This window comes from Pinus tabuliformis, chromosome 8, assembly GCF_031772625.1.
Source record: "Pinus tabuliformis cultivar Carrire ecotype Pingquan chromosome 8, CPIR1, whole genome shotgun sequence".
NCBI classification, from domain to species: Eukaryota; Viridiplantae; Streptophyta; class Pinopsida; order Pinales; family Pinaceae; genus Pinus; species Pinus tabuliformis.
The window spans coordinates 1,986,427,198-1,986,499,286 of NC_142294.1; positions in this window are offsets into that span (position 1 = coordinate 1,986,427,198).

Sequence of the window (72,089 nt, forward strand, 5' to 3'; positions counted from 1 at the left end):
AGTCTGGTCATTCAAGGTCCCATTAGGTCACTAGGTTTCATTTTCCAAGGTTCAATAATACTCCATTTCATCTCATAAGGTCAGCAAAAGTGTGAGAGTGATTGAAATAATATTTCTTTATCATCTGAAGAATATTTTTTAGTATGTAAAAATGGTTTTCGAAAGTTGTAATTTTGGTTTCAAAGTATGATTTTCATACCAAAGTGTAATTTCATTCAAAAAAGAGATGTAATTTTTTTTTATGTAATTTTATGTTCACTATATGTAATAAGTATTGTTCCTAAGCTTCCAACTCAAACTCTATATGCCAACTTCATCAAAGCAAAGTCAAATTTAAAGAGTGCCAAACTCCAGCATCATCAAACTGCAAAGAAGAAATCAAAGTGTTTTGGGCTTCCTTTCGTTTCTTTCATTCAAATACCTGAAACAAACATGTAAGAAACAACAACAAACATGATAGCATAAAATTGAATTAAATGTACTTAAAAGGTCAAGGAGTTTTAATCTATCAAATGTAATATTATATGCGACATAGGAAATAAACCATTAGTTGTATTAATAAAACATCAAAGAGAAATACAACCGGAGCCTTGACATTGCAGGTTCCCTTTGGCATGTTTGAGTTCCAGCACCACTATAAGCATCTCATTATTCACCCTCAAAAGAATGGAAGTTCAAGGCCTCTTTCCTTTTGCTCCAAACCAAACACTACAAGCTTATTCTCCCTTCACACACAAACTAGAAGGCTAAGGTTCTCAATATGGCTCTCAAGATTTGCATATTATTTTAGCCCTTTCATTAGCTAGCTGAGGGTGTTAAATGGGGAGTTTATATAGCTTTTATGGAGGGGAAATGGATCCTCTTATGGTGGGAGAGGCCTTATCCCTTTTGATTTGTTCCATTTTAATAGGGGAAAGGAGCCCAAATAGTCTCTCTCGTCTCTATCTTGGTCAACCATTTACCAGACTTCCGTTCACGAAGCTTCTAGACTTGGAATCTTCGAATCCATTTTTAAAAAATTGCTAAAAGAGGGTCAGCGCGGGGGATGAATGGCTCACTTGCACCGTTCATCACTAGTCCTAGTTTTAAACTCTGCAAATCGGCACAAGGAAGGAACTGAGCACTAGCGCCAGTCTTGAAAACTGAGCTTAAAGGAAGATCCTTGGGAAATGATGTAAGAGGGAAATGTTTTGCATATGAAGAGGGATGTAGGGACATGTTTTTCATGGCAGGGAAACATATGAGGGTCACTATAGAGGTCCTCTAGGATCAAGGAACGAGGAGTACAGGGATAGTGACAAAATGATGTGTAACAGATTCCCCCTAAAGCATGAAGGTTGAACAAGAGTGAGGGGTGAAATGCTTTATGAGTAGATGCATGGAACCGAAGGCCACCACCAGAAAACTTGCAAGCAAGCATAGGTACATATGCATCACTGAAATCTCTGATACATGAATTGTGGTATGGACGTAGCCATCTAGAAGAAGATGATGTAAATGGATCCATGGTATGGGCACAACCATCCAATAAGAAGGATCATATCAAACCTAAGGTATGGTCGCAACCATCCATCTGAAAGAGACATGTATGTAAGGATTATCATGTCACATCACCTTGCAACCTAGACTTGCATAATCTAAGACCAGGGTCTTGCACTCCAACACGACCTAATGAAAGTACAAATTCTAGCATGTGAATAGATGTGTTGATGTCCAACATGCTAGAAAATTTCTTGATTATCAGTCAATGATGTGAATTGTTAACAAGTGTGAGAGAAACCACCAATAATCACAATGGCTCTCAATGTATCAGCAGCACAATTCATGGAGTGTGAATAAGGAACTGAAGTTGAACACCCATGAAGTCACCCGATCGAAGGCCAATGATCTGAACCTATCATCGAGTGTGAAGAACTTGACATTAGGGCATGCAAGCTCTGAGGTACTGGAAGGGAGTCTCTCAGCCAACTTCCCAAATAATGAGCTGAAGTCGACAGGAAGAAACTGTGTTGAAGGAGGGCCATGATGTATCCCACATCATCGACATGAGACAAGGGATGCAATGATTATGAATGATACAGAGAATCAAGAATGAGTGTAAACTGCAGAAGGATTAACTCTTGAACATATCGATGACACGACTCCGGAGTTTGGCAACTTTGGGATCCATAGGATCGGAGGTCATGATGACATGGTAGAGATCAAATGGAAAGGAAAAAATGGTGACCCAAACCCAAGAAGGTCAATGATGAAGTGGGGATATCCCAACCCGACACAAAGTAGAAGAGTGTCATGTTCAAGAGTGACTAGCTGCCGACACAACTGGTAAAAATTTCCCATTTTCCCCCACCATTTTTGGTAGGTACCCCAATTATTTTTATTGCAATCTTGAAGGGGATAGTATATGCTTACATTATAAGTCCATCCTTTAGATGAATACAACCTAGTAATATTAATGAGCCCTAGGAAGGAGAAGCTCATGTCCGTCATGGTGACGAATCCGATGTCGTTTGATATTTTAATGATTCATACAAGGGTGAAAATTGGTATCTTTTTCATGTTTAGAGAGTTTGAAAAAGACACAAAAAAGAAAACTCCAAAAGGCCCCTTTTCGTAGATTTATCTCTCGAGCCCGAAAAGGTAGAAAACAATGCTTGAGAGAACCTATTAACCATATCATCCAAGGAGTACTTTTTTCGTAAATAGTTTATCCCAGCCCGAAAATGGGGTAAACATATACCAGGTAAATGATGTTTCACAACCTTTAACGAGTTCAAAATGACAAGAGCTTAGCAATCTTTTCGTGTTTTAAGAGTTGGAAAATAGCTTAAAGCAGACCCTCTGTTTTTATTCTCTTTAACGAGTCAAAAAGGGAAAAACACTCTGTGATCTTTTCATTTGAGTTTTTACGAGTCAAGAAAAGAGCTTAAACATGACTCTAGTTCAGCATCATTAGCAAACAATCACCTATCGCTGCACAAGAAACAAACACATTATCTGTTTCTAAGGTAAAAATAGGCGAAAAAGGCTTTTAAAACCCTAAAACATCATGAAAGCTTTATAAAAGGGAAAAAGTAAAACATTTTTTACCATTTACCTCTTTTACCTCATTTGGAGCAATTTTTACCCACTTGTGCCCTAAATATTCAGGAGCAGATTGCAGCAGATCCAGGAGGCCGATCAACGTGCTGTCTGTTGTAGGTAAGATTTGAGGCCCTACGCTTTGTTTTTCTTACCTATTTTGCTTTATTTTAACCATTTTTATAAATTTTTGAGGGGATTTTTAGCCAAAAAAATCGCCCTCGGTCGGCACGAGATCTAGGCATGATATTTCACCAATCGAGGGTTAATATCATGGGCACTTGCACTGTCGGCGCTACTGTTTTTAAAACAATCACGCCGATGCAGAGGATTGAAAATTTCTGATTTTCACCCAATTTATTTGCTTTAAATCTACAATTCCTCTGTCAAGGACTAATGTTAACTTGAATGCATGGTGTTTGCAGGAAAATTACAGCAAGAAACATGGTGATTGGGTGGAAAGAACGTGACCAAAAAGGAGTTGATGCATTGGAATTGGAAGATCAAAATTGTCTAGATGCTTTGAGGAACTGTGGGCTCCTCAAGTTCTTTCTTACACCGGGCCTTCGAGCTCAACCCGAGCTGCTACAATACTTGATCAGTCTGTGGGATGTTGGATAGGGAGTCTTCGTGATCCAGGACCAAGAGCTAGAGCTAGAGACTTTAGGCATCTACTTCATAACTAGACTACTCCGTAGAGGGGAACCAGTCCAATTGTATGGAGCCAGGCCCATTGGGGCGAGTGTGAATGCACTCCTTGCAGAACATTGTCCAGAAGCCCTGAAGTCTAAAAGTAGCAAGGTTGACATCATGACCATAAACGACCTTTTACTGAAGGTGCTACTCTTGACCATTAACAGGGTAGTTGGGGCTTAGGAATTGCATGAGTCTAACAAGTCTAAGTTCTAGTATGCCATAGACTACACGATGCCCACTATGTTCAACTGGGCGGAAGCCATGAAAGTGAATATGAAATGCCAATTATCCAAATGCAAGGTAGGAAACCTGAGGCAATTTGGATATGGTTCCATTCTAGTGACTTTCTTCTTGGAACGGATCCCATTGTTCCACTATCAGCTGGCAGAGGTAAATCCCCCAATTCCACGAGATCCACGGATGGTCCGATGGAGTGAACTGATGCCCAGAACTGGAGGGGGCCAACACATGTCATACAAGCTCACTTTCTTTGCGTGGTTGAGGTGTTAGTTGATTGTGGTAGAGGATTGGCCATATAGCAGGATTGATTTCCATGGTGATCCTGACATGCCTCTCCTAGAAGGGGAGGATTTTGATGATGGAGGTGAGAAAAACATATTTTTTTGTTTTTGACTTTTTTGATTGTTTTTGAAACATATGCATTCATGACACATTGATTTTGTAATTGCAAATGTTGGACTAGAGCGACCAGCTGGGATGTTCACGATCACTAGACGCATTGGTCGACAGTTTGAGATCGTTCCTTATCAAGAAGGAGTCAACAACGAGGAGGAGATTGCACGGAATCTCAATAACCTGACCAGAGGCATCCCAGAGTATGCCCGGATGGAGGACATTCCACGCTGTTATCAGTAGCACACAGTGGGAGTGTGAGATCAAATTCGACGATTACTCGATTACTAACTCGTGTAGTATGAGCAGTAACGTGCTATCATGAGCACAATGTTGAGTAGTCCATAGTTTTAGCATTTACAGTTTTTAGGCCTGCGAGCCATGGATGTACTTGGAACACATATATTATTTTTGGGTTTTGATTTATGACACTCAAACATTATCGACATATATATATATATATATATATATATATATATATATATATATATATATAATAATATATTTATATATATAATATATATATATATATATATATATATATATATAAATATATATATATATATATATAATATATATATATATATATATATATATATATATATATATATATATATATAGATATAGATATAGATATATGCTACATTCCTGTTTACTATGATACATTGTTTTTTTTTTTCACATATTGCATAAATGTCTCTCTACCACATAATTAGCTAATGCATCTGTTAATGTATTCATATGTTTAGGAATCTGATGATATGTGATATAATCAAAATTTATTTCCAATAGATGAATACACAAATACATTCTCAATATGTGAGGGTCTCAGACGGAATATTTCCCATTGAGCTTAATAACAACAAGTTGTGAATCAAGGTTAACAAACATTTCCCGAATGTCAAGAGAAATGGATTCTGACAATAATTCGATAAATGCACTATATTCAGTAATGTTATTAGTTGTTTAACCCAAAAAAATCCCTTCAAGATAAATCAACTCACCATTAGGCGTGTAAATATCCCATGCTGCGAAGGATAGATTCCGGGTACTATGGCAAGCACCATTAGCAAAACCGACGTAAGGAATCACAGACATCTAGAAAGTAGGCGAAGACATAATAAACAGGAAAGCTGCTTGAAAAAACACACCAAACCAAACTGCATAAAAATGAATAACACACTTATGTACAAAAGTAACCATGCGAGATGACTCAAGCATAGTACTTTTTGAGATACAGCCCATTGTGGAGCTTGTCCAAGGTGTTTCCCTCATAATCAATTAGCTCATAGGCCCTTTTTGTAACACATGCTTGACAATATAGGGCCCATGCCACATGGGTTTGAATTTACCTTCCCAATCTTATCATTAGCTAGGTCATATAGTAGGACCAGATCACCCTCAGAAAAAGCACGAGGAGAGACTGACTGATCAAAATGGGACTTGACCTACTTTTTCTGTGCTTCAATGACTAAAGTAGCGAGATGGCAGGTTTCATCCAGTCGTTCTAAATACAGGAGACACTCTTCTTGAGGTGAGGTTTTAGGGAGTAGTTTGATAACCAATTTGAGTGAGGGAATTTCGCACTCAATCAATAAGGTTGCTTCCAGACCGTAGACAAGCTAGAAAGGTGTGAATCTAGTTGCATCTTTAGTCGAGGTTTGGTAGGCCCACAGAGCTGAAAAAAGCATGAGATGCCAATTGGATTTGTGCATCCCAATGGTGCGCTGAAGCATAGTGACTAACACTTTGTTTACAGCTTCAACTTGGTCATTGGCCTGAGGGTAATATGGAGTTGAGCCGTCGTGATGCAAGGCCAACATAGAAGTCAGCTCAGCCATCATGTAATTGTGAAAATGGGAGCCATGGTCAGTGACAATGGCTTCAAGAACTCCAAACCTGGAAATAACATGTTTGAATGTAAATTGCACCACTGTTTTACTGTTAACTGAATATGTAGGCATCGCTTCAGCCCATTTGGTGAATTAATCCATGGAAATGATAATATAACCACGCCCCCTAGCTAAACGAGGGTTACAGATCATAAAATCAATGCCCCATTTGGCAAAGGGACCAACAATAATAATAGCTGAAGGAGAGCAGGTGGGGCACGCATTTTTCGTTGATAAATCTGGCACTCGTGGCATTTGCAAACAACAAGGATGTAATCCTTAAAGATGGAGGGCCAAAAGTAACCAACACAAAGGATCTTCTAAGCAGTGGCATAGCTAGACAGATGACCACCACATACACTAGAATGGAAGTCATTCAAGACTCTTTTAGCGTCATCGAGAGTTACACATCGATGAAGAATTGAATCAATACTAACACGATACAAAGTATCCCCAATGATGCAGTAAGGTTGGGATTGATGCCAAATGCGTCAGTGATCATCCTTGGACAACGCAGACTGGAAAGTAGAAGTTTGGAGATACACGATGATATCACCCTACCAAGGGTTTAGAGTGCTAATTAGAAAGAGAGTCTCATCGAGGATTTTCTCATCAGCACCAGTAGGAAGAGAAGCAAAGGGAAGAGAGAAAATCAAATTAGCAAAATACAAGTGATTTTTTAGATTTGGCAGTAGTGAACACCAAATCAAATTCCTGGAGGATGACAATCCACTTGGAATATTTTCCCCCAAGCAATTGACGAGTCATAATGTAAGTCATGGGGTTACAATCGGAAATCACAGTCGTAGTGCAGAGGAGAATATAATGCCAAAAATGTTGAACATCCTGAACAACAACCAAAGCCAACTTCCCGACATGAGCATAACAGGTCTCAGTATCAAGGAGATTGCAACTGAGGTAATAAATTACATGTTCATGACCTTCGTCATCATCTTGCACTAGCACCATGGCGATAGTGCTAGAAGCTATAGCTAGATAGAGGAAATAATCACGATGATAGTTCAAAGGATGCAACAAAGGAGCATTAATGAGGACAACCTTCAAGTCATCAAAGGACTTTTGGGTAGCCTCATCCCAAATGAATGGAGTTCCTTGCTTAAGCAATCGGGTGAACCCTAAAGCTAGATCAACATAGTTAGGCACAAAGCAATGAAGGAAATCCGCTTTCCATTGTAGACTCTTTAATTGATGCAACGAAGAGGGAGGGGGTAGATTAACAATAGCCTTGACTTTGAGAGGATCAAGACGAATCCCATCTTTCGAAACAATAAAACTGAGTCATATGGATTCGATGCAAAAGACACACTTGTGCAAATTCAGTTGAATGTTATAGTGTCTAGAACGAAGAAAGATTTGTCGAAGATGATGAGGATGGTCATGGCGCTTATGTGAATGAGTAGGAAGATCATCTAAATAAGGTTGAATGATTTTTTTAATGTCATGGAAATCATAATACATTTCTCTTTGATATGTAGCCCCAGCATTCTTAAGGCTAAAACGGAGCTTTTTATATACAAAGTCCCCCATAGAAAGATAAAGGCGGTCTTATCTTGAGCGGTCGATGCAATTTTATCTAGTTATAACACAAAAAACCATCCATAAAGGAGAAAATATCACTCCCAACACATTCATCGATGATCTGGTCTATAAAAGGAGTGGGATAATTATCCTTTGGACAGGCACGATTAAGGTCACGGTAATCAACACAGACCTAAATGGTGCCCTGCTTCTTAGTTACCGGTACGATATTAAACACCCAATCTGTTAGAGGGATAGGATAAATAAATCCATATTTAAGAAGTTTTCCAACTTCCCCTTTAATGGTAGACTCTTTTCTAGGGTGCACTGGATGAAGTTGTTGATGAACAGGCTTCACGTTAGGATAAGTCAAACTTTCGTGCACGACTTGTGGTGCAGGTAAATTCTCAGTGTTGACACAAATAATTCCTCTAGCCCGAGAGAGTGGGTCTAGCCACAAACAAACAATCTATGGAAAATCTCCTTAAGCTAGAATCAAATAAGAGGGCCTACCTCTTAGAATGCTATTCCACTTGGTGATGATCCTGCTTCCTTACTCCAACTATCTTTCGTTTCCTTCCTTCGAATACCTGAAACAAGCAAACAAACAACAACAACAAATGTGACAGCATACAATATTGTATTCAGCCTACTTAATAGGTCAAGGAACATTAAGCCATAAAGATGTGAGATAAAATTTCATGTAGGAAATCAATCAATAGTTTTATTCATATAAATAAGAAAGAGATTACAACCAATGCCTTGACGTTGCTAGTCTCCTCTGACGTATCCAGGTTCCCACACTTCTCTAGCATCTCATGGATAACCCCAACAATGGAAGTTTTAAGGCCTCTTCCCTTTAGTCTCAAACCAACCCAAACACACTATTCTCCCTCAAACATACACTATAAAGCTACAAGCTATAGATGTCTTCCTGATCATTCAAACTCACTCAGGTTTAGCTTGGGAAAAGAGAGGTTTATATAGCTTGAATGGATGGGAGATGGTTCCTCTCATCATGGAGAAGGTCTTATCTCTTGAGTTTGTTCCATCCTAATAGGGGAAAGGAGCCCAAACTGACTTCCTCAGCTCCATCTAGCCCAACCATCTACCAGACTTCCGTTATGAAGCTTCTAGAGCTAGAAGCTTCGACACCATATTTAAAAAACTTTCCAAAAGAGGATCGACATGACTGGAAAATGGCTCAGTCACTCCGTACAATGCTAGGTCTAGTTTTAATATTTGCAAATCGATGCAAGGGGAAACGGGTCAGTAGCGTTGGTCTTGTAAACTGGGATAAAAGGAGGATTCTTGGAAAATGATGTAAAGGAGAATTATTCTGCTCATGAAGAGGGACACACTTGGAGTTTCTTCATGATGGGAAAGCATGTTGAGTTCACTGAATAGGTCCTCCGGGATCATGGACGTGGAGTACAGGGACAATGACAAAATGTTGTGTAACAAATGCCCCCTAAAGCGTGAAGGCCAAACTAGAGTGGGGTGAAATGCTTTACAAGTGGATGCGGGGAACTAGAGTCCGTCGTTGGAAAACCTGCAAGCAAGCATAGATACATATACATCAATGAAAACTCTGAGAAATGATACATGAATCATGGTATGGATGTAGCCATCCAGAGAAAGATCATGTAAATGGATCCAAGGAATGGGCGTAACCATCCAATAGAGAGGATCATAATGAAACCAAGGTATGGTTGCAGCCATCCGATAATGAGAAGGATCACATATAACAATTCATGGTATGGTCGTAGCCATCCATCTGAAAGAGACATGTATATCAACATGATCATGTCACATTGCCTCGAAACCTAGACTGGTGTAATCTGAGCCCAGGGTCTTACGCTTCAAATGACCTGATCAAAGTACAAATCCTAGCATGTGAATGAATGTGCTGAAGTCAAACATGCTAAAAAGTCACTTGACTACCGGTTAATGATGTGAACCATTAACAAGTGTGAGAGAAACCACTAGTAATGAAAATGGCTCTCAAGGTACTAGCAGCAAAGTTCACAGAATGTGAATAAAGGAACTGAAGTTAAACACTTGTGAAACCACCCGATTGAAAGACAATGATGTGAGCTTGTCATCGAGTGCGAAGAACTTGCCATTAGGGCATGCAAGCTCTAAGGTACTAGGAGGGAGTCTCTTGGCCAACTTCCTCAATAATGAGTTGAAGTCGACAGGAAGCGGCCATGTCGAAGGAGGGCCATGATGTATCCCACATCATCAACACAAGACAAAGGGATGAAAATGATTTAGATGATACAGGAATCAGGAGTAAGTGTAATTGCAGAAGGACTAACTCTTGAACATGTCGATGACACAACTCTGGAGTTTGGCAGCTTTTGGATCCATAGGATCGGTGGTCATGATGACATGGCAGAGATCAAATGGAAGGAAAAAATGAACAGCTCGACCTAGGAAGGCCAATGATGAAAAGGAGGATATCCCAACTTGACACGAAGCATAAAGTGTCATGTTCAAGAGTGAGCTGCCGACACGACTGATATGATTTCCAATTTTCCCCCAACATTTCTGGAAGTTAAACCAATTATTTTTTATCGCAAGCTTGAAGGGGATAGCATGTGCTTGCACTGTAAGTTCATCCTTCAGATGAATCCGACTTAGTAAGTTTAATGAGACCTAGGAAGGAGAAGCTCACATTCGTCACAGCGACGAATCCAATGTCGTTTAATGTTTTAACAAGTCCGACAAAGGTGTAACTCAGTGTCTTTTCATGTTTAGAGAGTTTGAAAAAGACATGGAAAAGAAAAACTCCACATGGTCCCTTTTCATACATTTGTGTCTCTCGATCCTAAAAAGGTAGAAAATGATACTTGAGATAACCGCTTGACCATTTAAATCATGGAGTACCTTTTTCATAAATATTTCATCCTATCCTGAAAAAGGGTTAAACGTATACTAGGCCAATGATGTTTCGTAGCCTTTAACGAGTTCAAAACGACAAGAGCTCGAAAATTGTTTAGTGTTTAAAGAGTCGGAAAAGAGCTTGAAAGCAGACCCCCCATTTTTATTCTCTTTTATGAGTCAAAAAGGGAAAAATACTCGACGATATTTTCATTCAAGTTTTACGAGTCGAGAAAAGAGTTGAAACATGACTCCAGTACCATCGTCGATAATTTTTCACCTGTCGCTGCACAAAAGATAAATGCATTATCCCGTTTTTGAGGAAAAATAGGCCAAAAATACTTTAAAAACACTAATATTTCATGAGAAAATGAATAAAAGGAGGAAAAAGTAATTATTTTTTACCATTTACCATTTTACCTTTGTGTGAAGAGCTTTTTACCCACTTGTGCCCTTGTTTTCCTAGAGCATATTGCGAGAGATCTAGGAGGCCATTCACCAAGCCGTCAGTTGCAAGTAAGAGCCAAGACCTTAAGCTCCATTTTCATACTTGTTTCACCTATTTTTAACCACCTTTGATTTCATGAGGAAGTTTTGTCAAAAAAAATTGCCCTCGGTCAACGCGATTTCCAGGCATGGAATCGCGCCGATCGGGGCTATGAACACTGTGAAGCGCGCCGTCAGCGCTACTGTTTTTAAAACAGTTGCATTGGCACAGTGAACAATTTGTTTTCATATTTTTTCCCAATTCATATGTTTGAATCCAAATTTCTCTGGCCAAAGGTGTTTATTGACTTGATTATATGGTTTTTACAAGGAAAAAATTTGTGAAAAATGGTGGATTGGAAGGAATGCGAGCATGACGATATTAACACTCAAGCAATGGTTGACCCAAATTGCTTGGATGCTTTGAGGAACTATGGGCTCCTCAAATTATTACTTACAGTAGGTCTACGGGCTCAACCCGAATTGCTATAGTATTTGATTAGTTTCTGGGATGTGAATCGGGAAGTTTTCATGATCCGTGACCAAGAGTTGGAGCTGGAAAATTCAGTCATTTATTTCATCATAGGATTGTCCTGAGAGGGGAGCCATTCAATATATATGGTTCAAGGCTGATCGGGGTGAGTGTGACCATGCTACTTGCAGAACATTGCCAGAAGCACTCAAATAAAAACGTGGCAAGATAAAGATTATGATTGTTCGAGATGTATGCTAAGAGTGTTACTATTGACCATCAATAAAGTGGTTGGGGCCCAAGCACAGCTTGAGAAAAACACGTCGAAGTTTTAGTATGATATCGACTATATGGCACCCACTATCTTCAACTCGGCGGAAGCTATGAAGGTCAACATGAAGTGCCGGCTATCAAAAGCTAAGGTGGGAAACCTGAAGCAATTTTGCTATGGGTCTGTACTAGTGACCTTCTTCCTAGAGTGGGTTCCGCTGTTCCACTACCAACTGGCTGAGATGGAACCGCCATTTCCATGAGACCCACGGATGGTCCGTTGGAGTGCGTTGATGCCCAGGATTACCGGGGGCCAAGAGATGTCCTATAAGCCAGCCTTTTTCTCATGATTACGATAGTTGATCGTAGTGAAGGATTGGCCTTAAAATGGTATTGACTTCCACAGTGATCTAGATATGCCACTCCTAGAGGGGGAGGATTATGATGATGGAGGTAAAAACAAATTTTTTTAATTTATGATGTTTTTTTATTGTTTTTGAGATATATGTGTTCATGACATTTTGATTTTAGGAATGCATATGTTGGACCAGAATGCCCTTATGGGATGTCCCCGATTGCTAGGCGTGTTGCTCAGTAGTTCGAAGTCGCTCCTTATTAGGGGGTAGCGATAATGAAGAGGAGATCGCGTGGAACCTTGAGGGATTCACCCATGGGATTCCAGAGTATGCCCAGATGGGTGATGTCCCACACCAGTATCAAAGGCATATAATGGGAGTATCAGATCGGATCTACCAACTTCTAACTTATGTAGTCTGAGCACTTACATGCTACCATGAGCATCATGTTGTTTAGTGCATAGGTCTATCATTCCACATTTTTTAGGCCTGTGAGCCACAGATGTATAAGGCCTGCGGGCCATTGATGTATTTGAACACACATATTACTTTTGGGGTTTCGATGTATGACAAACATTTTCGACATATATGTGTGTGTGTGTGTGTGTGTGTGTGTATGTATATATGTTGATGATGATGATGATGATAATAGTGGTTACCATCCACTGAGACCAAATTAGTCTATCAGACCTATAATTTTCTTAGTTTTTAATTGTTTGGCTCCTCATCTTTCTTAGCGAGATTGGTGTTGTAGCTTTCTTTTCTTTTCTCTACGGTCTTCCAACTTCCTTTATCCTGCATCTCCTTCATATCTTCTGGTTCTTGGGACATTTGTGTCTTAACTTCGCGATATATTGTGTTCGTCCTTTTGAAGATAGTCGGAGAAGAAGTTTGGTCTAGGAGATCTGCTTTGCTGTTAAATGAAGATTTATTTTGTGCGGTATTCGAATCCTCATAACTATTGATGCTTGAGAGGTTATCAAGTTCACTTTTTTGTTGTTGGGAGGGGCTATACTTCCTTGCTTACTATGGCACAAATTTTTTGTATTTTGAGTTTTTACATCTTTTGCAAATGTCCATCCAACACATAATTAGCTAATGCACCTGTTGATGTATTCATCTATCTAGGAATATGATGATATGTAATGTAATCAAAATTTCTCTCCTATAGATGAATACGTAGATACATTCTCAATATCTGAGGGTTTCTAGCAGAATATTGCCCATTGAGTTAAAGGACAACAAGCTGTGAATCAAGGTTGAAAACCAATTCTCGAATGCCAAGAGCGATATCTTCTGAAAACAATTCAATAACTGCGCTATACTCAGTGATGTTATTAGTTGTTCGACCTAGAAAAATATCTTGAAGATCAATCAACTCACCATGGGGGTCATAAATGGCCCATGTTGCGGATGACATATTTCGGGTACAACGGCAAGCACCATTAGCGAAACCGATGTGAGGAGACACCGACATCTCCAAAGCAAGCAGAAACATAATAAGCAGGAAAGCTGCTTGCAAAAAAACACACCAAACCACATTGTACAAAAATGAATAACACACTATTGTATAAAAGTAACCATGCAAGATGGCCTAAGCATAGTACTTTTTGAGATAAAGCCCATTCTGGGGCTTGTCTAAGGGATTTCCCTCCTAGTCAGTAAGCTCATATGCCCATTTCTGTAACACACGTTTAACAATGTAGGGACCATGCCACATGGGTTTGAACTTGCCTACCGCCATCTTATCATTAGCCTAATCATACAAAAGAACCACATCTCCCTCATAAAAAGCCCGAGGAGAGACAGACAAATCAAAATGGGACTTGACCCGCTTTTTCTGTGCTTCAATGACCAAAGAAGCAAAACGGTGAGTCTCATCCAATCATTATAGGTAAAAGAGACGATCTTCCTAAGGTTAGGTCTCGGGGAAAAGTTTGACATCCATCTTGAGGGATGGAATTTCGCACTCAATGGTAAATTTGCTTCGAGACCATAGACTAGCTGGAGTGGTGTGAATCCAGTTGTGTCGTTGGTCAAGTTTTGGTAAGCCCACTAAGCTGAAAAGAGCATGAGATGCCAATTCGACTTGTGCATCCCAATGGTGCACTAAAGCATCGTAACCAAGACTTTGTTCACAGCTTCAACTTGGCCATTGGCCTAAGAGTAGTACGGGGTTGAGCCATCATGGCACAAACCCAATGTAGAAGTTAGCTCAGCCATCATGTAATCTTGAAAATGGGAGCCATGGTTGGTGAAAATGACTTGAGGCACTCAAAACCTAGAAGTAATGTGATTGAATAGAAATTGAGCCACCGTTTTACCATCCACAGAGTATGTAAGCATCGCTTTGGCCCATTTGGTGAAATATTCCATAGCAATGATAATATACCCATGCCCCTAGGCTGAACGAGGGTTACAGGTCATATAGTCAACGCTATATTTGGAAAAAGGACCAATGGTAATAGCGGGGTGTAGGTGAGCGGGTGGGGCGTACATCTTGCGCTGATAAATTTGGCACTCATGACACTTGCGAATAGCAAGGATACAATCCTTGAAGATAGAGAGCTAGAAATAACCAGCACAAAGGATTTTTTGAGTAGTAGCATATGCAAATAGGTGACTGCCACATGTTCTAGAATGGAAATCATTGAAGACTCTCTCAACCTCCTCAAGAGTGAGACAGTGACGAAGAATTGAATCGACACCAATTCGGTATAAAGTATCTCCAATGATATGGTAAGGTTGAGATTGATTCTGAATGCGTCGGCGATCATCCTCGGTCAACACAGACCAGAAAGGGGATGTCTAGAGATATACAATGATATCACCATACCAAGGGTCGAGAGTGCTAATTAAGAAAAGGGTCTTCTCTAGGAGCTGCTCGTCGACACCAACAAGAAGAGAAGCAGGGGAAGGGAGCAAATCAACTCAGCAAAGACCATTGATTTCTTAGATTTGGTAGTAGTGAACACCAAATCGAATAATTTTAGGATGACAATCCACTTTTAATACTTATCCCCCAGCAATTGACGAGTCAAGATGTAGGTCATGGGGTTGCATTCTAAAATCACAGTGGTAGTGCGGAGTTGAATGTAATGTTGAAAGTGCTGAACAGCCTATACGGTATCAAAATCCAACTTCTAGACATGAGAATAACATGTTTCGGTTTCGAGGAAGGTGCGACTAAGGTAATAAATAACATATTCATTGCCTTCATCATCATCCTAAACTGACACCATAGCGATGGTACTAGAGGTTGCAATTAGATAGAGGAAGTAATCGCGATGATAGTTCGGGGGATGCAGCAAAGGAGCATTGATGAGGACAACCTTTAGGTCATCGAAAGGTTTTTGGGTAGTCTCATCCCAAACAAATGGGGTTCCTTGCTTGAGCAACTGGGTGAACCTTGAAGCTAGCTCAGCATAGTTCAGTATGAAACATAGAGGAAATTTTATTTTCCCTGTAGACTCTGCAGTTGATGCAATGAAGATGGAGGGGGTAAATTAACTATGGCCTCGACTTTAAGAGGATCAAGGTGAATTCCTTCTTTTGAAATGATAAAGCCAAGGAGTTGTTTAGATTTGATGTAGAAGACATATTTATACGAATTCAGCTGAATGTTGTAGTGTCAACAACGAAATTTGTTTTGTCAAAGATGATCAGGGTGATCATGGAATTTACGAGAATTGTTAGAAAATTATATATTACAGAGCAATGGAACACATAAAATATTGTAGAAATATAAACACAGAAAATGAATAAAACAAGAGAGACACAGATATACGTGGTTCACCCAGTTTGGGCTACGTCCACGGAGAAACAACCAGTCCTTCTTTTTATATTATCGAGCAAACTGAATAGATACAACCTACAACAGATCCACTATAACTCCCTCTTTGCTCTCAATCTCCTCTCTCTTCCTCACTCAGAATACAGATATACATAGACGCAATCCAATTCCCTCATATATAGCGAGGGGTTGCCTTCTAGGGCAAAAAACCCTAAATTAAACATAACTTCTACTGTCAAATCTCCGCCTAATGAATGACCTAGATTGACTATGAAATTACAACATTTTACAAGGCACTTTTACATCTATTCTTAGCTTCAGGGGCACTGCCCCTGATCCCCCCTAGACCGCCCCTGCAATGAATATTTTACAGGTGGTGTTGCCGCCCCATTTTGAACTGGGGTCTAATGCAGTGATACCTTTGAATACAGAAAATAACCAGGCTCCACACCCAACAATCTCCCACTTGGAGACTGATTATAGCAACTCCACCGCTACTTCATTTACTGGACAATGACTCCACTTTGGACCTGGCTATTTCTCATCTTCTTCATCATACTTGAAGACCAATTGAAACTGAGTAGATTCTCAGTTTCTCCCTGGTTACAACTTTTGTTAACATATCTACAGGATTCTGGCTAGTGTGTATCTTTTCCAGCTTCAACTCTCCATCTTCCAACGCTGACCGTATGAAATGGTACTTGTGCTGTATATGCTTAGTCTTGGAATGAAATGCAGATTACTTTGCAAGATGTATGGCACTCTGGCTGTCACTGTATAATCTTCCCAACTCCTTCTTCTTACCCAATTCATCCAGAAACCTTTGTAACCAAATCATTTCTTTACTAGCCTCTGTAGCAGCAACATAATCTGCTTCTGTTGTTGAGAGTGCAACAACACTCTGCAGTTTTGAGACCCAACTAACAGTTGTTCCACCTACAGTAAACACATACCATGTTGTGCTCCTCCTGTTATCTCTATCACCTGCCATATCTGCATCAACATATCCCTGTAGACCAATTTTTTAACCACCAAAGCATAATGCTTGATTTGTGGTACCTCTCAAATACCTAAGGATCCACTTCACTGTCACAAATCCCACTGCATGTGCAATATCAGGCCTTGTGCATACCATTGCATACATTAAGCTTCCATCTGTTGATGCATATGGAATTTTAGACATATCAGCCATTTCTTCCTGAGTCTTGGGGCACTCCTCCTTACTTAATTTGAAATGGCTAGCCAAAGGTATACTAACTGGTTTTGCATTCTGCATATTATACCTTTTCAACACCTTTTCTATGTACTCACTTTGAGACAATGTTAATTTGTGATTCTTCCTGTCTCTAGTTATTCTCATACCAAGGATTTTTTTTGTAGCTCCCAAATCCTTCATTGCAAATGAATTTGCCAATTTTCTTTTGAGCACATTTATTTCCTGCATGTTACACCCTACAACAAGCATGTCATCTACATACAATAACAATATAATATAGTTGCCATCATTTTTCTTTTTCAGATAAATACAATGATCAAAGTGACATTTAGTATAACCTTGTTCAGACATAAACTTCTCAAATTTTAGATACCACTACCTTGGAGCCTCTTTTAAGCCATACAAGCTCCTCTTCAACCTGCACACTAGTTTCTCCTTCTCTTTTACCTCATATCCTTGTGGTTGCTACATATATATCTCTTCCTCCAAATCCCCATGGAGAAAGGTTGTCTTTACATCTAACTGCTCAAGATGCAAATCTTCAACTGCTACTAGACTTAAAATAGTTCTGATTGAAGTTATTTTAACAACAGGAGAAAATATTTCATCAAAATCAATACCTTTCTTCTGTGCAAACCCCTTAACCACAAGTTTAGCTTTGTACCTTTTTCTTCCTTCAACTTGTAAACCCATTTATTTTGTAATGTTGTTTTACCTGCAGGCAACCTGACTAAGTCCCAAGTCTGGTTATGTGCCAAGGAGTCCATCTCTTCTTTCATGGCTTGCTCCCACTTCTTCCTAGTTTCTACCTACACTGCTTCTTCATAACATTCTAGTTCACCAGAATCAGTCAACAATACATAATATAATGAAGGAGAGTATTGTTCAGGGGGTCTACTTATCCTAGTAGATCTTCTAACACCACTTTCAGGTGTTTGAAGTGCTTGTTGTTGTTGTGGTTATTGTTCTGGCTGTTGATCATTATGATTTTCAGGTGCCATCACTTTTCCTGTGATATCGTCAAGCACTGTGTATTCTCTTTTTTCTTTTTCCTGTTTCTTTTCCTGTAGCTGATCCTTATACAAAACCTTTTCATTGAATATTAAATCTCTGCTCCTAATGATTTTTTGTTTTTCACAATCATAAAAGCAATAACCAAAATCATTAACACCATATCCAATAAAGGTACATGTCTTTGATTTTGCCTCAAGCTTTGTTCCATTTTCCTCATTAATGTGGACAAAGGCTTCACAACCAAAAGTCTTTAAAAAAGAGTAGTTTACCTTTTTACCTGTCCATGCCTCCTCTGGAATACCACCATCCAAGGAACTTGAAGGCCCTCTATTTATTAGATAAATAGCAGTATCTACAACATCTTCCCAAAACTGTAAAGGCAATCCTGCATGCAATCTCATGCACCTTGCACGCTCCATGATTGTTCTATTCATCCTTTCTAACACACCATTTTCTTATGGTGTTCTTGGAACTGTCTTCTCTCTGCGAATTCCATGCTCTGAACAGTACCTATCAAACTCTTTGCTGCAATATTCACCTCCATTGTCTGATTTGAGACACTTCAACCTTTTTCCTGTCTAATTTTCAACCAAAGCTTTCCATTTCTTGAAAGTATCAAATGCATCAAATTTATTTCGAATACAATAAATCCAGGTTTTTCTGGTTGCATCATCAATAAAAGTAACATAATAACGAGAACCACAAAGAGATGATACCTGAGCAGGTCCCCATACATCTGTATGCACAAGCTCTAATTTTTCGCTCTTTTTTCTTTCCCAACTCTAAGGAATCTGACTCTCCTCTGTTTTCCATAAACACAATTCTCACAGAATTTTAAATCAACATGCTTCAGACCTGGCAACAAATTTCTTGAGTGAAGAATCAGCATTGCCTTCTCACTCATGTGCCTGATCCTATGATGCCACAATGCCATATCTTCTCCTGTAGAGGTTAAATCATTAACAAAATTAGAAATACCATTGCATAAATACAATGTACCAACCTTTCCTCCTTTCACTATTACCAGGGATCCTTTAGCGACCTTCCAGGTTTTATCTATGAAAGTAGTTACGCAACCTTCACCTCCTAACTTCCATGTTGAAAATCAGATTTTTCTTCAGATCTGGAACATGCCTTACCTCCTTCAATAGCCACTGATTTCCATTTTGTTGTTTTATGAAAACTGTACCCATTCCAATGATTTTACAGGGTTTATCATCACCCAATCGAACCTATCCAAAATCTCCTTGAACATAATCATAAAAATGTTTCCTATCAGGTGTGGCATGGAATGAGACCCCTGAATCTACCACCCAGGCATCAATAATATTTTCTAATGAAAGAATCAAAGCATCTTGCAACACATCACCTGTTACATTTGCTTCATGATTAGTTTCTTGTTGCGCGTCTCCTTCTTTTTCCTTCCGAGACTTGCAGTATTTCTTCAAGTGTCCTTTCTTCCTACATTTCTAGCACACTATCCCCGATCTGGACTTGGATCTGCCTTTTCTTGACTTACTACAGTATCCAAGGCTATTTCCGCTTTCCATTTTTCTTCCCCTAGTCTCTGCAATCAAAGCATTATCTGATGTCTCACCGAAGCTTTTCTGTCGCATTTCCTCGCTAAGGATTGCACCGACAACATCATCAAACTTTAAAGTACTAGATCTAGAGACAGAGTTACTAATGGCCATAACTAAACCATTCCAACTTTCTGGCAATGAGCACAGAAATAATAGAGCCCTAACTTCATCATCAAAAGTTACCCTGACAGAACTTAACTGACTTGTAACTGTATTAAAATCATTTAAATGGCCTGCAACAAATCCACCTTCTGACATCTTCATATTAAATAAACACTTCATAAGAAATACCTTATTTGAGGCCGAGGGTTTTTCATATAGTTTGTCCAATGTCGACATTAAACCCTATTTTGTCTTTTCCTTTGAAATATTAAATGCTACCGACACTGCTAGGCACAACCGTATTGTTCCAAGTGCCTTTCTGTCGAGAATATTCCATTCTATGTCTGTCCTACTCGTCGACTTCTTTGTCTTTCCACTCAATGGTAGGTAGAGATCTCTCTGATACAGATAATATTCCATCTGCATCTTCCACAGCTGGTAGTTTTGGCTGTTGAATTTTTTGACCCTAAACATACCATCTTCGGCCATTGCTCCCACTCGAACCAGGAACCCTTCTCTCCTACGAGTCTATTAGCCAAATAGACCTTTGGCTCTGATACCAGTTGTTAGAAAATTATATATTACAAAGCAATGGAACACATAAAATATTTCAGAAATATAAACACAGAAAATGCATAAAACAAAAGACACACAGATATACATGGTTCACCCAATTTGGGCTACGTCCATGGAGAAAAGCCATTCCTTCTTTTTATATTATCCGGAAAACTGAAGAGATACAACCTACAGCAGATCCGCTGTAACTCCATCTTCACTCTCAATTTCCTCTCTCTTCCTCACTCAGAATACAGATATACATAGATGCAATCCAATTCCCTCATACATAGCGAGGGATTGTCTTCTAGGGAAAAAAATTGTAAATTAAACATAACTTCTACCGTCAGATCTCCGCCTAATGAACGGCCCAGATTGACTATGAAATTACAACATTTTACAAGGAAATTTTACATCTATTCTTAGCTTCGGGGGCGCTGCCCCCGATCCCCCCTGGACCCCCCTACAACAAATATTTTACAACTGGGGTCCAATGCAGTGATACCTTTGAATACAGAAGATAAGCAAGCTCCACACCCAACAAGAATGAGTGGGGAGGTCATCCAAGTAAGGGTGAACTATGCTTCGAATGTCCTGGAAAGCATAAGACGTCGCTCTGTGAAATGTGGCCCCAACATTCTTAAGGCCAAAAGGGAACTTTTTATATGTGAAGTTCCCCCATGGACAGATAAAGGCTATCTTATCTTGACCAACCGACGCAATGTTTATTTGGTTGTAACCAAAAAAACCATCCATAAAGAAAAAGAATTCACTCCCATTCATCAATGATCTGGTCAATGAAGGGATTGGGGTAATTATCCTTAGGACAGGCACTATTGAGATCACGGTAATCGATGCAAACGTGAATAGTGCCTTGTTTCTTTGTCACTGGTACAATATTCACCACCCAATCTGTAAGAGGGATTGTATAAATAAATCCATCTTTCAAAAGTTTTTCAACTTCGCCCTTGATGGCAGCCGCTTTTCTAGGGTGCACTAGACGAAGTCGTTGGCAAATGGGCTTCGTATGAGGATAAGTTGGAATCTCATGCATGACTATACTTGGGTAAATGTCAGGAATTTCTTCATATGAACACACAAAAACATCACCAAACTCTTGGAATGGACAACTATAGAGCTTGATCTCTTCTAGAGAACAAGTTACCCTGATATGGACATTTTCAACAACACCAGGCCTTACTGAAATATCAATTGGCATCATTCGGGTAATGTTACCCATGTTCCCTTCTGACCAAACTTCATGTGTCATGATCGACGTTTGAAGTGCTAGGGATGGGAACTAAGAAGAGAAATCCTCGAGACAGGTAGACATGACCACTGAGACAGGCAATAACGAGGAACGATGATGAGTGTCATTCCAAGGTACTTCCTCTAGAGACATTACTTCCATGATACTTGTTAGTGCCTAGATTTACCTCAGGCTGAAAAGGTAGGATCTAGGGCCAACATCAAACCACGCTCAGCCTGGTAGCTAGCCCTACTAGGTCAGGAGAGGGCTCTCTCGGGGTCAATCTCAACAAATTATGATCTATGAGGGCTTGAGATGACTAAAATATCTACTGATCTTAGGCTAGGTATAAGTGCAAGAGAGTTTGATTTGATAAAATGGAGTTTTTTTGGCTCAAAAGGAAAGGCACATTTTGGGGTGCGGGGATTGAGGCTCGGTTCTGCAGAGATCTCAATGGGGAAAGGTAGGCAATCGTTTTGGCACTTAAATTTGAGTGGGATGGAAGAAATAGACAGTGAGGTGTTGAAGAGGGCAAGAGCAATCATGAATCCTCCCCAAATAGCTGAAAACATCAAATAACTAAAGCAAACTTCAAGTATAGCACTGCACTTTCAATGGATTCTACTTACACTCTTGTTTGTTTAGTTCAGAAGAAAATAAGATAGATAATGGCATGCAATCACATAAACAAATTCACAATTACAGAGAGAAGCACTATACCAAGACAAATTGCCACATGAATCCCAAAGAGTGCTGCAAATCCTAGTCTCAATTCCTTAGCCAAAATGAAAATATGAGTGTACAATGAAGCTCAATGCTTTCTCAAGAGTCCAACCATGCTAATGACTGAAAAACAACATAATATAGACAAACATAGCTCATCCTTGCCTCTAGGGGTCGAGCACACATGTTTAGGAGCTAATTCAACTGATTCTAAACTGAGAACTAAAAACTATGCAACATAATAGCATGCCTCTAAAAACAAGGGAACTGATTCATTCAGTTTCAAACAGCCTTTAAACTGATGAATCTACCTATACAAGTGAAAATCCAACATATTTACATCATGATCCATCAATTTTCATCAAATTACATCATAATTTTGCCATTAGGAAAGTAAAGAAGTCAAACTAGGCAAAACTGGGTGAAAAACAAAGCAAAACTTGGTCAAACTGGCAATTTTTCCTCTATGCACCGCGCCTGATTCTCTATGCATCGTGCCTGTTTGGACCCACTTTTGGAGGCCTTCCCGATGTCCAAATGAGCTCCAAGTGTGCTTGCTAGAAAGTTCTACCTGTCTGTTTTCCAACCCAAGTGGAATTTTTCAATTTGGCCTCCATTTTCCCCTCCAAAGTCCATTCTCCCAACACTGCTTCCTGTGTGTCAAAATAGGGACAGTGAGGTCATTTTTTGAGTGTTTTTGACCTTTTTGAGGGCTCAAAACCTGCCCAAATTTATTTTCCATAGGTAGGCAAGTGTAATTTTGCATGAAAAATCCAAAAATGCTGAGTTTTTGTGATTTGGAGGCCTCTAGAAAAAGCGAGCACCACGTCGCGCGGCACATAGGGCAGAAAAACCTGTTTTTTGTCCCAAAAAATTGCAAAACGCAAAAATTGCTCCAAATTTCTTGAAATTTGGGTTGAGTCTTCTTTATCAAGTGCTGTGATGGGCCAAGGAAGCCTCAGCCAAGATCTGAAGTCCTTCATCCTCTTTTTGCCTCGTTGATACTCTCTTCACCTTTGCTTTCAAACTCCTGATTCTCGCTTGGCACACCAAGTTCTGGGACAAGTAATGATAGGACACGTTTCTAAGCATATTCTTCTCATTGATGGCCTTCTCCAGCTTCCTCTCCAAGTGGACATTGACTCTTTCAAGCCATGACTCCTTGTCGGCATTGATTTCTTGCTCCAATGAAGTGAACTCCACCCTCCTCCTTTGGGCAGCTCGGCAATTCTCCCGAATGTTTCACAACTCCATAACCACCTACTGATCCTCAAGTTTCTTATTCCTCTACTCTAGGTACTGTATAGTCCATTGGGCTCTATCCAAGTTGGTAGACAAGGCATCAATGTCTGCCTGCTGCTCCTTAATGATCTCTCTAAGATTTGCACTTTGCTGGCCCATGTCAGTATCATCACCCTCAATGAGGATGAAATCAGTCTCCCACTCACCTGATGATTTTTCCTCCTATAGAGGCCTCTTGCCTTGGTCCTGAACCTACTGTGCTGATGATGGAAGCGAGGCCCCTTCCATCCCAGGTGGAGATAACACTCGCTTTTCTACTGCAAACAACCGTCTAGTGCCCTTCTGATAGGTGATGAACACCGGCACACTAGCGGTCTCATGGCCCTCATGCTGATAAGAAGGTCCACCTGTCCCATGCCCAGCCTCTAAAGGTCCCTGTGAAGCTCTGAAAAACTCATGGGAGATGAAATTATCCCAAGTGATGCCCTGTAAACCAAGCTAATGAACGACCACAATTTTGATGAGAGCAAAATGATAAATACTATTGAACTGCTGCTGAGGGGTCTTGTGCTGCACAAGAGTGGTCATCTTCTCTATGTTTCAGCATATGAAGTAAGGAATGTTAATCATCCATACCCGGGTAAAATGCATCAACAGCTTGATATGATAAGCATATAAGCAGGAGAACCGGCCCTCACAGGTGAAATACTTCATGATGAGTTTCATTAAAGGAGCATATTCATCTCTGAGGTACCAAAAAGGAAACACTCTTGAGCTGTCTCAAAAAGTCGGGCTTGATGTATGGTTCATAGTGCTGCGGTCAATTTTCTGCCTCTTGTTCCATGGTTCTCCAATGTTTGGTATGTCGGTTGCTAATGAAATGGATTCTGGTGTTAATGTGAAAGTGACACCAGTAAGAGTGGCTTGATCACCATGTAAATGCAACACAAATAAGCGGGCCAACTCATGATGAAACTGAATATTAGCAACCTTCTCACAAAACTCATAACATGACTGATGCTGGAAACAAAAGATGGCAAGAGGGCAGGCTTGTAACTCGGCAAGAGTGGTTGGTTCTTCTCTAATATGTCTGCCACCTCTATGAGGCCTCCTGGGTGCATGTCCCTCTGTGGGTGACTCACTTTGGGTCTCCTCTTCATAATCATATGAAGGATCAGAGGCCATAGCTACTAGTAGACAAATTGCCTTGGAAAAATAGGTGCTGATGTGTCAAAATTTCTTGGATTGTTTTTTGTAATGTGCTTGACCTCTCCCACCAAGGGAAAACAGTGAAATGAGGGACTAAAAGGGGAGGGAAAAATAGTGGGAATTTAGGGACTGTTGGGATAGATTGAGTTAGGGAATATGGGATGTTTTGGGAGTTTTGTATAGGATTAGGGTTTGGGGTTTTACATTTGAGAATTTGGAAAAGGGAATTTGGGATAGGGGATTAATGAATTTAGGGGGTATGGGAACTTAGGGAATAAGGGAATCAATGGAAAAAAGGGATAAGGGAGTAAACTTGGTGGCAAAACAGTCATCAAAACCCTAGGCAGCAATTTTGTTCGAGAAATTTCAAATGGTAGGGTTTGATTGTTTTTTAAACACTCACCATGTAACACACACCATAACATAAACACCAAACTCGGATAATCAACAGAGGTGGAGCTCTACCTACTTGGAACAAGATAAATTCATGTGTTTTTGGTGATTGGAGGACGTTCTGGCAATTTTCGGGCCCTTTGGTTGTATGTGCCACGCATTCAGCCGAATGCACCGTGCCCCACATATGCGCCGCACCCTTGTTGTTTTACACTGCACAATGAGGCCCAATGCACCGCGCTCGGTGAGTGTGCTACACCTCCTGCCCAGTGCCCCGCGCTGACAACTTACAACAAGTTTCACCCAAACTTCACATTCACTCACCAAAATCGCTTTTGCTTTGCTTCTCTTTGCTATTGGAGTACAAATGAACTTCAAACATTTGGAGAGATTATTTATATATGGAGCTTTTCAAATTTAATTTTTCCAAACCCACTTTCATAATGTTTTACAAATGACTTTATTTCAAACTCTGCTTTTTGGACTTTTTCACTTGTTTTGGCTTTGAGATGAACTAAATGACCTGAGATTTGCTTGTTTTGTAGGTGTTGGAGCTTCTGGGCTAAGGAAAGAAACCAAGATTATAGATGATGGAATTTACAATGAGGAAAACAAAATTTTCATGATTTTGTACAATAAAAGCTAAATACTCTGTTTTTTCCTCAAAACAGGGTTTTGAGGAAAAACACATTTTCGAACACTTGGCAATGAAATTCATTGATATTGAAACCTCCTCATGGCCTACTGGTAATTATTGGACACTTTGCAACATTTTTTGACAAAGCCCTAATGAAACCCTAGACCTAATTGACCATGAAACCCTAAAGACAACCTATGCAATCTTTAAAATAAAAATAAGACTGTATATGCTTTATGATGAACATACATGAACCAGCAGGTAAATGACATGAGGGAAATTGTAGGAAAGCCACTACCGTCAGACGATCTATGTGCCTAATGGAATGCAAATGACTGGGTAGGACACCTAACATGAAATGCAACAAGAGGATTTGATCTCTGACGGAGGGATGAAGATACCGAAACTAACAATACTCTCATCAGAAAGAAAAGTATCAGCTAAGGGATCGGGAAATTCCGAAGAACCAAGCCACGGGGATTGAGAATACGCATCGAGAGATGTTCTCGAAACATGATGATCAGAGGATATCGAAGGTGAAGCCGAAACAATTTCCACGTAATCAATTTCGGCGGGACTTAACGGTATAACATCGCCCCACATATCAACAAGATACAGTGAAGGAATGACCCAAGGATCAGACTTGCCTAAAATCATGTTGATAGAGGAAACATGAGGAGGTGGGAGAGGAAAGATGCCCATCAAGGCAGGATCTTTAAAGAGTCCTGCCCCCACACTCTCATAAGGAGCACCGGTGTGCTTGGCATATAGAACATTGCCATTCGAGGAGGAATAAGAAAAGAAGGATAGTTGGTCGACTATGACTATCTTCCCTTGATGGGGAGAACGAATCACACGGAAAAAGGAGGAGGCTACAACATGTATGGTATGGGTCCAGCTCCATCCGATTAGAATATTGTAGTTAACATTAGTGTCAATGATCTCTAATTCGACATGTACTATCTTGCCCTCCAAAGTAATGGCAAGGTTGGGAAGGACACCGAATGGTCATGCATCGCGTCTGTCAAACGCTTCTAGAGTGTTAGGGGACTGGTTCAGAGTAAGAGAACCAATTTCCTTCCAACAAGCGACAGACATGATGCAGGTAGAAGCACCTTCATCGATGACAGTCCTATGAATGGTTTTCTCATTTACGATCACCTAAATGAGAAAGGCAATTTGATGAGGTAAACGCGGAATGTGGTTTTCCAGGTCAAAACAAATGAGATTAGAGTCAGCTGGATCAATACCCCAATAGCCGATAGTAATGATTTCTGCTGAGAAGGACAACTTTGAAGGACCTCGAGAGCAGACATAGCTAATGGTGCTTGAGCCAAATATTCAATAATGTTATAATGTTCAGCAGCTTGAGCGTTGGGATTGTATGAGGACTTTCGTAGCACACCTCAAGAAGGTGGTCGAATGGCGGAATCAAGACTAGGTCGCCTTATATGGAGAGGACTAGAACTGGACGAGGTAGAAAAATAAGGGGTACCTTCCTTTTCTTTCCCTATTGTCAGGGTAAGAGTTTTATAATATTTTGACCTAGTAGCCACGTTAATTGGGGTACTCATCATGAACACTTGTGAACCTGAGGAAGCGGATGACTGAGGCTGGTCTACTATTTGATTTTGTTGGGACAGAAAGGGCTCTTTCAAGACAGCTTGGGTCCCCTTGAGAAAAAGACTAACTTTTGACCGTCTGGTACAATCATTAGTATAGTGATCCTCCTCATAGATGAGGCATGGATATTTTGGGCTTCTGTTGGGAAGCATCACCAACAGACGACTTAGGAGGACCCTGTTTCGGGGAATCAACTTTACCCTTGCCTTTTCCTTTCTTCTTACCTTTAGAGGATTTATCTGTTGTGGTAGAATGAACAACGTGAACCTCTAAGGTTTTACCAGGGCCCGATGAATTGCGAGAGGAATCATTGGGAGCAGTGTTGGAGACTGACTTCTATTTGGAAAAAGATTTTGCAGGTGTCTAAGTCACTGAACCAATTACTCCATCAACAAGAGGTGCAGTTGGGGACTCAGATGTCATCAGATCAGATGATGGTCTGGGTGTATCAGGTAACACATCATATAACGTGTTGAATTGTGAATAGAAGAGGTCTAGATACTGGGCACACGCAATGGCTTGTTCCTATGTGACGCATCCACCCATAGCAATGTCCTCAGCAATTTTTTTGACAAATGATTTGGTAAACCACTCGGTCAGCAATTGATCAGCAATCTCAAACTTAATCAGATAACGCCTACATCTCCATTCATGGATGTGATTGGAGATATGTGTCGAAGTGTCTTGCTTGAGTGATGTTAGTAGATGGGTTCCAGTTTCATAACGAACGACAATTGGAAATGTGTGAGAAATGCCATGGTGAGAGTGTTAAAGTCATGATAGGTATTTCAATGGAGCTCGATATACCATTTGGCTACAGCACCTGTAAGATTTCAATGGAAAAGTTGAAGACGAATGGAATCATCAACGTAATAATTCGAGGAGCACCAAAGGTGATATGTCATCATGTGGGCTTGAGGATCCTCTTTCTCTTTTCCTTCAAACTTGGGACAATCACTCGGAATATTGGATGGAACTAGAGGCCGGTATGGTGAATGAAGGATTGGGTCATTCATGAGTCTAGACACATCTAGCAATTCCAGTGTAGCCAAGAATGGCAATTGGGTATTGAAAGGCATTTGAGGTCGATAAGGGGGCCCAACTAGTGGGGCCCATCCCTGTTGATAACGATTTTGTCCATATGGCATTTGATTTTTCCCCCACTGTAGGTTACCTTGCCCATAGGGAGGATTCTGACCTTTAAAGCCTTGAAACTATCCGGCGAGAGGCTGTTGATAAGTAACGTATGGGTTAAAAGGCTATTGAGGTTGTTGGCCTTGGACATATGGATTTTGCACTTGATGTCCCTAAGCATAAGGGTTTTGGACCTACTGCCCCTGGACGAAAGGGTTTTGGACTTGTTTCCTTCAGACGTAAGGATTCTACACTTGTTGCCCTTGTACATAAGGATTTTGCACCTGCTGCTGCAGGACTTGACCCTGGCCTTGCCCTTGCAAGGGTTGACCCTGTTGATATGAGTATAAGGGTTTTTGCTACCCGGGTTGACCTTGTTGCTGCAAGGGTTAACCTTGCAGCTGTAAAGGATGTCCCTGTGGCTGTAGAGGTTGACCTTGTGAAGGCATAGGATGGGAGGATTATGGCACATACTGCATTTGCAGCTGCATGGTTTACTGCAACTGTTGTGAGGGTTTCCTCTTCGGTTTTTGCAGTTGTCCTTGTTACGGAATCATTTGGCCTTGCTGCTGCAAAGGTACTTGAACAGTTCCCAGAATGACACATTGAAAGTTCCCGAACTGTATCTAGCCATACCCACCAGGCGCGACAGATGAACTGGGCTGGACATAAGGTCCAGGCTAAGGGATGTGTCACACGGAATCTGTCAAGGGTGCGGACACGACTGACCTTCCTAGAAGTCTAAGACATTCTAATGACAAACAAGACAAAATGGAATGATCTTTCTCTAAATACACCTTTTACAACATGAAAACTACAAGTGTTTAGGCTTACCTTATTCCAAAACGCTGTTGTTGAAGTCCGTTCTTGACGATCCGGATGAGCTCCTCCTTCAAGTCAATTCCTGCAACCACAAACAATCAAACAATTACCAAGCACTTGCATTTCATATAATAAAACATATATTCAACATGCAGACCAAGGAACACATGAAATAACTCATTAACACAAGCTATTGAGAAAAATAAACCAGTTTGTATTAATAACGAAACAAAGAAACTCTTACAACCTGGCCTTGGTGTTGTGCAAATTCCTCCCAGGGTCCATCAAGGGTTTTCCTCTACTTTGACAAAGCTCACCCTCTCCCAAGTAGAATCAAGTGAAGACAATCTCTCCTCACAAAGGTTCTAATGGAAGACCTAAATCCTGCAGCATTTACCCAAAGAAAATGTATAGCTCCAACCTCCTCTCCTTCTGGCTCAATGCCTTCATTTATAGTGCTGTAAAGAGGTTATTCAGGTCCACTATCAATGGGATCATCCCCCTCTATGGGTGGGATAGCTCCCTTATTGATGGGATAAGTTCCCCCTTAATAGAGATACATGAACCAACTGGAGGCGCATCCATTTCATCAAACCGACCTCTAGAATGTTCTAGAAGTAACCACAAGTAACTTTTTCAAGATAAAACTCGCGCATTTTGCCTTTTACAGAGGGACGCACCTGTCCCTTAACATACAGAGCGTCTATGGACGCGGATTTTGTGAACATGGTCAGCGTCCCCGCAGGTAAGGCTAGAGAGAACCTGCGACCCCAGAGATAAACATGATTTTTACAAGACTTTCTCTCTTCTTTGAGTTTGAGATGGATAACAGAGGCATGAGACTTTGCCTAAGAGGGTAGCATGACTTGTTGATTGGAGCCATACTAACTGTAAGTAGTCAAGGTGACATTTTTTAGTGTAACAGATTGCCCCCTAAAGTGCGAAGCCTGGAATAGAATAGGGTTTTGTAATTCTAGGAAGGGTGAAGCGCTTTATCATTTCAAGGATTGCCTTGAGAATGAACCTATTTGTCACCTTTTGCCTCAGAAGAAACTTTATTACCGCTCTTGAACACGACACTTTTCATTCACCTGGGTTGGGAAATCTTTTACCTCACAGTTGACTAAATCACTTTGAAAATCTTTAACCGGGTTCAGGGATCAACTTTGAGTTATTCGTCACCAAACCATCTGTTGTGTCGTTATGTGTTCAAGAGGTCTGCAAGCAAAACTTTCATCTGCAAAATACTTGTCATCCATTGACCATCCCTGAGTCAGTCCTTACAGCAACATTTCTTCAACTTGAACAATGATTTCGTGTTGCAGGCTTGCCTGCAACGGGTCGCTTTCTATCGACATCGACACATTATCTAGAAAGATGACTTAGGAATCGACAGTACCTTGAAGTCTGCATGCATCAATGGCAGGTTTCTCGCCTTTGACGTCAGTTTACATCATTGACTTTCGATCAGAGGATTCCGTGAAGTGTTCGACATCAAAACATCTATTCACATTTCACGGGTTGTGCTTGGTACTTTGAGAACCATTGACATTACTGGTGGTTTCTCTCACGCTTGTTAACAGTTTACATCATTGACTGGTAATCAAGTGGTTTCTACCATGTTCGACATCGAATCATTTAATCACATGGCTAGAATCGTACCAATTCGGGAAGTAGAAGTGAAGACCCTGGATCTAGTTTCTACCATCCAGGCTGCGAGGAGTTTTGTATTCATTATCTATGTAGACTAATCATAAACAGATGGCTGCGTCCATACTGTGTCTACAAAAGTCTATAAAAATGATGTACTGCAAGATCATTCCTGTATCAGAATAGTTAGTCCATTAGTTAAAGTTTTGAATCTGAGTATGGGAATGCCTACCTCAGTGATGATATAATCTTATCCATGTATTTTGTGTTGAAAAAATTTGTCACACGGAATCTGTCAAGGGTGCGGACACGACTGACCTTCCTAGAAGTCTAAGACATTCTAATGACAAACAAGACAAAATGGAATGATCTTTCTCTAAATACACCTTTTACAACATGAAAACTACAAGTGTTTAGGCTTACCTTATTCCAAAACGCTGTTGTTGAAGTCCGTTCTTGACGATCCGGATGAGCTCCTCCTTCAAGTCAATTCCTGCAACCACAAACAATCAAACAATTACCAAGCACTTGCATTTCATATAATAAAACATATATTCAACATGCAGACCAAGGAACACATGAAATAACTCATTAACACAAGCTATTGAGAAAAATAAACCAGTTTGTATTAATAACGAAACAAAGAAACTCTTACAACCTGGCCTTGGTGTTGTGCAAATTCCTCCCAGGGTCCATCAAGGGTTTTCCTCTACTTTGACAAAGCTCACCCTCTCCCAAGTAGAATCAAGTGAAGACAATCTCTCCTCACAAAGGTTCTAATGGAAGACCTAAATCCTGCAGCATTTACCCAAAGAAAATGTATAGCTCCAACCTCCTCTCCTTCTGGCTCAATGCCTTCATTTATAGTGCTGTAAAGAGGTTATTCAGGTCCACTATCAATGGGATCATCCCCCTCTATGGGTGGGATAGCTCCCTTATTGATGGGATAAGTTCCCCCTTAATAGAGATACATGAACCAACTGGAGGCGCATCCATTTCATCAAACCGACCTCTAGAATGTTCTAGAAGTAACCACAAGTAACTTTTTCAAGATAAAACTCGCGCATTTTGCCTTTTACAGAGGGACGCACCTGTCCCTTAACATACAGAGCGTCTATGGACGCGGATTTTGTGAACATGGTCAGCGTCCCCGCAGGTAAGGCTAGAGAGAACCTGCGACCCCAGAGATAAACATGATTTTTACAAGACTTTCTCTCTTCTTTGAGTTTGAGATGGATAACAGAGGCATGAGACTTGCCTAAGAGGGTAGCATGACTTGTTGATTGGAGCCATACTAACTGTAAGTAGTCAAGGTGACATTTTTTAGTGTAACAGATTGCCCCCTAAAGTGCGAAGCCTGGAATAGAATAGGGTTTTGTAATTCTAGGAAGGGTGAAGCGCTTTATCATTTCAAGGATTGCCTTGTGGATGGCCTGGTTGGAACCTGCAATTTTCAACACAAAATACATGGATAAGATTATATCATCACTGAGGTAGGCATTCCCATACTCAGATTCAAAACTTTAACTAATGGACTAACTATTCTGATACAGGAATGATCTTGCAGTACATCATTTTTATAGACTTTTGTAGACACAGTATGGACGCAGCCATCTGTTTATGATTAGTCTACATAGATAATGAATACAAAACTCCTCGCAGCCTGGATGGTAGAAACTAGATCCAGGGTCTTCACTTCTACTTCCCGAATTGGTACGATTCTAGCCATGTGATTAAATGATTCGATGTCGAACATGGTAGAAACCACTTGATTACCAGTCAATGATGTAAACTGTTAACAAGCGTGAGAGAAACCACCAGTAATGTCAATGGTTCTCAAAGTACCAAGCACAACCCGTGAAATGTGAATAGATGTTTTGATGTCGAACACTTCACGGAATCCTCTGATCGAAAGTCAATGATGTAAACTGACGTCAAAGGCGAGAAACCTGCCATTGATGCATGCAGACTTCAAGGTACTGTCGATTCCTAAGTCATCTTTCTAGATAATGTGTCGATGTCGATAGAAAGCGACCCGTTGCAGGCAAGCCTGCAACACGAAATCATTGTTCAAGTTGAAGAAATGTTGCTGTAAGGACTGACTCAGGGATGGTCAATGGATGACAAGTATTTTGCAGATGAAAGTTTTGCTTGCAGACCTCTTGAACACATAACGACACAACAGATGGTTTGGTGACGAATAACTCAAAGTTGATCCCTGAACCCGGTTAAAGATTTTCAAAGTGATTTAGTCAACTGTGAGGTAAAAGATTTCCCAACCCAGGTGAATGAAAAGTGTCGTGTTCAAGAGCGGTAATAAAGTTTCTTCTGAGGCAAAAGGTGACAAATAGGTTCATTCTTCTCTTTTTTCCCCCACCATTTCTGGCAAGTACCTCTTTATTTTTAACAAGCTTGAGGAGGATAACATATGCTTGATTATAAGCTCATCCTTCGGACGAGTCCAACCTAGTTTAAATGCGAACCCTAGGAAGGAGTGGTTCGTTCCTGTTTGTAATTGAACAGGTCCTTTACTGTAAAAGTTTAACGAGCCCAGTATAGGAGAAACTCGGCGTTTTTCAATTTTAGAGAGTCTGAAAAACTTAAGGAAACTCCACGTTGAACTTTTTCGTATATTTGTGTCCCTCAAGCCCGAAAAAGTATAAAATAATACCTGGGGGAACCGCTTGATCTTGCGACCAAGGAGTACTTTCATAATAGTATCGTTGACCTGAAAAGTAAAAAGCGATCAAAGACACGTCGTTTTATTTCCTTATCGAGTTTGAAACGACAAAAACCCGGCAATCTTTTCCTGATTTTACGGTCAGAAAAGAGCTAAAAGGGGACCGTCTTTTAATTCCGTTTTAACGAGTGAAAAAGAAACACTCGGCGATCTTTTCATGTTTTAGGAGTCAGAAAAGGGCTTAAAAGATGACTCTGAAATTTTGTTTGTGAAAAATTACAATTTCCCTTGAAATCCCTTCGTCCTGCACAAAAGCGACACATTACTCATACCTGTTTAAAATAGGCAAAAATACATTTGAAAACATCTTTTCATGGTAAAAAATGAACTAATTCATCCAAAAAACCTATAAAAAGACCTTTTACCATGTCATTTTTACCGTTTCACTGTTGAGGTTGAAAAAGGAGCTTTTGACAAGAAACTTCCCGTGGTTGCTGCGGAAAATCTGACCGTCGGAATCGAACGCCGCTTCACCGAGGTATTTTACACATCCCACTCTTCATTTTTATCCGTTTAGTTTTTTGTTTTTGGTCTCTGTTTCATTTTTTGGGGGGTTTTTGGTTCAAAATGCGCCCCTCGGCGGACGCAGGTGCCCTTCGGGTGAGCCGCGTCCCCCGACTTTTTCTCACACGGGAAAAAGGTCTGGGGACGCAGTCCGCCTTCAGGCGAGCTGCGTCCGGACGCCCTGTGCTAAAAAGCCGGGGTGCGTCTTCCGCAAAGGGCGCATTTCAAAACCCTAACTCTCTCAAAAAACCACCAAATTTTCTCAAATTAATTTCTAATTGACTCTTTTGATGTGCAGGGCCAAAACATGTTAGACTGGAGAGAGAGAGAGCACGTAGAAGACGATGAAGCTGCGATTAACCACCAACCCTCTCTGGATGCCTTAAGAACATGTGGATTGTACAAATATTGGACCATACCGGGCATGAGGGGCCAGGTAAGATTTTTGGAATGGCTAGTTGAGCGATGGAACGTTCAAGATCAATGCTTTTACATTGGAGGGCACCAGCTCGAGATAGAGCCCTCGGATGTATACTTTCTCACTGGCTTGCCAAACAGAGGTGAGCAACTCAACCTTGCGGGGACCAGGCCGGGTGGCCAATCCCTTGATGATCTCCGCGAGGAGTGGTGCAGACCAGGGACTCGCCATAAAAAGGGCGTGGAGATAAAGCACATCGCTCTGGCGGAACTTAGAGTTATTGCATTTACGGTCACTAGGATTTGTGGCGCGGCCGCCTTGCACATTGCTTCCGGATCCCAAATGCGGATGGCAGTTGACTGTTACCAAGGCACCATCTTCAACTGGTGCGAAGCTGTGTCGGCTCATATGAAGAGCCAACTAACCAAGGCAAAGAACGGACGACTAAAGACTTTTGGATATGGGCCTCTAGTCGTGAGCTTTGCCTTGGAGAGAGTTCCTATGCTGATCCCTCAGCAACTCACTGTTGATGACTTGGGTCCTCGGGAGCCAAAGCTTGTTCGATGGGTTGCGGTGATGGCCCGGCATCCTGACGAGGGTGCTGCAGTGGTTCGATTCTCAGACAGTTACTTCGACTGGCTAGAGGGCCAGCTTTTTGTGATACAAGACTTTCCATATGCCGGAATGGATTTCAGAGGTGATCCGGACATGGTTCTTCCACAGGGAGAACAATGGGATGACAGAGGTACTTTCATTTTCACAAGTTTTCTAATTATGTATTTTTTATTTTTCATATATATCGTCTCAACGTAACAGTAAAATTTTAAAAATGCAGATGTTGGACCACAGCGTCCAGCCAATCTCCGGCCTTACGACAGACGACATCCAGCTGCAGGCACCGGCCTTACAGGATGCGACAGCAGAAGTACTAGCCGATTTGGAGCATGATCTAGAGCGTCTCACGGCAGATATACCTGAGACTACTATGGATGACATTCCAATGAGGCTTCAGCGCTTCGTGGTTGCAGTCCCTGGACCGTTTAGGAGATTTCTGCGCAAGATAGCCCGCGCAGTGGTGTCGTACAGAGAGCACCACCAGTGATTGACTAGTCACTTTTGTAGTCACATGTGACATTTTTGACTTTTTGCACTATCATTTTGCCGATCATAAGGTGTGTTAAACCTATGATCGAAGACGATGTATATATTTTTGACACACTTCTATCTATATCTATATATCACTATTATCGGCTTATCTTGTTTAACATGTATGATGAAATGTCTTTAAATTTACTTGCATGATTATTATAAATGTCTGTCCAACACTTGAGAAGCAATTGCATCTGCTAATGTATTCAAAGACCTTGGAATATGTTGATATTCAATGTAATCAAATTCACGTTCCAAGAGACGCACTCTCAAAAACAACCTTAATAACACAGGATTTCTAATGGCATAAACTCTATTAAGCTGTAATACAACAAGTTCAGAATCTAACCTCACTATCAAACGTCGAATTCCAAATGAAATAGATTCGGATAATAATTCAACCACTGCACTGTATTCTGCAATGTTATTCGTTGTTTGACCGAGGCTTACCCCATGCATAGAAACTAACTCGTCAGAGGGCGAATAGATAACCCAAGCTGCGGAAGAGATATTCCGTGTACTACGACAAGCACCATCAGCAAATCCAATGTATGTTTGGAGAGGCGTCGACATCTACAATATCAAGAGTAAAACCAAGATGAGCCAAAATAATGACGAAAAACCACACTTGCTAAGCTAAGCACACTGACTAAACTAACACACTTGCTAGCTAGAAAGGAAATCTAACCTATCTAAAAATTTCTCCATCCACCATTTTAAGCATAATACCTCTTTAGGTAAAGTCCATTTCTGGGTTTGCCCAAAGAGTCCCCATCAAAATCAACTAACTCATAAGCCCCTTTTGCTAGCTTTCGCTTTACAATGTAGGGCCCATGCCACATGGGAACGAATTTTCCAGCACCTAGCTTATCGTTTGCTTGATCATATAATAGTACTAGGTCTCCTTCCGAAAAACTTCGAGGGGTTACATTTTTATCGTACTGAGCTTTCATTCGTTTCGCGTGAGTCTCGATAGCTAAAGTAGCGTCACGTCGAGTCTCATCTAATTTAGCTAAGTATAACAACCGTTTCTCCTCTTCGGAAGTAGCTGGAAGTAATTCGACAGCCATTTGAAGTGATGGGATTTCGCACTCAATAGGTAACACAGCTTCTAAGCCATAAACTAGCTGAAAAGGGGTGAAACCTGTTGAATTTTTCACTGAAGTTCGATATGCCCATAGTGCCGAAAATAACATGTTATGCCAATTCGTTCGATGGATACCAATGATCCGTCGAATCATGACGACTAGAACTTTGTTGATTGACTCAACCAAACCGTTGGCTTGCGGATAATAAGGTGTAGAGCTATCGTGGCGCAAACCAAGCTGGCTTGTAAGTTCAGTCATCATGACATTTCGAAAATGGCTTCCATGGTCCGTAATGATTGCTTGTGGGACACCAAACCTAGTTATGATATGATTGAATACGAAAAGTGCAGCTGTCTTGCCGCTTGCGTCGAATGTAGGCATCGCCTCGGCCCACTTAGTAAAATAATCAACCGCAAGGATGATATACGCATGCCCCCCGGCCGAGTGAGGGTTACAAGTAATAAAGTCAATGCCCCATTTGGCGAATGGACCAGCGGCAATTATAGGGTGGAGAGGAGCAGGTGGAGCGCGCATCTTGCGATCAAACACTTGACAGTTGTGGCATTTTCTGACGGCAAGGATACAATCTTTAAACATAGACGGCCAGAAATAGCCAGCGCGCAACACCTTCTGAGCTGTGGCATACCCAGACATATGACCGCCACATGCTCCAGAGTGACAATCATTCAAAACTCTCTCAGCCTCATCGTGAGTTAAACAACGTCGAAAAACTAAGTCTGCCCCCAGGCGATAAAGTGTATCTCCAATAATTCTGTATTGCTGGGATTGAAACCGAATTTTTCGACGGTTTTCCTTGGAAGTTTCAGGCCGAAAGGTTTGGGTTTGGAGATAGATGATTATATCCCCATACCACGGATCTACAGTGCTAATAAGAAACAAAGATTCGTCCGCAATGGACTCCTCTGCCACAGTCTCTGTGTCAGCACTCGGGAAATCACACATCAATTCCGCGAAGACTAAAGATTTCTTAGACTTGGACTTCTCAAACTCCAAGTCGAACTCTTGCAGGATGACGATCCATTTAGAGTACTTGCCCCCTAGCAGTTGTTTTGTCAAGATATAAATCATAGGGTTGCAATCCGAAATAACAGTAGTTTTGCGGAGAAGAATGTAGTGACGAAAACGCTGGACAGCTTGAACGGCTGCCAGGGCCAATTTCTCCACATGCGAATATTTTAACTCAGTTGGATTTAAGGTTCTGCTAAGGTAATATATCACATGCTCTGCCTTGAATTCATCTTCTTGAACTAACACCATTCCAATGGTGGAATGCGAAGCTGCGAGGTATAAGAAGTAGTCCTGGTTGTAGTTGGGAGGATGCAATAACGGTGCATGGGTCAACGCGTGTTTCAGTGCATCAAAAGATTGTTGAGCAATCTCGTCCCAAAAGAATTGTACATTCTGTTTCAACAACCGTGTAAAACCTTTAGTGACCTCGGCGTAGTTAGGGATGAATCGGCGTAAAAAGTTTGCTTTCCCTTGCAAGCTTTGGAGTTGGCGCAAACTCGAAGGAGGAGGCAATTGGATGATAGCCTCGACTTTCGAGGGATCGACGCGAATGCCGGTTTTGGAAACAACAAATCCCAGCAATCGACCTGTTTCTATACAGAAAACACACTTGTGGGGATTCAACCGAATTCGATAATGCCTACACCTCATAAAGATTGCTCGTAGGTGGACAAGGTGATCAGCTCGGTGTAAAGAATGAGCAGGCAAATCATCGAGATAGGGTTGCACAATGTGCTTGATGTCATGAAATGCATAAGACATGGCCCGTTGAAAAGTAGCACCGGCATTCTTAAGGCCAAAAGGTAATTTGCAATAAGCAAATGTCCCCCATGGACAAATGAATGCCGTTTTTGGTTGATCGGCAGGTAGAATATTGATTTGATTATACCCGAGAAACCATCCATGAAGGAAAACATCTCACTTCCGGCACAATCATCAATAATTTGATCGATATAAGGCGTAGGATAGTTGTCTTTTGGACAAGCTCGATTGATATCCCTATAATCGATACAGATTCTTATTGTTCCTTGTTTTTTATTGACGGGAACAATATTCGATACCCAATCCGTTAACGGGATCGGATAAATGAAACCTGCTTTCAACAGCTTTTCGACTTCGGCTTTGATTGCAGCTGCTTTTCGAGGGTGAATCTGACGCAACCGTTGCCGAATGGGTTTAGCATCCGGGTAGGTTTTGATTTCATGAACAACAATGGCAGGATCGATTCCTGGCATTTCTTCGTAGGACCAGGCAAACACGTCGCGGAATTCTTGGAATAGGGCCTTGTAAGTTTCAATTTCTTCGTCAGTACATGCGGCACCTATATGAATGTTCTCCTTGATTCCGGGCTTCACTGAAATATCAATGGGAATAGTACGAGAAATATTCCCTAAATTCAGCTCTGAATCAGAATGTTTCGTTGGATCCTGAGCGTCTTTGACATATTCAGCGGTAAAGATAGATGAAAAATCATTTTCAAAGCATCATCCTTAGGTAAAAACGAAGATCTGTGATGGAGATCGTCCCATGGTAGATCATCTACACTTAGGATTTCGCGAAGTTGTTCGTCAGATGACACTTCTTCGGGAAACGTTATCCGTTCTAAGGGTGAGGTGAAAAGTGACTCTTCACTGACCACATTCATTTGGTCGGTTGAATGAAAGTCGGTAAAAGACATAAGAGCTTCATAAGCAATCTCATACGGACTCAACGGCATAACATCACCGAGTGAGTCTAGCTCAGAGTCAGAGGGAACATACCAAGGATCATCATAAATAATGTTTTCTGACGTGATCATATGAATTGTTGCGAACGAAGGGTCTGCATTGAGTGGAGGGAGAGGAAAAGTTCCCAGTAAACCGGAATCCTTAACTAAACCTACACCAATGTCCCTATAAGGGATTGTCGTTTTACCAACATGCTGGATAGTTTCTAAAGAGGTTGGGTCGGATGAAAAGTATGTCAGCTGATCAATAGTCACGATCTTACCGTTATGTGGAAACTTAATGACTCTGAAGACCGATGAAACGACCGCTGTCATAGCATATGACCAACTTCGACCCAAAAGAAGGTTGTAGTCTAGAGGGGCATCAACCACTTCCACATCCAGACTAACGGTTTTACCTTCGACCCCTATAGGCAATTCTTGTAGAATACCAAACGGACGGAACCCACGGCCATCAAAGGCCTTAAGGATGGTGGGGGATTGGTTCAACGAAGGAGAACCAAGCGATCTCCAACATTGAATCGACATAATACACGTAGAAGCTCCCTCATCAATCACAGTCCGATGAATAGGCCTGTTTTTGACTATCACTGGAATTTGGAAAGCCATTTGATGGGGGAGACGCGGTGTACTACTTTCTAGATCAAAGATCATTAGGTTCGGGTCCTGAACATCGACAGCTCCAATAGCCGACAAAAGCAATTTTCGTTGCGCTGGACATGATTGCAGCACTTCGAGTGCCGACATTGCTGAAGGTGAAACAGCTAAATCTTCAACAATGTTGTAATTCTGGGCTGCTCTCGCATGTGGATTGAAAGCAGACCTTCGAAGTACACCCTTGGCGGGCGGCTTAATCACTAAGTCTGGGTTAGGTTTTTCGATCTGTAGTGGATCGGAACCAGGAGCTGAGGTTGATGGGTTAGAGTTAGAAGATTCTGCTTCTTTACCATCAACAGGAGCCTTACTACCATAATCTTGCGATCGAGTCGCAATCCTGACATGAGACATCATCAAAATGGGTTCTTCACTGGCATTCGAAGAAGAACCTATCATCTTATTTTCCTGCTCGGGAATGGATTCTTTAACACAGCAGGAGTCGGAGAACCTTTAACTATTTTCACTACCTCGGCCCGATGAGGGCAGTCTCTCGTAAAATGATCTTCTTCACAAATGAGACAAGGATAACGAGGTTTGCGCTTTTCGTCATTAGTTTCCGACTTTTCCGTTTTCTCCTTTGGAGCCTTGTCTGCTTTAGCCTTCTTCTTTCCTTTCTTCTTTCCACCGTTTTTGGATTTGGCCGTAGATGACTCTACAGCGTGAATGTCGGCGGTAAGTTCAGGAGGAGAAGACTCTCCTGTCGGAGAATCAGGCAAAGTGATAATTGGAGTATTGGAGGTCTTGGAAGACTTCTTCTTACTCTTCGTAGTCACGATACCGATCATACCATCAGCGGCATGAGATCCCGAAGGAGCAGCAGCGATTTGGTTTGACTTTGGAAGATCCGGAATTTTCTCGTGTAACGTACCCGACTGAGTGTAAACTAAGTCAAGGTATTGTGCCTGAGCAATGACTTGCTCCTCAGTAACTACGCCGGCCTTAGCTACATCTTCAGTAATTCTTGGTAATAATGATTTTACAAACCATTCAGCTAAAATTTGGTCCGGGATAAAAACTTTCACTAATCTCCTTCGACGTCTCCACTCATGGATGTGATCAGAAATGTACGTGGATGTCGATTGTTTTAGCGAAGTTAATAATTCCGTACCATTATCGTATCTGACTGGTAACTGAAAATGAGTTAAGAATGAAGTAGCTAACTGGCTAAAGTTGTAAAAAGAAGCCCGTGGCAACTCAATGTACCACTTGGCTGCGAGACCAATGAGTGTACGCTGGAAAAGACGTAAGCGGATAGAATCATCTGAGATGGAATTTGATGCACACCAGAGGTGGTAAGTCATCACGTGATTAGACGGATCCTCTCCAGACTTACCTTCGAACTTGGGTATATCGCTGGGCAACTTATTTGGCATTGGCGGCCAGAACGGAAGATATTGAATTGGATCGTTCGTTAGGCGCGTCAAGTCGGGTAAATCTAAAGTCGCAATAAATGGTAACTGCCGGTTAGGATCTCGGAAACTCTGAGTCACAATACCAGCCCCAGGAGGAGGATATCCAGGATAACTAGGAACAGGATTCGCATTGGGGATATTATATCCTCCTGGAAAACCAGGATTAACCGGACCGTACTGGGGTTGTTGAGGTGGTTGATAATTGTACCCAGGATACGGTTGATACTGGTAAACCGGTTGTTGGGCAGCTTGACCAGGTTGATACTGTCCCTGGTACGGAGGTTGAACAAATTGAGGTTGAGTAGTAACAACCGTACTTGTACCAGGTTGACCTGCAGGCATCTGGACTGTGGTTTGAACCGTGGGTCCAGACAACGGTACAGATGTCTGAGGAACGGTTACAGGGACAGTAGAAACCGGAGCTGCCGATACTCCAGATGTAAGCATGGTAGATGAAGCGGTAGCTGCTGCAGCCGTGTGAGGTGGAGTACTCGGTGCAATTGGCGGCTGAGTAACTACAGAAGTTACAGGGGTCTGAACACTTGACTGGACAAGTTGCGGTTGCTGGGGTGGACCAGGAACTGCAGGTTGTCCTGCTTGAGGTACCGACTGTATACTTGGTTGCGACATCTGTTGACCCTGTGACGGATCCCATGTTAACATTCCAGGGTATTGACTCGTAACAGGTTGAGGATACTGAGATCCATAGCCGTATTGAGGATAGGGTTGATAACTGTAAGGTGTAGTCCCATATGATTGCCCTTGAGGTGGTTGATAACCTTGACCAGGGTATTGACCCGTAGGTTGATAACCTTGAGGTAAATACGAATACTGGGGTTGACCTTGACCTTGAGGTTGGTATCCTTGAGGTTGATACCCTTGGGGTTGATACCCTTGGGGTTGCCATCCTTGAGGTTGCCATCCTTGAGGTTGATACTGATACTGAGGTTGACTTTGGGGTACGTATTGAGGCTGGGGTTGATACCCTTGGGGTTGATACCCTTGAGGTTGCCCCCCAGTCACAAATGAAGTACCTTGAGGTTGCCCCCCAGGCATTAACGAAGGTTGCCCCCCAGGCGGTAATTGGCCACCTTGAGGTTGGTTAATGGGAGTTGAACCTGACATCATATAAACGTCACCTATACTCAATGGTACATTACCACTGTTTCCAACTAATAACCCATGATCAACAGGTTGAGGAGATGCTCCCGCAAAGGTACCAGAAAGTGACTGATACCCAGTAGGAACAGAAGGACCGCCATGTAAAAATGATTCAGGACTTTGTGAAAACACAGACGACTGACCAGACATATTTACAGGAGAATGAATTCCTCTAGGTGGAACCGGAGTACGAGGTGTAGAAAAACCTACTGAGTTGTCTAAAAAATTGGTTAATGCAAGGTACCAAGACTCACTTCTAGGAGGACTGTAAAAGATGGATTCACGCTCCCTTAGATCAAGGGTAATTAGATCTTCAGAATCAGAAACGCCTATTTCTTCCTCTGGAACAAGTTCTTCTATAGCAATTAATCCAACAGGAAGATTTTCGGTGATAATTCTTTCTATTCTTGGTGAATCAGGAACACTAGGAGTTGGAGTAACAGGTTCTGAAATTTCAGGTTCTTCGCCTGTTTCACTGGCAGATGAAAAACTACCAGCAAGCTCGGAAACTGTAACAGCTTCGGGATTGTAACCTGTTTCTAATCTTTGGTAATCTGGATGGACTACCAAAGAAGATTCTCCTTCTTCAGGTGAACCTACTTTACTGCCACTAGGAGTTACAAGGACCTTTAAACCCTCTAAATAACTGGGGTCGTCTCGAGGAGGTGAACCCCTAAGTTCACGGGATCTTCTCAACAATTCGGCCACAGATACAACTTCAGGAGACTGGCCCGCAATACGACGGGACCTTCTCGGTAATTCCGCCACAATTAAAGATTTTAACTACAACACACGAAAACAAAGTAAAAAATTTCAAATCAAACCACCTAAAGTCTTCTAAAGAACCAATCAAATTTGAAGCACACGCCTAAATAATCTAGAGCGTCAAACCACACACAAACAGTAGTCTTCCGGACCAAAAGCGCTAGTTGGTGATTAGGCCCAACCTCGCAGGATTCAGTACAGAAATAGTGGGTGGAACAGTTACCCCGGCAACCTGCTTAATGAATAGACTGGACCAAGTTCCTCCACTTTAACCGTCTCGAAGTGAAGCGAACCCCCCAGAAAATCCAAGTGAGTATAACCGACGTCTGCTCCAGGTACAGTGGGACCTTCCCTCCACCGTCACCTTGGGTAGAATCCTAGATATTATGGCCACTAAGGTTACCAATCACAACAATTACACCTGGGGGAACAGTCTAAACTCCGACAGCACGCAAGGGCAGAGTAGCAAGCTCCAATCCCCTTACCGGCTCCTTGACAACAATCCAAGGTTTACCGATAAGTGACCCCTGGCTCCTCGACAATGGTTAATCCGAGGTTTACCGTTTGTAATACGTACTGCCTGGCGTCGTTCCCAACGAGGGAGGAATGATCCCCTCACTGGTTCGGACACGAGCTCGTGTTTCTCCTTTAAGAGGAGCTTTCCCAGAATGTAACTGAAACAATTGGATTTGTTCTACTCAAGATAGACTATCTGTTTGGTTTTGTAGTCTTGGAGAGTTAAGTACTCACCTACTCCAAGACCCTAGCCTAAGCTATGTTGGTGCTTCAGAGCCCTAGAAAAATAAAGATTACTAGATTGATTTTAATTTAAGCGTTACTTTTAAGGTTGTTTCTTAAGTCAAAAGGTGATGGAAGTGAAACTAGTGGTATGTTGACTCGACTCGAAACCACTACAAAATGCACCTAAAATGATTTATCCACTACTTTACTTTTTCGATGAATTGCTTAACTAAAAAGTTGAGAGAATGCAATCCTTATAAAAGCAACTTCTTAATTGAAGACAATCAAAGAAACAATTCGTTTTTCTTTTCCAAGCATAAAAACATAACTTCTCTTTACATGCACGAAAAAACTCTTTTCTTCTTTTGAAAACAAAAAGCTACTTGAAACAAGACTTTTTAAGAAGATGTTTTTGTATTTTTCTTTTAATAAAGCAAATAAATCTAATATAACCAAAAATCAATCTTAAAAACTCTTAAAATCTATGAAAATGCACTCATAAGCAAACTAAAGGTAAATTTACTCTAAGCAATCTTAACGAGGCCAAAACTAACAATGATTATTTCTAAGGTGTTTTACTTGATCACAATCAAATCAAGGACTAGCTTATTGCAGAACCAAAAACTAGTCAAAACAAAATTCTAATCTTTTTGTCCTTTTTGAAAATGGAAATCAATACTTTAAAAACAAGCAATTCGAAATTTGACCCAAAACAACTCAAATGACAAGTTGCTCAAACAAGGAGACTTTACGGCAGGCTCAACTTCTAAGAAGGTTGACTAACCAGAGATATCTAAGGCTGGACAACTTTCTAAGCTCAAAGTCACTACAAAGCCTTACCAAAAATCAAACCCTAGGTCTAAACTTCGTTGAAAACCACTAAAACACTCAAAGCTCACAAAACGAGTTCAGGTGAGAATTCTTGACAGGGTACTAAAGGATCTGGGCGGAAAACACTAAGAAAAACAAAATCTAAAAGTAATTTAAGGCAAAAATGGAATTTTCTTAACTTTTACAGGAAGACGCAGGCCAGCAGTTGTCACAGGTGCGACCCCGCACTGTGCAGTCGACAACAGCGCGTCCAAGGACGCACTGTGCAGCACACAGAGACTGCGTCTTTCTGGAAAAAGGAAGAAAAACTAAAGCCAACTAAAGCTACAGCTAAGCCACCCAAATACTAATTCTCACAGTCAAAAACCAGAAAATAAAAATGATTTTCTCAAAGCAAAGTTCATATAAAGGAAAAGACTCTCTCATTAATGGATTCCCCAGCGGAGTCGCCAATTTGTCACACGGAATCTGTCAAGGGTGCGGACACGACTGACCTTCCTAGAAGTCTAAGACATTCTAATGACAAACAAGACAAAATGGAATGATCTTTCTCTAAATACACCTTTTACAACATGAAAACTACAAGTGTTTAGGCTTACCTTATTCCAAAACGCTGTTGTTGAAGTCCGTTCTTGACGATCCGGATGAGCTCCTCCTTCAAGTCAATTCCTGCAACCACAAACAATCAAACAATTACCAAGCACTTGCATTTCATATAATAAAACATATATTCAACATGCAGACCAAGGAACACATGAAATAACTCATTAACACAAGCTATTGAGAAAAATAAACCAGTTTGTATTAATAACGAAACAAAGAAACTCTTACAACCTGGCCTTGGTGTTGTGCAAATTCCTCCCAGGGTCCATCAAGGGTTTTCCTCTACTTTGACAAAGCTCACCCTCTCCCAAGTAGAATCAAGTGAAGACAATCTCTCCTCACAAAGGTTCTAATGGAAGACCTAAATCCTGCAGCATTTACCCAAAGAAAATGTATAGCTCCAACCTCCTCTCCTTCTGGCTCAATGCCTTCATTTATAGTGCTGTAAAGAGGTTATTCAGGTCCACTATCAATGGGATCATCCCCCTCTATGGGTGGGATAGCTCCCTTATTGATGGGATAAGTTCCCCCTTAATAGAGATACATGAACCAACTGGAGGCGCATCCATTTCATCAAACCGACCTCTAGAATGTTCTAGAAGTAACCACAAGTAACTTTTTCAAGATAAAACTCGCGCATTTTGCCTTTTACAGAGGGACGCACCTGTCCCTTAACATACAGAGCGTCTATGGACGCGGATTTTGTGAACATGGTCAGCGTCCCCGCAGGTAAGGCTAGAGAGAACCTGCGACCCCAGAGATAAACATGATTTTTACAAGACTTTCTCTCTTCTTTGAGTTTGAGATGGATAACAGAGGCATGAGACTTTGCCTAAGAGGGTAGCATGACTTGTTGATTGGAGCCATACTAACTGTAAGTAGTCAAGGTGACATTTTTTAGTGTAACAGGATGTAGGGCAGATTAACCATCGCTTGTGAACCATATGGAACATAAGGAGGTTGGTACTGAACCTGGGCCATAGTAGGCTACTGGTATTGGATTTTACTTGACCCAGATGGACCAACAGGGTTTGGCTATTGGTACTGGACATTGCTTGATCCAGCAGGACCAACAAGGTTTAGAATGGCACCCGAAGAGGGTTGGTTCATTCCAACCATGTGAGCTTGTGAACCACTCACATTGGTTTTACCAGACCTCATAGACACATTGGTTGTACCAGACATTATCGACATTGGTTGACTCGAGATCGTCGGTTGAACCAAAAGGGTTACTTGGACCGATGAAACAAGAGGATTTGGAATGGTGGGTTGCACCGAGACCGAAGTAACTACATAAATCAAAGTCTGTTGGGAGGTTGGGTTTGAATGAATGGACCTGTGGTAGGAATTGCGTCAGATGCCCAAATAGGGTTGTGATATAGTGATGAGGCAGTAGGCATGCCAGAAACCAACTAAGCTAAAGTCCCATAATTACACAGTAACTCGAGATGAACACTAGTTGGAATGCTTCCCTTGTAATGGAAACCTTCAAGAGGCAAAGGATGTTCCTGCTCCTTGACTGTGTGCGGAGTGGAAATCTCCAAGTGACTGAGAGAGGAGATTGGGATTTCGCCTTCTGATTCCATGGGTGAAAACAGACGACGACGGACGACTGAAGATTTTTTAGGGGAAAATTCCAAAGGAATACATGGCTGATTGTACAGACTGTATGGATGTTGAGGTGATATCACAATAGGATCGAACAAAGGATTTAGAGGATAAACAACCAATCCAAGTTGACCTTCAGAAGTTGGAGGACTCTCAGGAGTTTGGATATGATTATTCAGAGATTCCAAGCCAATGTCAGAAGTGACCCAGTATTTGAAGGGGGAGGATGAGATCACAAATGTTGAATACTCAGAACAATTCCAATCTCAACACCTTGGTCTCAAGCAACTGTGGCAATTCAGGGAAAAGCTCCTCAAATAATCTTTCAGACAGAGGAGAGGAAGAGGAACTAGGTGAACCAGTTGGTTCAGCCATGATGATTTTGTCTTAAATAACCAGAAGAGAGATTGATTTCAAGGCTTTAAAATGTATTTAAAGGTGTACTCACGATGTGGTCTAGAAAAAGACTAATAGGAATGTTATAAGATCATGGGCAACAATTTTTTAAGATGCAAAAACAAACTGGTGCTTTTTCTTGTTTTAAGTGTCAAGAAAGAAGCAAAGGTGACTCTATCACTTTCGGTTTGAAATGAGATCAAAAGGACAAGCGCTCGGGTGATATTCCATATTTAAGGATTCAAAAATATCAAAATGACTACTTAGGATGATCTAAGCAAAAATTATTACCAGGTAACTGTGAACTACAGAATAACTCCCAGGGAACCTAGAAGTATGGGCATGCAATCTCCCCGAATGTTGTGTTCGGTTTATCACGTTTACAAGGCGGCATACTCAGCTTCCTATGGATAAAGGATTGCAACCTAGTGGGGTCTCCCTTTATATACGTGACGATACAAGGAACACAAGTCCGTACTAGCACTGTCTAGTGCTGAAGTGAATGACAGTTGCTAGGTTTAAAGACGCCAGAACACGTCTCTAGCCTAGACCTTCTGAAATGTGATCATTAGGTTTCAAATGCACCTTAGGATAATTGAAATACATTTTATAGTTTATCTTGAAATTATGTCTCGGTTTTCAGGCCTTATCGATGTGACTCGAAGAACACCTATATGTAGATAAATGAGACAAGACCCTTTTAACTCGATGAATTGTCTACATTAATGAGAGTAGAAAACACAATCAAATTCAATAAAACAAGCAATCGAAAGCAAAATTATGTTTTCACTATTTCTCTTTTGAAAACAAAATGATGAAAAACTCTTTCCAATTCCTAACTTTCCTATCAAATGCACTTCATGTAGTCCTTCCACTAGTAAAGAGAATTCATTTCTTTTATAATGAAAATGACGATGAAACTCTAGCCTTCAATGATGCTAACTAATGTAAAATATTGATTCAACAAACTAGAATTAAGTATTTTTAAATGAAATGACGGAATGAAACTTTCACAAATACTTCACACTTCAATGAACATTTCCAATACAATCAATCACAAATAAATGAAAAACACAAAAGAGAATTTCTTTCAAACCAACGAAGCAAAAACTCGACCAATAACAAGGTGAGAAATATGATCTATGCTCGAAAAGAGATGCTCAAACAACAAACGAAACTTTTCAAACTTGTTAAATGGAAATAAGAGCAACAAAAGGACTAACAAATGAAATCAAAAAGCAACTTTGACTATCAACTTCACTGGCTGAGCAAACAAACAAGTGAATGGTTGATGACCTAGATGCCCTAGGGTTACGACCATCCAAGAACTCAAGAAACCAAGTGAAGAAAATTCAAATCAAACAAGCATACAAACCAAGCTAAAAGAGATTTCCAGCCAGGGAGTGTAGGAATTTACAGGGTAAGTTCCACAGAAAGAATACCAAAAGGACACCACTCACAACCAGATCTCAAATCAATACACCAGTATTTTTGACGTGGTTAAAACCCTCAGAGTGCAAGGAGGGAAACAGTCCACTGCCTGTCCCAACGTGGGTACTACAGGCAATTTATTAATCAAAGAATGAAAATTTACATAAGCTTCTCTCATGCACGGATTACCCGAACGCTGACCCTCCATGCGCTTTAAATAGAACTCATGGACCAATTGGGTGTCAAGCCACAGATCAAGTGTCGGTAATACCGAGGTGAGAGTGAACCGTCGAATCACTACATATCGTGACCGTCGGATTGTAAGTTACAAAATGTACAACGGTAAAGAAACACACTTTACCTAACTCTAACCTAACTCTATACTAGACCAAGTTGAACTTAACTATATCCTATGTGTCGGAATATCCTAACATCCCCCCTTAAGAACAACTTGGGATAGGATTGAAGGATTTACAAATATGACACAATAGGAGAAGGAAGGAGGCACTAGAGCCTATCCCCCCTTAGTGACAACTTCCTGAACTCCAAGCATATATCGAAGTTTAGTGAACTTCGCCTCTGTGAGAGCCTTTGTGAAGATGTCTGCAACCTGATCATCTGTTGGACAATATTGCACTTCAAGAACATGGTCATGAATGAGCTTTCTGATGAAGTGCATGTGTAGTTCAATGTGTTTGCTGCGCTGATGCTGAACTGGATCTTTGCATAGCTGAATGGCACTTTGATTATCACACCAAAGTGTGGTTGGATGCTGCTGCTCAAAGCCAAATTCTGATAGGATCTGACGAAGCCACAAGGCTTCCTTACTAGCTTCCACGGCACCACGATACTCTGCTTCTGCTGATGAAAGAGAAATGGCAGCCTGTTTCTTACAAGCCCATGTAATAGGTCCTGAACCAAGAGTGAAGACATAACCGGCAGTAGACTTCCGATCATCAGGGTCACCAGCCCAATCAGAATCAGTGAAACCAACTAACAGAGGGGCTGCTTTGGCACTGTAATGAATCCCAAACTGTACTGTACCTCGAACATAACGAAGTATTCTTTTAGCTGCTTTCCAATGACTTTCACGGGGGTTTTTCATAAAACGAGCAACAAGGCCAACAGCAAAGGAAAGATCAGGATGAGTATGGGTTAAATACAAGAGTTTTCCGACAAGTTGACGGTATAAGGTAGCATCAACTTCAGGAGAAGTACAAGAGACTGAAAGTTTGACTCCAGACTGAAAGGGAGAAGGGGCTGGCTTACAGTCTTCCATGTGAAAATGACGAAGAATATCACAAGCATACTTGGACTGGGAAAGGAAAATACCCTCTTGGGATTGCAAGACTTGAAGACCGAGAAAATAGTGTAAGTGTCCTAAGTCTGTCATTTCGAATTTCTTTTTAAGGCTAGTCTTCACATGGTTTATAAGGTTGAGATCACTACCAGTAAGAATAAGATCATCAACATAAAGAACAAGGATGATAAGAGAGTTGCCCACTTTCTTGGTGTAGACAGTATTGTCAGAATGACACCTAGAAAAGCCAGATTCTAAAAGAAAGCTATCCATTTTGGCATACCAAGCCGAGGAGCTTGCTTGAGGCCATAAAGGGATTTCTTAAGTCGACAAACAAGGTTGGAGTCTATTTGTATGAAGCCAATGGGTTGTTCCATATAGATTTCTTCCTGCAAGTCCCCATGCAAGAAGGCAGATTTAACATCCATCTGATGGACTTCCCATTTTAAAGAGGCAGCAAGGGAAAGAACAAGGCGGATAGAGTTCATTTTGGCAACAGGGGAGAAGTTTTTAGTGTAGTCAATGCCTTCAACCTGTGAAAAGCCCTTAGCAACGAGACGAGCTTTATGTTTATCAACTTTCCCATCTGGTCCATACTTGGTTCTGTAAACCCATTTACATCTAACAAGTTTGCGTCCCTTTGGTAGAGGAACAAGATCCCATGTATCATTTGTCATCAATGAATGATATTCTTGATTCATAGCTGCTTCCCAATGTGGATGGCCTGAAGCTTCTGCAAAAGTGTCAGGATCATGATTCACTGGAGCTTGAGCCAGTAAAGAAGAGGCTCTTTCAAACTGAGAACGTGTACGTCGCTGATCTGTAGGATCACCGGCAAGATCACCTGCTGCATCCCGAGTAGCACGGACCCATCGTGAAAGTTGAGGATCCTGAGAAGGTGGGGGAGGATTATCATCCTCGCTTTCATCATCTGAAGAAGAAATGTTTTCAAAAGTAGAAGAGATAGGAAGACGTGGCACATCCGCCGGACTAGGCTCGCAGGCCGATTTATTTTCATCAAATTTTACATCTCTTCTAATGATAACATTTTTGGACTTAAATGGAATAAGTCTATAACCTTTTACATCTTCAGAATATCCAACAAAAGTACATTTCTCACTCTTAGGTTCTAAAGCTTTATGCTTTTCATCTGGAATATGGGCCCATGCTTCACTTCCAAACACACGAAAGTGACTTACATCTGGTTTAATGGAACTCCAAGCTTCTTCTGGAGTGATATTCTCTAGAACCTTAGTAGGAGTGCGATTGATTATATAATTTGCACAATTAATTGCTTCGGCCCAAAAACTAAGACTGAGTCCTTTAGATTGCAGCATACAATTAGCCATTTCCTTTAAGGTGCGATTTTTCCTTTCAGCTACACCATTTTGTTGTGGAGTGTATGGAACAGTATGTTGCATTTGAATTCCATTTTCGGTGCAGAAGTTGATGAATGTGTTTTTAACATATTCTCCACCATTATCAGTTCTTAGCTTAAGAATTTGATGTCCAGATTGTTTTTCAACAAAGGCTTTGAAGGCCAAAAAAGTGTTAAATACTTCGCTCTTGAGTTTTAAGAAGTATACCCAAGTGCGTCTGGAGAAATCATCAATGAAAGTTAAGAAGTACTTGCAGCCAGAGAATGAAGAAACAGGAAGAGGACCACATAAATCACTGTGCACAAGCTGTAAAGGGGCTGAGGCGTGCCAAGAGGCACATTTGTCAAAACTGTCCCGATGATGTTTTCCGAGTACACATCCGGAACAAACACCATCTCTGCAAGATACCATAGGAAGACCTGTCACCATACTTTCTTTACATAGATGCTGAAGGGAGCGATAGTTTAAGTGACCAAATCGCTCATGCCAAAGTTTGCTCACTTCATCATTATGAGCAACAAATACTGAGGGAAGTTTTGATGACCCAAAGTTGTGAAACTTATACAACCTTTTGGAATCATCAGCAAGACCAGTAGCTAGAATCTGTTTAGGATCTTTTAGATCCTTGATTACAACATCATGAGGTGAAAATTCAACAATTTTACCTTCACCCGAATGAGTTATCTGATAGACAGATAGAAGGTTGCAGGATAAGGTTGGAACACATAATACATCATTAAACTGACCATTGTCTAGATGAACAGTTCCAGTCCCTACAACATTAAGAGATCTATCATCACCAATATATATATTTTTGGTGTTACAATCATTTAAAGAAGAAAACATGGCTTGGTTTTTGGCCATGTGACAAGAGGCTCCAGAATCAATGAGCCACTCATGAGAATGAGAAGAAGAAGAAGATACATTTAATGCATACCCAGACTGAGATGATTGATAATGACATGCAAAAAGTGCCATTCCGGAAGTTGAAGTTGAAGTAGGCTCCACATGGATGTTATGTTTCTTCATTGCATCTTCCAAGGCTTCCATTTTCTTAAAGCATTTAGATTCTAAGTGGCCATCTCGATTACAAAAGTTACAATGTCTATCAGTCTTCTTCCATTTGTTTTTATTGGTCTTATCATTTTGCTGAAATGATCTTTCATTTTGAGGCTGAGATGGTTTAGGACCATTCTTTTGAGGATATGACTTCTTAGGATTCTTTGAATTTGGTTGCTGCTGGGCGGCTAACGCTTTTGTGGAAGAGTTTCCAAGATTAAGAAGACCAAGGTGTAAGAGTTTTTCTTGTTCTCTTATTAAGGAATCACAAAAGGAGTCAAAGGAAGGGGCCTTGTAGTCTTGTCCTTGACAAACGAAAGCTTCTCTTGTAGAATGGAAAGTGGAAACAAATACAGAGTAGGCTGGTCCCAACTTAGTAAGGATGGAATAAATAAGGTTACCATCGTCTTTCTTAACTTTAACACCTTCTAGGAGATATCTAAGGTTCTTGAATTTGGACAAGAAATCTTCAAAGCAAGAAAAATTATTAGGATCCAAAGTAAGCAGCTCATTTTCAAGTTGATGGGCTCTAATTTCATTTTTAATCCCAAAAACTTTAGCAAGTTTTTCTAATGCTTCATGAGGAGTCTCAAGTTCTGCAATGTGGAATCTAAGATCAGGAGAAATAGACATCCCTATCAAACCACATGCTTGATCTTGTCTATTTTCCCATTTTTCTGCCTTGTCTTCATCTTTTGGTTTCTTCTCTTGGTCTGTGGCTATTCTGAAGAGACCTTTACTTCTAAGTAAATCTTTGATGTAGGCTACCCATTGGAAGTAGTTAGTGTTGTCAAGAATGACTTGGCATGGGCTTTCCATTTTAAAAAAAACTGAAGCTGAAGATGCTGAAAGTAAGTGTTCCAATGGATAGATCTAGAAAAAATAGGCGGTTTTAAAAAAAACGTCTCTGAAAAAGGCTTCCGGATGAAGAAGTTATGGCTTTTTGAAAAATAATTGTTGAAGTTGCCGGCAAAGTGCGCGAATGTGCGGGAATGAAAAAAAATCCGCCCCCACAAAATGGAGACTTGAACCCAAGACCTCTACTCTCTTAAAATAGCTTTGAACCAATTGATCTATACAAAACATTTGAGAGAGAGAGAGAGAGAGAGGGGGGGGGGGCCTTGGTTTGCGTGCTTGCCTTGAGAAACCTCTTTTTCCCTACAAAACACAAAACACAAAACCAAACACGAATATGCAAAGAAAAATGAACCTTGTGGCTCGAAGTTAGCTTTAGCCAAAAAACTAGAAATTTAAAAAAAAAATCTCAACGTTAGCTTTACCCGAAAATCTAAATATTTTTCTCAATGTTTCTGATTTTCCGAGATCATACTAAGGTGCAGGGAAAAGAGCATACGCATGAGAAAAATCCTTCCTTTCTGTTTCTGATTTGCCCAGATCGCATAGAGTCGCAGGGAAAAGAGCATACGCAGAAATGAAAGGTATAGATCCGGTTAAAAAAAAGGCTAAATAAACCGAAACCGAAATAAGCAGAGAGAAAATAACAGTAAACTGCAAAAAAAACACTGTATACCTCCCGATCTGAAAAATGACGCAGCTAGGGCTACCGAAAACCTTTTCGCGTGAAACGAAAGGGGTTCCTCACTGGAACAGATGCTCCGAACGTAACAGAGCAGTCCTCTCGGCCCGAAAGCAGTCAGAAACAGTAGATCTAGGAAACGACAGCTGCATGCAGTTCTACCAGCTTCAGATTTGGATCACCAACGGACGCAGCCCTCAAATTGCTCTGATACCATGTAGGAATTTACAGGGTAAGTTCCACAGAAAGAATACCAAAAGGACACCGCTCACAACCAGATCTCAAATCAATACACCAATATTTTTGACGTGGTTAAAACCCTCAGAGTGCAAGGAGGGAAACAGTCCACGGCCTGTCCCAACGTGGGTACTACAGGCAATTTATTAATCAAAGAATGAAAATTTACATAAGCTTCTCTCATGCACGGATTACCCGAACGCTGACCCTCCATGCGCTTTAAATAGAACTCATGGACCAATCGGGTGTCAAGCCACGGATCAAGTGTCGGTAATACCGAGGTGAGAGTGAACCGTCGAATCACTACATATCGTGACCGTCGGATTGTAAGTTACAAAATGTACAACTGTAAAGAAACACACTTTACCTAACTCTAACCTAACTCTATACTAGACCAAGTTGAACTTAACTATATCCTATGTGTCGGAATATCCTAACAGGGAGAACACAATCAAAACAAGTTGAGAGACAGAAATCAGAAGGGCAAGGCACATTGGTTGTGATCTAGGATAAACTTTGATATTCACTTATGGGAATCAGCGTGATTGCCTAACTAACAACAAGCGCCAGAAGGGGGTCAGTGCGACTGTTTTTGAGAAACTCGCACGAATCGGCATGACTGTTAGAAAAATAAATGCACAGACCGAGGATTCAAGGAAAAAAATAAAAAATTGCAAAGGCTAAGACTAGACTTGCCACTGTAAATTTTAGGCTCAAAGTAGTAAACCAGGAAAAGAAGAGAACACTAGAGAGAAATGGTGATACTAGAAAATTTCACACAAAACCATAAAATGAAAATCAATCAAACAGAAGGAATGGATCCCTATCAGAGTCACCAATTTTTGGTGCAGGTAAATTCTCAGTGTGGACACAAACAATTCCTCTAGCTCGAGAGAGCGAGTCTAGCCACAAACAAACAATCTATGGAAAATCTCCTTAAGCTATAATCAAATAAGAGGGCCTACCTCTTAGAACGTTATTCTGCTTGGTGATGATCCTGCTTCCTTACTCCAGCTATCTTTTTGTTTCCTTCCTTCGAATACCTGAAACAAGCAAACAAACAACAACAACAAACGTGATAGCATACAATATTGTATTCAACCTACTTAATAGGTCAAGGAACATTAAGCCATAAAGATGTGAGATAAAACTTCATGTAGGAAATCAATCAATAGTTGTATTCATATAAATCAGAAAGAGATTACAACCAATGCCTTGATGTTGCTGGTCTCCTCTGATGTATCCGGGCTCCCAAAATTCTGCTAGCATCTCATGGATAGCCCCAACAATGGAAGTTTTAAGGCCTCTTCCCTTTAGTCTCAAACCAAACCAAACACACTATTCTCCCTCAAACATACACTAGAAAGCTACAAGCTATAGATGTCTTGTTGATCATTCAAACTCACTCCAAAAACTAGTTTAGCTTGGGAAACAAGAGGTTTATATAACTTGAATGGATGGGAGATGGTTCCTCCCATCATGGGAGAAGGTCTTATCTCTTGATTTTGTTCCATCCTAATAGGGGAAAGGAGCCCAAACTGACTTCCTCGGCTCCATCCAGCCCAACCATCTACCAGACTTCCATTACGAAGCTTCTAGAGCTGGAAGCTTCGACACCATATTTAAAAAAAACTTTCCAAAAGAGGCTCGACAATACTGGAAAGGGGATTAGTCGCTCTGTATGACGCTAGGGCTAATTTGAATCTCTGCAAGTTGGTGCGAGGAGGAAACAGGTCAGCGCTGGTCTTGTAAATTGAGATAAAATGAAGATTCTTGGGAAATGAAGTAAGGGGGAATTATTCTTCTCACGAAGAGGGACATATAGGGAGCTTCTTCATGATGGGAAAGCATGTTGGGTGCACTGCAGAGGTCCTCCAGGATCATGGACGGAGAGTATAGGGATAGTGACAAATGTTGTGTAACACCACTATACTTGGGTCAATGTCAGGCATTTCTTCATATGACCATGCAAAAACATCTCGAAACTCTTGAAAAAGATGAGTATAAAGCTTGATCTCATCAGAAGAACAAGTCACCCCAATATGAACATTTTCAATGATACCCAGTTTAATATAAATGTCAATAGGCATTGTTTGGGTAATATGACCCATGTTTGCTTCTGACCAAACTTCATGGGTCATGATAGGCATTTGAAGTGGCTGGGTTGGGAAACAAGAAAAGAAATTCTCAAGACAGGTAGACATGACTGTCGGGTCAGGCAAGAATGAGGAACGATGATGAGTATCATTCCATGGTGCTTCCTCCAGAGACATAATTTCCATGATACTTTCGTCAGAAGGAAAATTCTCGGTTAAGAGATCGGGAGAATCCGAAGAAGCAAGCCACAAGGATTGAGAATACATGTCAAGAGAGGTACTCAAAGCAGTATGATCAGTAGGTACCGAAGCTAAAGCCAAGACAATCTCCACATAATTGATTTCGGCAGGGCTTAACAGCATGACATCACCCCACATATCAACAAGATCGGGAGAGGGAATGAATGAAGGATCGGACTTAATCAAGGTCATGTTAACTGAGGCAACATGCAGAGGTGGGAGAGGAAAAATACCCATCAAGGCAGGGTCTTTAAAAGGTCAAGCCCCCACACTCTCATAAGGAGCACTGGTATGCTTCATGTAAGGAACATTGCCATCCGAGGAAGGAGATGAAAATAAAGGCACTAGTCGACCATGACGATCTTCCCTAGATGAGGAAAACGGAGCATGTGAAACAGAGAGGAGGCTACAACATGCATAACATGGGTCCAACTCCGTCCAAGAAGAAGATTATAGTTAATATTTGAATCCACAATTTCTACTTCGACATTGAATGTCTTGCCTTCTAAAGTAATGGCAAGATTAGGAAGGACACCGAATGGTCGAGAATCACATCCATCAAAGGGTTACAAAGTGTTAGGTGATTGGTTTAGGGTGGAGGAACCAATTGCCTTCCAACAAGAGACATACATGATGCAGGTGGAAGCACCTTCATCAATGATGGTCTTGTGAATTGTCTTATCATTAATGATCACCTGAATGAGAAAGGAAATTTGATGAGGTAAGTGCAGAACATGGTTTTCCATATCAAAAGAAATGAGGTTGGAATCAGATGGATCAATACCTTCAATAGCCGACAACAACACTTTCCATTGAGAAGGACAACTTTGAAGGACCTCGAGAGAAGACATAACTGATGGTGCTTGAGCTAAATCCTGAACAATGTTATAATGTTGAGTGGCTTGAGCATTTGGATTATATGAGGACTTTCGCAGTGCACCTCGACAGGGTGGTCGAATAGCGGAATCAGGATTAGGTCGCTCTATATGGAGAGGACGAGAGGTAGACGGGATAGTGAAGGAAGGGGTACCTTCTTTCTCTTTCCTTGTCATTGGATTAGGTGTTTGATAATATTTTGATCTAGTAGCCACATTTATATATGTATTCATCATAAACACTTGGGAACCTGTGGAAGCAGAAGACTAAGGTCATTTTACCATTTGGGTTTGCTGGGATGAAAAGGGCTCTTTCAGGACAACCGAGGTCCCTTTGGGAAAGAGACAAACTTCAGATCGTCGGGGGCAATCTTTAGTGTAATGGTCCTCCTCATAGATGAGTCACGGATACTTGGGCTTCCTTTGAGAAGCATTGCCAGCAGACGACTTGGGAGGGCCCTATTTTGGGGCATCGGCTTTGGCCTTGCCTTTTCCCTTCTTTTTACCCTTAGAGGATTTGTCCGCTGTGGTGGACTGTATAGCGTGAACCTCAGAGGTTTCACCAGGGCCAGGTGAATTTCGAGAGGGATCATTGGAACCAGTGTTTGATACCACCTTTTACTTGGAGGAAGATTTTGCGAGGGTCTGAGACATGGAACCAATCACTCCATCAACAGGTGGGGAAGCTGGAGACTTCGATGCTGTTAGATTTGATGATGGTCTTGGAGCATCAGGCAACATATCATATAACGTGCCAGATTGCAAGTAGACGAGGTCTAAATACTGGGCACGAGCGATGGCTTGCTCCTCAGTAACACACCCACCCATAGCTATGTCCTTAGCAATTTCGTTGATGAATGATTTGCTGAACCATTCTATCAAAAACTAATCAGCAATTTCAAACTTGATTAGGCAATGTCGACGCCTCATTCATGGATGTGATTAGAGATATGGTTTGCAGTGTCTTTCTTAAGTGACGTAAGCAGATGGGTACCAGTTTCATAGTGAACCGACAACTGGAAATGAGTGAGGAAAGCCATAGAAACAGTGTTGAATTCATTTGTAGGTACCTCGAGGAAATTCAATGTGCCACTTCGTTGCGGAAACTGTGAGAGTTCATTGAAAAAGTCGAAGATGAATAGAATCATCAACGTACGAATTGGAGGAGCACTAGAGGTGATATGTTATCATGTGGGATTGTGGATCCTCCTTCGTTTTTCCCTCAAACTTTGGAAAATTTCTTGGAATCTTGGATGGAACTAGAGGCCAGTATGGAAAATGAAGAATGGGATCATTAGTGAATCTAGAAACATTTGGAAACTCCAATGTGGCCAAGAATGGAAATTGCATATTAAAAGGCATTTGTGGCCTCTGAGTAGGTCTAGACTGTAGAACTGATCCAGGTGGATATTGGTGGCCACCTGCCAGGTCCACCTGGACCCCCACCATTGTCTTTCTCAGCATTTTCAGTTCCTTAATTGTAGCACAGTTTACTATTTTTAGCAGTTTTTCGGGTCCTGAACTTCCGAGCCGTTTTGAGGCCCTAAACGACGTTTTTTTTTGGAATTCTGGGGCGACCGAGCCCTATGTTGCCCCCCAAAGTGGTAGTACTCGGATAGATCTTTCTAACGAGCTATCGTACGCGTCAAACGGAGATCGTATGCCAAAGTTATGACCCCGGGAAATTGATGTACCAATTTACCCAAACGGGGCCCACAATTTGGCGTTTCATCTTCTAGGGTTAGGTTTCGGTATGTGAAGGGTTTTCCATTGTTTCTCAACAATAAATAGGCCTTCGAGCCTCATTGTAATACAGTTCAGAACAGTTCAGAGGCATGTAGCCATCACATCTCTTCTCAGAGATAAGCTACCATCGCCCTAGCTAGTTTATTGCCATTTCTGTTTGTAAGCATATTTCAGTATTTTCCATTAATGAAATGAAGTATTATTTCCGCTGCATCTTTGTGTATATGGTTATCTCTGTAATTTGTTGCGTTCCTGTTTAAATCCGGATCAAGAACCCATCCTTGTTCGTAAGGATTTTTCCCCAATAGTGGAGGATTTTGACCATATGGCATCTAATTTCCCCCCACTATAGGTTACCTTTCCCGTAGGGAGGATTCTTCCATGGGTAGCCTTGATATTTTCCTACCATAGGTTTCTAATAAGAAACATACGAGTTAAAAGGTTGTTGAGCCTATTGACCTTGGAAATATGGATTTTGCACCTGCTTCCCCTGGACATAAGGGTTTTGAACCTGTTGCCCTTGGACATAAGTATTATGCACCTGCTGCCCTTGGACATAAGGGTTCTGAACCTTTTTCCCTTGGCCATAAGGATTTTGAGCCTACTGCTGCAGGACTTGAACTTGACCTTGCAAAGGTTGACCTTGCTGATATGAATACAATGGTTGCTACTACTTGGGATGACCTTGTTGTTGCAAAGGTTGGCTTTGATACTGTAAAGGTTGTCCTTGCAGCTACAGAGGTTGACCTTGCGAGGACATAGGTTGAGAGGACTAGTGAACAAACTATGTCTATGACTGCAAGGTTTGCTGCGACTATTGCAAGGGTTGCCCATGCAGTTGTTGTAGTTGTCCTTACTGCTGTGAAGGTTACCCTGTTGCTGCAAGGGTACCTGGATAGTTCCTGGGGTGACACCCTGAGGGTACTAAAAGTTCCCAAATTGGATCTAGCCATATCCACCAGGCACAACAGATGGACCAGGATGAACATAGGGCCCATCTTGAGGGATGTAAGGTGGATTTACCATCGCTTGTGAGCCATATGGAACATAAGGAGCTTGGAATGGAACCTGAGCCACATATGGATGCTGGTACTGGACATTACTTGACCCAGATGGACCAATAGGGTTTGACTGTTGGTATTGGACATTACTTAATACATATGGACCAGCAAGGTTCAGAATAGCACCGTAAGAGGGTTGATTCATTCCAACCATGTGAGTTTGTGAGCCACTCACATTGGTTGCGCCAAACATCATAGAGATATTCGGATCTTTCCCCCCAGGCGGTGGTATAGCCTGTCCACTTACTGGAGGGGTCAAATAACTTACCGAAACTTGACTTGAGCCTATCAGTTGAATCAAAAGAGTCGGTTGAAACGACGAAACAAGTGGAGTTGGAATGGTGGGTTACACCAGAACTAAAGTGATTGCAGTTTGCACAATTGGTCGAGAGGCCGGGTTCTGAACAAATGGACCTGAGGTAGGCATAGCGTTAGAAGACCAACTAGGCTAGAGAAGTATAACCATGTGATAATAAAGGCTCGCTATACCCAGGGTAGATGCTAGTTGGAATGCTTCCCATACAAGGGACACCTTTTGGATGGAACGTATATCTCTTCTCATCAACTACGTGAGGAGTATGTGTAGCAGAAACGGCTGAGTCACCCAGAAAGGAGACTGGGATCTCGCCTTCTGATTCCATGGGTGGAAACAAACAACAACAAACAATTAAAGATGTTCGAGGAGATACTTCTAAAGGAATACCAGGTTGATCATACGGATGTATGGACGCTATGGTGATATCACAATAGGATCGAAAAAAGTATTTGGAGGGTAAAGAACGAATCCTTGCTGACCTTCAGGAGTCAGTGGACTCTTGGGATTGTGGATAGGATTATTTGGAGATTTCAAGCTAGATTCGTAAGGTGACCCAGTATCTGATGGGGGAGGATGAGATGAAAAAGGTTGAATAATCAGAACAATTCCAAGTTCAACACCTTGATCCTGGAGTGACTGTGGGAGTTCAGGGAAAGTCTCCTCAGATGATCTTTTAGACGGAGGAGTGGAATAGGAACTAGGCGAACCTGATGGTTTTGCCACGATGACTTTGTCTCAAACAACAAGAGAAGAGAGATTAATTTCAGGGCTTCTTTAAAATGTATTAAAGGTAAACTCACGATGTGGTCTAGAATAAGACTATCAGGAGTGTGATGTGATCATGGAAAAAAAAATTTAAGACACTGAAACAGACTAATGCCTTTTCATGTTTTAAGAGTCAAGAAAAAGGAAAAGATGACTCTAGTCACTTTTAGTTTGAACGAGCTCTAAAGGAAAAGTGCTTGATGATCTTTTAAATTTAAAGAGTCAAAAAGACCAAAATGACTACTCAAGATAATCTAAGCAAAATGATTACCAGGTAACTGTGAACTGCAGAATACCTCCAACTGAGCCAAGAAGTACGGGCAGGAAATCTCACCGAATGTTGTGTTTGGTGTTTCATGTTTACAAGGCGGAAGACTCGGCTTCCTACAGCTAAAGGATTGCAAACCTAGTGGAGTCTCCCTTTATATACGCTACGGTATGGGGAGCACAAGTCTGTACTAACGTTGTCTAGTGCTGAAGAGAATGACAATTGCTAGTTTGAAAGATGCCGGAACACGTCTCTAGCCTAGACCTCTAGTATGGTCACCAATTTTAGGAGTAAGTAAATCTCCTCTGTGGATAGAGGTGATCCCTCTAGCCCAAGAGTGGGTCTAGCCACAAACAAGACAATCTAATGCAAATTTCCTTAGATTAGAATCGAATAAGAGGGCCTACCTCTTATAGCGCTAATCCACTTGATGTTGATCTTGCCTCCTTGCTCCAGCTTCCTTTCATTCCTTTCGTTCAAATACCTGAAAAAAACATGCAAGAGACAACAACAAACATGATAGCATAAAATCGAATTCAATCTACTTAAAAGGTCAAGGAGTTTTAAGCTATCAAATGTAATATTACACACGATATAGGAAATAAACCATTAGTTGTATTAATAAAACTTCAAAGAGAAATACAACCAGAGCCTTGACATTGCAGGTTCCCTTTGGCATGTCCGGGTTCTAGCACCACTATAAGCATCTCATGATTCACCCTCAAAACAATGGAAGTTCAAGGCCTCTTTCCTTTTTCTCCAAACCAAACACTACAAGCTTATTCTCCCTTCACACACAAACTAGAAGGCTAAGGTTCTCAATATGGCTCTCAAGATTTGCAGATTATTTCAGCCCTTTCATTAGCTAGCTGAGGGTGTGAAATGGGGAGTTTATATAGATTTTATGGAGGGGAAATGGATCCTCTTATGGTGGGAGAGGCCTTATCCCTTTTGGTTTGTTCGATTTAATAGGGGAAAGGAGCCCAAATAGTCTCTCTCAACTCTATCTTGCTCAACGATTTAATAGACTTCCGTTCACGAAGCTTCTAGACCTGGAAGCTTTGACTCCATTTTTAAAACTTTCCAAAAGAGGGTTGGTGTAGGGGATGAATGGCTCACTTGCATCGTTCGGTGATAGTCCTAGTTTTAAACTCTGCAAATCAGTGCAGGGAAGGAACTGAGCACTAGTGCCGGTCTTGAAAACTGAGCTTGAAGGAATATTCTTGGGAAATGATGTAAGAGGGAAATGTTCTACAGATGAAGAGGGATGTAGGGACATGTTCTTCATGGTAGGGAAACATATGAGGGTCACTGTAGAGGTCCTCCAGGATCTAGTAATGGGGAGTACAAGGACAATGAAAAAATGATGTGTAACATCTACGATAATCCATCTGTCAACGAAGTTGAAACCCCCCAGACTGTCGAGGCACTTCAGCCCGAGTTGATGGTTATGTCAAGCCACTATTGTCCTGAGGTTGGTTTCACTTCTGATCAGGAAATTGTTCAAACATCCAAGGCTCCTCATCACTCATATGTATGCACTCAAGAACAATCTAACACTCAGATTTCACTTCCTCCACTCGAACTACACGATCCCATCACTCATGCATTGGAGGAATCTTACTCAGCCATCACATTTGTGCAACGTAAGTGGTATACCTTCCTCACATGTGCTTGCATGTCATAGTAAAGAGTATCTATGTGCTTAACATCTTCACGTAGTGTCACACGGCATCATGGTATGTCCACAGACTGCATGTCATGCACTTGCACTCGTTTTTGTTTTGTGGATGCATTTAAGCTTGGAGTGTGACTGTCTTGATTATTATATATTTCTTGTTTGTTGGTTCGCACCGCTGTGTTGTTCACGAACCATGCCTTCACTAACATGGGTCGACCAATGCATCAGTGGTTGCATTAGAAGTATCACTTCACGTGAGAAGATCCATGCACTATTAACTTAGGAGTATGAGTAGTGTTTTCTTTTGGTTTGTTTGCTTACATGCATGTTTGCTTACTTGCTTTGCATGTTTGTTTGTTTGCCTGCTTGTTTTCTTACTCACTTCACTTATGCATTTACTTCTACTTGTTCTTTGTTTTGTGTTTGTTTGCTTGTTTATGTTCGTAGGTAAGTTTTGCATGAAACCATGTGTGACTCTTGAAACAAGATGGGTAAAGTACAAGAGGACTTGTGCAGTTATAAATACTTGGTTATCTGACATCCTTCCTTTGCATGAAGAACTTGCTTTCTTCAGTCCATGATATTTCATGGAGAATACGTATTGTTCGAAGTGAACCTTGGTGAAAACACAACACTTGCGTGCTAACTACTGTCACCTACTCTAGTCAGTTGTTTTTGGGTTAATTCTTGTCAGCTCAGTCAAGTAGAGTAAGGTGAGGGGGAAAACCTTAACAAGCACGTCAAAGGTATATATAAACTACTTCTCTGAAGGAACAACCTATTCTGCTCTCAATAAGTCAGGATCCCTCTTTCACCTCTAAAATGAATAAGTGTTATGCACAGTTATGAAAACGAAAAATGAAAAAATGAAAATGTGAAAAAATTTCGAAAAAAATGGAACATTAATAAGGCGAAAGAGGAGAAAGGATTTCTGTGTAGAGAGGTGATGAAAGTAACTCCGCCGAGGTACTAACCAAGCTCGCTAGTAACGAAGCAATGCTTTTGTTCATGTGTGACTCTGCCAGGGTATTGTCCAGGCCTGCTGGCAGCGGAGCAACACCATAGATGAAAATAAAACTTTGTCGACCATAAAGCTTGTGCACCAATATACCCCTCATACCCAATCGAAACAACTGTGTTGACTTGGCTTGGAATGTGTTCTGACTGACAAATAACTTGGAAGATGCTATATCTTACAATCAAGAAAGTGTGGGAACCAAGATGAACAAAGAAATGAACAATACTTTCGGAGGTGTTAGACTTGCTTTTCATGAACAAGGTACATTTAGAGATTTGGAGTTCTACCAGTGTGTTTCCAAGTGTTGTAGCGGCTACAACCACCCTCCAAAATTTTTCCTTAGTTTTATTTTGGAGCCTCCCTACCAATAATCCTTAGTAGGATGTCTTGCATCGTCAAGCATATAGGCTTAAGTTGTTTCTCAGTATCTTGTTAGCCTGTGCATGTCAGTTTGTTTCACTCCCCTCCCAGGCTATCTTTCCAAACTTAGACCATGTGCTCACCAAGGAGATCCCCCATAAAATTGTGCAATTCTATAGGGGAACCATCCTTCCCTCCATAAATTACGCAAATAAGCTGGCCAGCTGTTATAGACAATTTTGTGCCTGGCAGCATCGGGCATGAATTGTCAATAATCCAAGGGATCCAAAGTCCCTAAACATGATGTTCCTACCCCTAGAGGAACAAGGTCAGCAAACCAACAGCTCTTAGATCAGTTCTCCACCTGAAAACACTCAAAAACAAGCAATCCTGAAATCAAAGCAGGTGCTCCACTAGGCTTCTGCGCTGAAACTCAACTCCTCCATGGTGTACCTGCGTTGAAAAGTAGGTAGAACAAAGACCACCTGCGCTGAGCGAGATGGGACAAGTGGCACACTGAGTCATTGCTCTGGAATCTTCCAAAAATGACACTTGGATCAGGGATTTCGCCTTGTGATGAGTCAGAGGCTCTGTTTCTCCAAGTGGAAGCAAGGTTCTCCAAGTTGACTCAAGAACTGAAGATCAACTGAAGAGAGAGAGGACACAAGGCAACTACACACCAGTTGCAAGCTGACTCATCCTTTCTCAATTCATCTATATATTGAGCTCTCTCCTATGAGCTCAGGAGGCTGGAATCTTGTGCAAAGTAATGATATGCTGTTGGTTTCACTATAGAACTATTGGGTGATTGCTTGAAGGAGGTGAAGAGGAGAAATTCTTTCTGCTGGGAGGTGTTGCTGGATTGGGGCCTTCAATGGTTGTAACACTCTCAGAACTTTACTTCTTCCATTAATAAAAGCTATTGAGGTTCTTCTATATGCACTTGTTTCAATGATGTATTGTGATAATTGTATATCTGATTTATGCTAATCCTTGAATCAGTTATGATTGCATGCTTCTTGTAGTTTCCTTCTTTGTTATTTTGCAGGATCTCATTGTAGCTGGGCCAGCAAAAGAGCAAGGAGCTGGGAGCAAGCAGCAAAGAGAAGAGTTTGGATTCGACATTAAGCGCAAGGCAACGGTTAGTGCATTTCTTCATTCTCTCTTGCTTTCGTAAAGAAGTAAACCTTAAGTAGTTTTCTTTACAGTTGTTGCTGAGGTACTATCACCCTTAGAGTGGGATAGGGTCATCTGAGTCGGATACTTTTCCCTACAACAAACTGGCGACTCCACTGGGGATCGTATCTGTTTGATTGTTTGTAGTATTTTGCTATTCATTTCCTGAACAAAAGAGTACCAAATCGAAAAGCTTTTGACTATATCAAAAGCGAAGTAGAGGGCAGCTACTCTAGCTCATTTCTGAGCATGTTCATGATTTGAAGAGCTGATCTACAAGGATCCTTGTAAGCTCTTAGTGATAGCTTTTCATCTTCCTTGTCATCCCTTAGTGTGTGCTTGACTGATAGCTTCTGATTTGAGCAAAAACTGTGAATTTTTGAGAAAATTGTGACCCGGAAACTGAGAAAACGCAACTTTTGTTTTCCAAAGTAGGTAGTACACAGGCTACCTGCTTTGCAACGTAGGTCCCGAAGGGGCTACCTGCGCTGAGAGCCAGACTGGCTGTGCAGCACCTGCGTTGGCCCAATTTTGCCTTGTGCATTTGGGGTTTCCTCCCTTTTTCTTGCCTGTTTTCACTATAGATTTTGCAGCCAGTTACCAGTCTTGTACCTGTTCTGAAACCAACCTTACTTGCCATCATTCCGCCTCTGTTATATAACGAAATTGTACTTGTTCTTTTGTATTTCTTACATCATTTACAATTTCCCATAACGAAAGTGAACTAGTCTTGCTTTGGCCTCTTAGATCTGAACCTGTGTTAGGCATTTTGCTGGTCTAAAGAGTTAGCTTGTTTGCTGTCCATAGCTGATTAGTCTTTTTACTTTCGTCATTATGGTTTGATTTCATGTATTTCCAGTGATTAAACAAGTAAATCTTAAGGTGTCTTTTGATTTTGGACAAACTTGTTTGTTTTCGCTTTAAATCGAAATCAAAGTTAAATAACAACTTTCTTTTTGTAATACATCAACATTAAGAAAGGGAAAAGAAAATACATGCATTGTGCATTTTGCATTTGAAAAAGTTTGCATGATGATTTAGGAGAAAGTGCATTAGTTTGTGCTGTATGAACTGTGTGAAAAGATATGCCTTTCTTCTCCCTCAGTAGTTAAGATTTTCATCAGTCAAAAAGATTTGAAAAAGCTTGCTTCTCATCTTAGGCTGCATTTAGGAATTTTTCATATACATCTCGTGGTGAACCTTGAAAGGCAAACTTTAAAAATATCAACTTAAAATATATTGAATGAACCTAACAACGCATTGAAACATAACGCAAACACATAGAGGTCTAAGCTAGAGACGTGTTCCGGCGTCGTTAAACATAGTGACTGTCGATCTCTACGAAGGTGGGTGATTCCTCCTGAGAGTCAGTGGCACTAATACGGACTTGTGCTCCCACGTACCGTCGTGTATATATTGGGAGACCCCTATAGGAACAAAGCCTTTATCCATAGGAAGCCGTGTCGGTCGCCCTACTGATCGCGATGCAGTGAACACAGCATTCACGAAGATCGACCACCCATACCGTAAAACGTATTCTGTGGTTTCGCGAAAGGTTTGGCACACCCTCTGCCTAGATCTCCAGGGCAGTTTCTTTTGGCCCTTTTCAAACTCTATAACCGAAAAGGTCCAACCGAGCATTTGTCACTTCGGGCTCGTTAATACATCGAAGGAGACTAGAGTCATCTTTAGCTTTTTCTCAACTCTTAAAACATGAAAAAGCAAAGTTATGTCTAAAGGCGTCTAATAAAATTCATTCAAATCGGAAACACATTTTTTCCCCTTTATATTTTAGTTGATCGAGTAATCCGCAATCGTGGAAGAAAGTCAATTGAATATCCGTCGTTCGCGGAGGCTTGCGAGTCAACCGTCTTTGTCTCCGGAGTCGAAAACAGTTCGGGCAAAGCGAGCTCGTCGAACCAGTTCAAAATCTCCTTTAAAAGTTAGAACAAGTGTTCCAACAACATCTGAGATTCTGGTTACTCCAAACATTTCCGGAAACCCTGCCTCTATAGAAGAAGTTCAACCGCCACAGAAGGACAGTAATACTGATCCTAGTCTGGGGGAAAATACTTGTATAACTGAACCAGTTCCATCTGTAACCGGTCTAGAGAGTTTTGTTCCTCAAACATCTGTCGCTGTCGATACAACCCCTTCTTCGGCACCGGAAATCTTTTACGGACCTGATGGTTTTCCTCTTCCACCTGGTCTGATTGCGATAGAGGAAATTATAGAGGAACCGCAAGTATCCACTCCAACTCATTTTGGAGTAGGGGTCACTCTATTTCCTGCTACAGCAGAAGTTTGTCCATCACCAGTGGAAGTTCCTGTAGAATCACTAGGCAATCAATTGGATAGACTCAAAATGTCTGAACAACCGTCGACATCTAGGACTGTGTCAAATGACACGGCGACGGCAGAATTACCTGCTGCAAATCCAACAATGTTCGCCGGCATACCATCTATCCCAACTAGCTCTCAATCGCTAGAAGGAGTCCACCATGGGACTATCTCTGCAGTATGGTCTGTTCCTGTTTGTTCCGGAGTAATGTTTGGTAACTCTTATGGTGAGACTCATCAAATTGACCCTTTTGGGAATCAATTTAGGCCATCCAGTCCTCCAGGACAATCAATTGCCTTGAGTTCTGGATTACCACCGTATGGGGGGCAGTATGCCCTTTCATTACCCCCTCCGGGAGGGTACCCATACGGGAGTTCTCAACCTTATTCAAGTTATGGTGGACTTGCAACGAGTAGTTGGGTACCTATGCTATCCCAGCCACCAAGAGTTGTATATTCTATGCAACAGTGTGTACCTGTGACGAACATCCCAACTACACCGGCTATCGTAACCGTGTCGCAAGTTCAAATGATGCCTGTTGTATGTCAACCTCAGATTTCTCAGGTTCTCATGCAACAGCCCCTTGACCCTGCAACCCAACCACAATCGCCTACTGGTGGGGCGACACAAGTACAATCGGGTACAATTACCCCACATCTTGGTCCAATGGTTAGTGTAGCGCAACAACCCATTGTATCGCAACCGTGGATAGTGCAATACCAACAGCCACAATTCCAACAAGTGTACCAAGGTTCTGAACAGCAAATCTTTGCGAATACTGGACAACCATATATCCAAAATGGCCAAAATCAACCACTTTATAGTGGTCAAGTCCATCAACCGTATCAATCATACCAACATCAACTCCATTATGCTGGTATGCAAAGACCAACTGTTCAGGCAATTCCATCGTACCCTGGTTACGCTTCCCCTAACTTGAATCAACAGTTACCATTCGTGGCGACTTTAGAGTTGCCTGATTTACATCAGTTAACCAATGATCCAATTGCTTATGCCCCATGGTGGCCAGTGATCCCGCACAAACTTCCATCCGACATTCCTAAATTCAATGGAAATCCAGGTGAAGACCCGTCGAATCATGTGATGACATTTCATATATGGTGTTCGTCGAACACTTTAAATGATGATTCGATAAGGCTTCGCCTCTTTCAGAGGAAATTGACAGGTCCAGCGGCGAAATGGTATATAGAATTGCCAAGAGCTTCGTTCGACAATTTTAGCTCCCTTGCCACGACATTCTTAACCCACTTTCAATTACCAATAAGGTATGAAACGGGAACAGAGATATTGACCAACTTCAAGCAGACAACCGCCACTCATATATCAGATCATATACATGAGTGGCGACGTCAACGAAGAATGGTTAAAACATACGTTCCTGATCAGCTTTTAGCTGAGTGGTTTATAAAGTCGTTACTTCCGGCCATAACGGAAGATGTGGCAAAGGGGGGAGTCGTAACAGAAGAGCAGGTTATTGCTCGTGCACAATATTTGGACTTAGTATATACTCAGTCCGGCACGCTCTATGACAAAATACCAGACGCCCCTAGACCAGAGTTTTCAATCCCTCCTCCTCCTAAATCAAATAGTGACTCTCATGCCGGCGATGGCGTGATTGGCACGGCAAACACAAATCCAAAAAGGGCCAATCAAAAGAAGGCCCGTAAGGATTCGAATCAAAATGCGCATGAGGAAATTCTTGCTTCGGAAGTAAATGCCGTATCGACAGATAAAGGCAAAGAAACCAATCAACCAGGAAGCAAGAAGAAGCAAAACAAAGGGAAGAAGAATAAACAAGGTGAGTCATCCCCTAAGAAAAATTCTTCGAACCCTCCTGGGAATAGGAAACCGAATCCATGTCAAATATGCGATGACAAGGATCATAACACTAAGAATTGCCCATTCAAAGCTGAGCTAAAGAGGTTCTTTAAGAGTCTGCATACCTCAGCTGTGTCAAGTGATCCATTTCCTAACCCAGGTCAAAATCTGGTTGATAGTGGAAACGCTTCCCCGTCTCAAGTACTTATGTTGTCGATTTCGAAACAGCAAAATGATGCTTTGATTTCGACAAGGAACAAAGATTACGGGAATCCAAAGGTGTCGAACGATAAAGGTAAAGATCAACCTAGCAGTTCGACAACAACTTCGGCAGAAGTTGTACCCCCCATCACGCATGAATTAACGATAAAACCGCCAAAGGGAGTAGTACACAAGTCGACATTTAATCCTCGTGCCAGAGCGGCACAGCATTATAACATATTGGAAGATTTGGCGCAATCGCCATCTGCTATGTCGACTCTTGAGGTACTACAACATTGCCCATCCCAAAGGTAGGCATTGTTATCAGCAATTGGTGGGGTGGATCCTAAAGATTCCAATCTGGTATCCTTTGATCACAAAGGGTATGATCCTCAGTTACCAGCTCAACTAGCTTTCCTCGTCCAAGTGAAAGCCCTCAACAAAACAGTTCATCGAACGATTATTGATGAGGGAGCATCGACATGTATTATGTCGATGAGTTGCTGGAAAACTTTAGGATCTCCAACCTTGTCGCGATCATCGACAACATTAAAAGCATTCGACGGAAGGATATATACCCCTTACGGTATCCTTAGTCACCTAAAAGTTGAACTAGGGGGAAAAACAGTAGAAATAGATGTTGAAGTCATCGATGGCAATCTTGACTATAACATCCTACTGGGAAGGCCATGGATTTATGCCATGCAAGCTGTTGTGTCGACTTATTTTAGGAAGATCGCATTCCCCTTTGAAGGAGGGATTACGGTCGTCGATCAACAAAACTTCCTCCCTAATGGTTCACAAGTTACAGGAAGCGTTCCTATGATCCATGGCAGTGACCAATCGATTCAGGATATTGGAGTAGGTCTGTTGAAAGATCCCACCATGATGGGAACTTCCGCGCTACCACCTCCTATTTGCATAGGAAATGTACCGTTTGTAGCAACATGCAATATGGTATCCACCTTGAAAGTCACAGAAAGCAGAGCCGCTATGGATCATGCAATGGTTTTGCCACCAAGCCCCATTGAAATATTGTAGCAATCAATGTTTCAAGCTTGGGAGGTGAACCCAAATCA